This window comes from Helianthus annuus, chromosome 17 (genome assembly GCF_002127325.2).
Source record: "Helianthus annuus cultivar XRQ/B chromosome 17, HanXRQr2.0-SUNRISE, whole genome shotgun sequence".
In the NCBI taxonomy this organism is placed as follows: domain Eukaryota; kingdom Viridiplantae; phylum Streptophyta; class Magnoliopsida; order Asterales; family Asteraceae; genus Helianthus; species Helianthus annuus.
The window spans coordinates 132549056-132621144 of NC_035449.2; the positions used below are offsets into that span (position 1 = coordinate 132549056).

A 72089-nucleotide genomic window follows, 5' to 3' on the forward strand; every position below is an offset into this window, starting at 1 on the left:
TTTCACATTTCCTTAGTAAATAGCTAAAAACCAAACCGTCGTAAATACGGTTTGACTTTAAAATAAATCAGTGATGGTTCAGTCTTATGACGAATCAAAAGTAGTTTTGAGTTGGTATTTATGTGGGTAATAAACCCCTAAAAGGGTTCCCTCTGATCACCACTCTAACTATGCCAAATATCAAGTCAAACGCGCACTTAAAAAGTCAACAGAAAGTCATTTTGCCGTTTTCTACATAATCTGTAATGTATACGTTATGAAACCTGTTTTGATATTCATAAAACATGATATTAAGCATATAAACTTGTTTGCGCTCGTTTGAATCGACCATTTGCTATATTGACCCGGTTAGGAGCCGAATGTCGCGAAAGTTTGACTTTTGCTTTGACTTCAGTTCTGACCCGTTTTAGTGAGGTATAGATATGCCTTAGGACTCTCTTAGGACCAGGTTACATGATGGTATAAACCTCTGTGATCGGTTCGTGAGTTATCCGAGTCTTTTGCACATTTCCGTTAATCGCCTAAAAGTTGACCGTAACGCCATTTTGAAAATAAAACGAGTATTTCGGACACGTGAACGGACCAGAACCTTGCTTATTAAATTATAAGCATGTCCTTAAAGTTTCACGTCAATTCGAGGTCTATAATGAGAGTTATGCTAAATAGCGCAATTAAAATAAACTTTTGTAATAAACGGCGCAATGAGCATAACGCCCATCTAAACCAAGATTTCGTCACCAAAACTTTTACCCACTGTTATAAATTAATATTTTGGGAATTTTAAAGATTTTTAATAATTTTTACCTCGCTCATAACCTGCGGTTATGGCTACGGTTCGGTAAATACCGAATATGCCCTTTTCGGCCAAAACATGAGTTCTACAAGGTCTTTTGACCCGATTCCAGTTGCTACTGGTTCCAAATAATAAATAAAGTATTTTAAGCTTTATAAGCTGTTCGGGAAACTCAGATTTCCTGTAGAACTCGAAAAGCTCTTTAAAAGTCTTTAAAATGACCGAAAAGCCCCTACGGGGCATAATATTAACTTAAACTCGTTACGAGCATCACGGAAGGTATCCTACTGATACCACAACCTCTTTAAGGCATATTGACTTAGGAAATAAGCGTAAGACTCCCATGGTAAACCGTTTCGCCGATTGCGCGCACGGTTCGGCTTATGAAACTAGTTTTCATAAATTAGCCGATACGGGTCAAATAATATTATTTGAACCCCAAAATCCAGAGTGTGAACCATAAACCCATATAAAACAAGTCTCTGAACTTGTTGGGTCAGAATCACACTCCATTCTCGGTTTTCGCCTTTTCGCGCGATTAAACCATATTTATATTCCGGAACCAACCGGTCTAGGCTACGGCCAATATAAAGACCCGTTAGGATTCTAAGAGGTTAATTAAAACCTTCGTTCCAGATTAGGAGCCCCGGTAAAAGCTATCGGTGATTTAATCAAACTAAGGAATAATACTTGCAAAGGTAAATACTTTAACTTATTTCCCCTATATGGGCTTGGGTTACGGTATGTTAATACCGCTTGATTGAGCATTATATTTTTCCATCGCTTAGGTGGTTAATTAAATAATATGATCGGCTCATTTAAACAGTTTTGTTTCTTAAAAGCCTTTGGGGGGTTTAATGACCGTTGTCCCGGATATCCTTGGCATCATTTTACGAAATGGCCACGACCATCGACATCCCGGTGTAGGCGTACACCCGGTATATATTGTCGACATTAAATTAAAAGACGTAGCCGTTGGTTTTTATACTACGGTTTTACGCAATGTGGTGTGTCTATAAATCTTTAACCCGGCACGACCCGGGCTACTGAATGCATAAAAGAACATGTAAAACGTCCACAAGATTTTAATAATTTTCCCAAGTTATAAAAGAGTTTGTGCCTTGTGCATTCAAATCAATTTTTATGAACATTTTCAAATGTGTCAGTTGAATGTATTTACCAGTGTAAACTGACGTATTTTCCCCAAAAAGATTAAGTGCAGGTACTATACGAAATGGGCCGGTATAGGCGTCCTAAGCATCGTACATAGTCTCGCAAACTCGATGCTGCATCTGAATGAACAATAATTTATTATTATTTTGATCCGCTGTGGATATATTCGACTTCTGTAATACATTTGATATTACAACCAGAGGTTGAAGTATATATTTATCTTAAGCTTCCGCTGTGCATTTATATAATTGTGTGGTTTGACTATATTGTTGCCAACATCGTCACGGTAATCCCCACCGGGCCCACTGGTGAGACACGTGGAAATCGGGGTGTGACAGGTGGGCGTCCCACGCGGCCCGCATGGGAGTTCCATGCACGTTTAATGTGGGTCGCCTGAGTTTCAAATATCAGGCGCGTAAAAGAGGAGGCTCGCGGCCCGCCTCAACTTAGGCCAAAACATCACGCGGGTCGCGAGGGGCCTGTTTTTCAGATTTTTAAAATCTTTTGTGATGATTATCAGAATCCGGTAATTAATAACGAAATCTTTCGTAATGATTTACCTGACCTTTCGGGTTTGAAGGGGTAACTTTGCGGTTTGGCCCTCGGTTAATTACAACTAGGGACCTCGTGTTATATACCCGCGTTGTTAAGTCCCCGGTTTATTTATTAATTATTCAGAAAGCCTTAACTTTCATTATTGACGCTTTTAACCCTTCTCATACGAATTTGATCGTAACTTTCTTGTTTCATAACCAAACTTCGCGAAATTTATATATTATATTTTAGTGAGTGTATAATACCGTTACAAAGCCTTGGAAACGTCAAAGGGTCACTCAGAGGTATAATTAAACATGTTGACACGGTTAACCCCCGTAGCTTGTAATCTTTCACTTTCTTTCGCGTTTCGCTTCTGTACGATCTATGATTCATTCGTTTGAAGGTCCAAGCATTATTTAGGGTTACTATACAGTATATTTACCCTTGTTGACATTTATAACCCTCGAATTTATATACTTTCAAGATTTGTCAAAATTAGTCCTTTATTTAATATCAATGCCACGTGTAAACAAATGACACGTGTTCACACATTATTGGACACAAAAATTCGAGGTGTTACACCAGCTTCATTGCATCGGAAACAGGTTCTGGTTTCTCTCTTCACGTAAGCTCCATTCTTTCTTTTCTCGGCAAGAAATTCTTGGTTAGATTGTTTCCAGAATGGGCTTTTTGCTTCCTCTTCTGAGCTTGTACCTGAAACAAATTTTGTATTTTTAGAAAATTTTTCATTTTTATAGTTTTCTGATGGAGTAAAACCAAGTCCTTTCTTTTTGTAGCTACGATTTTGGTTTGGTTTCTTTTGAAAACCCGAACCAGAATTGTAACCTTTTTTCTTGTTTAGTCGTTGTTGAACTCTTGAGGTGTAAAATTTAGGTTTTACAATAAGATTTTCATCTTTTATTTCAGAAATATTAATTTCTGTTAGTTTGAAAACCTTTTTAATCATTTCTGGTTTAACACCTCTTATTGGAAACTCTTTATCAAAATATAATTTGTCAGAACCATTCAAAGTATATGCAACTTCAAACGTTTCGTCATTCAAATTAGATTTTGACAATAAAAACTCTTTACTGTAAACCCGTTTTCCCGATGATTTTGAACTTTTTTCGGACGAACTCGAACTCCTGACTTACTGACACGAACTTTCAGACTCGGACTTTGACTCTGACTCCTCATCCTTATCCAACACCTGATCGACCACTCGTTTTATCAGTTCAGACTCATGATCTGTGTCGGACGCTGTGACTGTGACGTCAATATTGTCTGGTAAAACATCGGTTATCTCGGATTCTAACTTAATATTGATCGCCTGTTTTAGTTCTTCCTCATTAGGTTTTCTAGGCGAGTACCCTTCCCAAATCGGAGGCGGACACTTATTATAACAGACACCCTGTTTCTTACTAGTATCCGTTCTCTTCTTTGGCTGTTCATCTTTAAATGCCTCAAAACCTTCAACTGTTGGATAAATTCTATCCATTACGTAGTCACAACCTTTGTAACTTTGCAGCAATCTTCTGATTCTTTCATTCTCAGCTGCTTGATTCTCCAACTCTTTCTTCAACTTTGCACATTCTTCTATGTACATGTTGATCTCTTTTTTGCTTTGTCATCATGGTAGCATTCAACATCTTCATAGCTTTCTCTCTTTCTGAGTTAGTCTTCTCTAGACCATTCACATGCCTGTTCAATACATCATATGACTTTTTCAAATTCTTTACATCAAATAACAACTGTTCTTTCAACTTTTCTAACTCACTAAACCTCTCATCTTTTTCTATACATTGTTTACAAGACTCTAAACATGTAAGACATGGTTTTGTGACTTCAACGATCTTCTCGATTTCTATGATTTTTTCAACTTCAACAACTTTCTCAGCTTCAGTCACCTTTTCTGCTTCAATAATCTTCTCATTAATACTACTATTATCAGTTGGTGATTGGTCAAACTCTACTGATTTGTCAGAAATATCATCCGAAGAACCAGAGTTAGATGATGTTTGATCAAAAACGAATGCTCTTTCGGAATTTTCATCTGAAGAACCAGAATCAGTTGATGTTTGATCAACAACAATTGATTCTTCTGAACTTTCATCGGATGAAACGGATTTTTCTTCTTGATTCTTCTTATTCACATCATTGTTCTCCATTTGTTCTTCAAGCTTCTTAATGAATTGACAAATTGACAATCTAGAGTATTCTCCATTTCTTTTTAACTCCAACAGATATGTACCCCATTCTTGTTGAGGTATGGAATTGGCTAATCTCTTAACCCATTCATTTGGTTTTTTCTGAATACCCTTCTCAGACATTAAGCGAACAAGATGAATATACCTCTCAATGATACTCTTTGTACTTTCTCCTGGATAACCTGAAAACAAATCAAATTCTTCCTTTAATACATTTATTCTATTAACTGTTTCACTAGTCATATTAAAGAATTTTAAGTCCATGATTCGGAAACACGTTTATCGAGACAGTCACTTAAAATGAAATATCAAATTCAAACTAGATCCCCTTTCAAATGAAATGATTCACCTCGTGAAACACCTGAAACAAACAAACAAAACACAATCAGTTTAAAACACTTATCAAAGCAACTGAATCAAACTGATACTCTGTGCGAACTGATATAACTCAAACTGATGAATATTCCGTGCGGACTGAAGATTGATACACTGTGCAAACTGAATTTTATGTGAATTGAGTTTGTTGTCAAAACATGCGAACTACTGAGACCCGGATTAAATATTCGAACAATCCTGACAAAAACCACACTATCCGACAAACATAAAAAAAAATCACATGCACATCAAATGGTTATGATCACCTTTAGCAAATAGAACAAGATACGATGCACTTTTTCAGAAGCACCCTAGTTACATTAAACAAATCACATGGGCTTCTAATGCTGATTGGACCTCTTTTTTTTAATAAAAAACACCACTAGCCGACACACTTTGATATACAAGATCACATGCAAAACTGACTAGTGACTGACAACAATAATCCACAAAAAAAACAGTGATTGGGCCGTATAAAATTCAAAATATGTGGTTGGGCCTTTTACCGTAGTGGGGCGGCAATAACACTTTCTGACAACAGATAATATTTCTATTGGGCTATTTGAATTAGTGGGGCGGTGCATGGGCTTGATTTTAATGGTCAAATGGGGCGGTGCTACTCATGGGCTGACACTTGAACGTGATAGGGCCGCTATTTTCAATCTGGCATGACATCACATGAACGATGATATATAATACACACAAACAACCGTCATATATTTCAGATGATTTATTAATATTCTGATTCAATTTTTTGATGGGCAGACAACAATAATAAGTATTATTGGACCACTATATGACTTTAAACCATTTTCATTTGACCGATGGATGAAACAATCTTATTGAACCTTCAAAATGAGTGGCCGACAACATTAATTCCACATGCAAGACTTTCTTGAAACTATTAATTCATGTTCACATGTATTGACGTTTTTGTTTCAAACGATTATTATATTTCAAACGGTGAACTATTCAATCTGTGCACTTCAAACGATGCTTTCAAACATATTAAATTTCAAACGATGAAATTTTCAAACGGTCAGGATCAATATTTCAAACGATGTTTCATTCAAACGGTGTCAACTCAAACGGTCATCATTTTCAAACGATAGGACCAGTTTTTCAAACGATATGATGCTTTTTCAAACGACGAAATGCATATTTCAAACGATAGGATGATATTTCAAACGGACGGTTTCTGATTCGTTCAAACGGACAACAATTTTCACGTCATTTTTGCCACTTTTACTCCGAGTTTTAAGCCGAAACTTTCAAGGATTTGACAAAACACAACTACGCACACAATATGAAAGTTTCAGCCGATTTTAACCGTGAAAACTTGAAAACTTCGAAAAAGAAAGGTGTAGAAGTAGAGATTTCAGCCGAATTGTATAGAACTCTTCTTCCTGAGCTCTGATACCAATTGTAGGATCGTGTAGCGACCTGAACGAGTCGTTCGGAAGAGCTCAAATCCATTTCAGAGGCGGAAACAAAGAAACGGACACGAATACAGCTTGATCTACACTTTAAACCTCTTGTATATTGATATTACAGCTTTTACAGTTACAAGGAACACCGGCAATACCTCGGTATCAAATCTGGAATCGTTACAAGTTGTGACAGTTTGAAAACTATAGATAGTACAAGCCTTCCTATCGTTTGAAACCATTCAAACGGCCAAGCCCACTCAAACGGACCACACTCAAACGGATTGGGCTTCAAGCGATGGGCTTCAAACGGCAGCGTCATTTCAAACTGTTGACTTTCAAACGGTTGTCTTCATTGGTCTTTCAAACGGTCATGCTTTTCAATGTTCAAACAGTTGACTTCTTATGTGATTGGGCCTCTCATTGGTAGCTTCTAATTGGACCAAACATGTTATCACCTCATTTGACCATCACTACTATTGTCTTTTGTGTGAATATACAACTTGATCGTGAATGAACCATTTTAAGAACATGTCTAGCTTGTGACATCATATATGTGATGTCACTCGTGATGTCATGTATATGATGTCACATTTATTCAGAACCGCACCAAAACCGAGACTCGACATTTAGACGAAGACGACAGATGACTGCACCAACAATTTCACTAGCCATACATATCATTTTGGTTACACATTACATGATTTACATTTGACACATAAACATTTTTTACATTGGTTATACATTACATGATTTACATCTTGACATAAACATTTTGACATATTGTTCAATACATTTGGCAATTGGTTTAAACATAGACATCTTACATTGGTGGTTTGTTTGGGTAAGTGATTTAAGTAACGAGGCGTGTGTAATATGATACAAGCATGGTGGATACGCCGCTGGTACTTCCTATATATAAGTGTTTGTATGATATTACATATCGCAACATTGTTTAAATCATTTCAGTTTAGACATATAACATATTTTTCACAAGACTTTGTTTTACAAAACAGTTTATTTTATACAACTTATTTTACTTGGTTATTCATTTAACCTTACATTACTCCTTTACATATCATCTACCTTATCATCGCTTTTCAAATGATTTATAAAACAAATACATTTTACAAGGATCATGACTAACTTTTGTTAAACAACTTTTTTTCTAAACTTATAAGTCATGACTCCTAAATCAATAAAACCTATGTACTCGCCGGCATTTTTATGCTGACGTATCTATTTTCACATGTGTTTCAGGAGATGATGCATAGGATTGGTCAAGATACACATAGGCGGACTTGGGCCTTAGTGACAATAACAGACGCAAGACTAGTTAATTATGTTATACTTCTTTGTTTGTTAAGACATTGTAACTCATTTAATAAATAAAACAAAATTTCAATTTTTCCATGTGTTATGAAACAATGATTCTGTTACAACACTCCCCGACGATTCCGCCACGTTTGTTTGTTTTACGTGGTCGGGGTGTGACAACCTGTGCCTCCACGGCCATCAAACAAATACCAAATCAATGAACTATTGTATTTTATACTTTGGATTTGTATAAATATGTGTATCATTTGCACATATCAATTCTCGTTCGATTCGAGCTCTAAATCGCTTTCTGGAAAGTTATACGCGAACTGATGCGTAAACGTAATCAGTTTAACGCGACAAAAACTACGGGATAGTTACATGGGCTTAACATACCTTAAATAACCTTTACATAAATTATAAATAAGTTTTGAAGGCTTTGGTATGGAAAAATCAAGTTTATTCGCTTACCGGGACTAATTTCGACAAACTGCAAAAGTATGCCGATTCGTACTGTAACGGACATTCCGGAACTTGATCATAAGTTAAACATACCCTAAATATCCTTTACATAGCTTAGAAATAGGCTTTGAGGGGTTCGGTATGCTAAAATAAACTTTTTGGTCATTCAGGGACTAAAAGCGTCAAAAAGTGTATAAGTTTGCATTTTCGCGCATATCTTACATTCTGAATGTATCCGAACATCCAAAAATTTATGTAATCATTAAAATAATTTATTTTAGTGATTGGCATGTTAAAATCCCATTCGTCGCGTAATTTGGATCGTTTTTCGCGTCCGTTCGTGGTTCATCGTAATCAACCGAACAACGCAATCGTACGGCCAAACGAACCGACATCTGAGATATTTTTGAGCATTTTTCAAGTTCCCTATACTTTAACTTCATTATAGAGCCTTGAAATGAGGTTAACGGGGCTTAAACGTGTAAAAAATGCATCAAAAACCAAGTTTTACACCTGTAGGGACTAAACTTGACATTTCTATCAAAGTTGGCTTAGGAGTGGGGCGTAAGACTTGGCCTAAGTCTACGCGGCCCGCGTAAACTCCCCATATCAGCATAAAAAGCTGATTTCAGTCAGCAGCTGGGTTTTTGGGTTTGCACATGGTTTTTAGACAATCTATGGGCTATTTTGGGGCACCCATGGTATTCTAAAACCATGGGCACACATGTACGGCTTAGATCGAAGCTCGGTTTTCGAGGAATGATCTTAACGGTTACCCGGAAACTATATAAACCCCACCCCACTTCATTTCAATTCACCCATGATCTGAATAATTCTCTAAGTTGAAGCTCAAATGCTTCATACCAGAGAATTTATAGATCATATCTTCCTAGCGTGGACCCTTTGTAAGCTTCTTTCGTTCTTTTATGCGTTTTTAAGCGTAAAAGTCAAACAGTGTTTGACTTTCTACTTTGAACAATCAATGGTCAACACGAAGTTCGTTTGAACTTCGCAACGTGAGCGTAATCACGATGGTCATAGTCCTTTGTGACTATACCTACTGATTACCACGTTATTTAGGCGTAGTGACGAGTCGTAGTTTCGGTTAAAATGCGTATTCTTGCGTATTTTGCAACCAAACTATCTTTGGGTATCAAAACACTTTGTTTTGATATCAAAACTGTTTTCTAACTTCGTTAAACCTGTTTTAACATGTTTAGCTCGTCACTTTAGGTTTAGTGCTTATATAGGGTCGTAAGATAAGCGGTCTAAACAACCGCTTAGACTTTCGAACCCGACTCGTTTGGTCGATCATTAGGATCTGACCAAACACATTTTGTGACCATAATTGCATAAGGAATAACTGTTGGTGCATGAAATGTCTGTTGACTACATTTGCATTGAGTCTTAGGTCAAGATAAGTTAGTTAGGAGCTTGGAAATAAAGATTAGGGTTTAATGTATAGATTTCGCTCATGTGTACAGATTAGTAAGAGGTTTCGGTTATTAGGTCTTTAGGGTTTCGCTTATATGGTTACTTGGGGGGTTTCGCTTATAGTGACACATGGGGTTTCGCTCATAAGGCCTGCCCTATGAGCGAAATCAGGCAACATATAAATACCTGATGTGTGTTTTCAGTTGTAACCTTTGGAGCGAAACCTGGTCATTAGCTTTGTATCGAAACTCTGTCAAAATCAATTCAGAAAGCATAAAAAGAGAAGGAATTGAAAGGAACAGCTGTGGTTACTTCATTTACATTGATTCCGCCTTTGTATTTGGACATGAACTACTTTATACTGACTGTTTAGGGTCGGAAACCGGTCCAACAAGTGGTATCAGAGCTTCGTTACACCAAGCATGACATTTAGTAGATTTATTCGGGATATAAACCTAAAATTTCAAACTTGTGAAATTCGTGGGGAACACTACTTGGATATATAGGTAACCCCTGAAATCTCGTTTGAAAGGTCCCATATTCTGAGATACTAGGTCTTTATACTCAGTGATATCTGGGGTATTATTCCGGGACTTCTGCTGAATGGAAGTTCTGACCTAGTCCCCGAATAATATTTTCTCGCATGCTTGAAATATAGCAACCACCCTCAGCATAAAAAACGATGAAACATTGCAAAATGCTAATCGTGTGCTGTTGTAACTAAAAGATCCTCTAAAGGGGACACACCGAAAAGTCGAAGCCGTCATCTCTCTGCGTATACGGAAGTATCGACCTGAACTCTCACGGCCCTCGCATTTAACCCCTGACAGATATCATTTGTGGTATACTCACCTGTAAGACTGAATATCTGGGATTCTGGATACGGGAGTATATTCAAGAGGTGGGACACATGAATGAGCTAAGTTCATAAGACATTTAAATCGTATCCTGAGTAAATTGAAATGTGTGTGGGAATTTAAGATGGATCAGTATATCGACAATCGAGGTGAATTGTTTAAGTCTGAGTATGAAATGAAGCTTAACGGTACTAGTAATTTGTCTGAAAAGCTGATATGATTCCCTGACACGCTCGCCAAAAATAAGTTTGTAAATAGTTTAATTTCTTTTAATTTCTGCAATTTAAGTTTCTATATTTCATTTCTTAGTTTAAAACACTTTTTAAAATCCAAAAAGATTTTATTTCTGCTTTATTTTTGACAAAACAAAGTGGAGAGTTAATCATTGGATTCTCGAAGATTAAAGCAGATGCAGGAAAATTCTGAGCTGAAGAATGAGGAGAGCTTACTTTGTTGGAGTTTGAGATGTTTTCAAAGTTAAAACAAGTTCATTAATTTGAGGCTAGTTACATGTTTCAGAAAATGTTTGAAAATGTTTTTACAAATTCAGTTTGATTCGTCAAAAGATCAACCAAGGTCATTAAGTTGGACTTGGTAGATTAATTGAGTAATCAGGGTCATTAACTTGGACCTGAATACTTGAGTGGATTTCTAAAGCTGATTGAGTTTGTGATTTATTGTTGAAAAGATAGTTTGTAATGTTTGATGTTTGAGACATAGGTTTTGGACTTCATCATTCCCACGGAAGCTAACTGTCAAAGCTTGAACCAGATTAAGACCTCAGATTCTAGCATATCGAGAGAGGGAGTCAGTGAAAGGGGGAGTCTCGATCAACGGTCAAAGGGAAGACTGAAGATGAAGCCAGGACAAGATCATGAACTTGTGAAGATAGAATGCTTATGATGTGAATACAGAGAGTTGGGGAAAAGACCAAGACTGAAGACTTCGTCAACATCCAAGGGGGAGTCTGTTGGTGCATGAAATGTCTGTTGACTACGTTTGCATTGAGTCTTAGGTCAAGATAAGTTAGTTAGGAGCTTGGAAATCAAGATTAGGGTTTAATGTATAGATTTTGCTCATGTGTACATATTAGTAAGAGGTTTCGCTTATTAGGTCTTTAGGGTTTCGCTTATATGGTTACTTGGGGGGGTTCGCTTATAGTGAGACATGGGGTTTCGCTCATAAGGCCTGCCCTATGAGCGAAATCAGGCAACATATAAATACCTGATGTGTGTTTTCAGTTGTAACCTTTGGAGCGAAACCTGGTCATTAGCTTTGTATCGAAACTCTGTCAAAATCAATTCAGAAAGCATAAAAAGAGAAGGAATTGAAAGGAACAGCTGTGTTACTTCATTTACATTGATTCTGCCTTTGTATTTGGAGATGAACTACTTTATACTGACTGTTTAGGGTCGGAAACCGGTCCAACAATAACCTTCCGAGGTTATACTTTATGGTCACTTAGTCTACTTAGTTGTATGATAGGAAATTATATGCCTTAGGAAAAATGACCAAAATACCCTTTTTACGCCAAAATTCATTTTAAGCATATGTAACATAAATTTTGACATCTAAACTGATTAGGCAACATTATTAGACACATTAAGGCATATGTTACTTATCATAGGACTAGTTAGGCGGTCCGAACGCGTTTTACGCGAACGACACGTTAAAGTAGTGTAAGCTACCTAAACAAGTCGTAATGGGTTGTAAGCACTTAGGATAGGTTCCGTTTTAGAATGTAGGCTTTGTTAAACCATATTACATGAGTTCTTACACTCATTTGGTTTACGAAACCTCATTTTATCCGATCCTCCGATTTAGGTCTGTTTATTAAAGTAGTTACCTATATTAGGTGTCGTTTGATTCCGTGATCTTTCTAGCATTGCTTGGTGGTTATCCAAAGACTATTGAGCAATCTCAAGTGAATACATAGTCCCCTCTTTTACTGTTTTTCAAACGTTTTTGTAGGATCGTTGTGAGACCCAAAACGAGTCGTTCAGAAGAGATCTTGTCCAATACGAGGCGGAAACAGACGTATCGGAGTTATTTCAGCTGATTTGCACTAAGAATCACTTAAACTACCTCTTGTATTGATTAGGATTTACAACCTAGAGATACTTCGGCAGAGCATCGCTACCGGAATCCAAAACGTTACAAATGAAATGAACAAGGCACCTATATATAGAAGACCCATTTCGCATGGAATGGACTTGTTAGGATCTGAGGCTGTCTGTGATTGTGTTTGTTTGCATAAAACGTATAAGTGCAGCGGAAAAGAGTAGAAAACTTTGTAAACACAAACAAAGGAAAGTATAGATTGATAAACAATTGCTTTTCATTGATTCAAAAGATTTACATAAAAGCAAAAGATTACAGTGCAGGCTTACAATCTAAACTCCCCCTCAGCCTGATACACCAGAGTTGGTTGCACAAGATGAAAGGATGAATTGAGGAGAAAAACTCACTCAAAATGATCATGTGTCACAGTACAGAGTACTGTCATACTTATAGGCAAACCAAACTACTGATGTGCTTCAGCTGACGTCACCATGATAGTGACATCTAACGACCTAACAAACTATAAATACTGTTCTATACAAACTACTGTTATGTAACATCTGATAATCACTAAAGTACAAAACATAAAGAAACTACTGCATCACGTTCCATTGTTGTAACCTTAGCACATATGTTGAGTCTTCAGTGCTTTCTTCAAAGGTGATCAGTCTTTGAGAGGGCAGTGCATGAGTCTTCAGCAGTACTTAGGACACAGCAGTAGATAGAGCAACAGAGTTTGTCTTCAGCAGTTGTTAGATAATCATCAGAGTTTGGTTTATCAGTTGTTGTAGTTGAGCAGCACTTAACATCCATCAACTGTTAGATAACCACTGTCAAGGGGAAAGTTTAGAGCAAACTGCTGCTTATTAAGTGTCCACTGATGGGATCCGGTTTTGGCTTTACATTATTGATACGCGGTTGAAAACCGGTGCTTGTTATTGTTTAACTTAACGTTTTTACGTAAGTTTTAGTTTCGAATAGCCTACTTTTAATCAAGAATGTGTCTTGCAGGTTTGATGGAGCTTAAGGAGCTTTTCGGGAGCTTTACGGGTCATCGGGTCGAAAACCGGAGCACCGGGATGCGTTACGGATCAACCGGAAGTGCAAGGAGCGAAAAATGGAAAGTTGGTTTTCAGGGGGCCGTCGGCGACGGGGTCCAGGCCGTCGGCGACGCCCCCTGGATAACCCCGTATGCTGAGTTACCCGTATCCAGTTGATTAGGCCGTCGGCCAAACATGCATTTTTGGGAGCCCGTCGGCGACGGGGTCAGACCCGTCGGCGACGGGTGTGGGATTTGAAAATCGCGAATGTTGGCCATTTGGGGGTTTATTTCGATTCCTATTGGTCCTAGCTCCTTCAATTCGGGAGTTACACTTCATTTGGAGTTTGAAAACAAGGTTTGGAGCCATTATTCATCCATCTTTCATCACCACTTCATCTCAATTCCATATTCCACTCTCTCAACAACCCGAATTCTTACCCGAATCAAAACCCTAGTTCATCACCATCACAACCATTCTTCCACCTTCAATCCATTCATCACCACCAACCATTCCAACCCTAATCATTCAACCATCCGTCTTCAAGCTCCAAGATGACCCAATTCAAGTCTCGTGCATCCGTTGATCGTGCCATTTACACCATGAGCGGCTAATTCCTCGGAGGTTTCACCCCGGTGTAGGTTAATTGTAAGTCTAGGGTTTGAACAATGATTTAGTTTGGTTTTGTGACAACTTGATTTGTATTTGAATTGATTGACAATTGTCTTGCATTTGAACTATATTTGTGAATTGTCGAGTGAGTTATGAAATTTGACTTTGCGAAACAAGTTTGTGCAATTATGCCTTGTCATTCAAAAGGTTTTACTTGTCCGAAGTAACGAAGTGCATTGTAGTCCGTGTATGCGTTGATAACAATTGGCACCTAAGCTTTGATGATAGAAATCCGTTAATAACATATTCAAGTGAATTAAATCTAAAACTTGTAAGAACCCTAGGATTGCAATAACCGAACCGGGTGTGAACCTTGTTTTCTCTATCTTGTCAAAACCTTATTTACATTATTGCAATTGCTTGTTTTTAGTAGTTATAATTTATATCTTCCAATCAAACAAAAACACAAAAACATATCTTAGCAAGCTTCATAAAAGTGACATTTTCTACATTTCATTCAAAGTCCATTCGCAAACCACATACTCTTCGTGGTTCGACCCCTTGCTACCACTAGCTATTTGTTAAGGGTAATTAGGGTATATAAATATTATCTTTGACCGGAGCGCGACTCTCCGATCAAATTTTGGCGCCGTTGCCGGGGAGTGCGTGCGCTTTGTGTTTGGATATTGTTTGAATTTGTGTGATTAACTGTTTAATTTGTTTTGCTTTCTTTTTGTATTGTCTTTTTCCTTGTTACGCGGGGTGTGTTACTTGTGCAGGTTACAGGTAGTGCATGCGTACACGAAATTCCGGGAGGACTTCACCGCTAGTCTACGAACCGGAAATTGAAAGACTCGCAAGAAGAAACTTAGCAAGCCGGTTAGAAGCAACTCTTGCTTCTAATCAAACCAACCAAACACCACCATTCACACCAACCATTGAAACCGATTCAATGGCAAACCACAATTCCAACCAAGACTTTAACCCGAACCAAAACCTCCACCCAAATCAATTTCAATCCCGAGGAGCCTTTTATCCCGCTCAAGAGCAACCGGGTGGTAACACCAATGCAAGACCACCCACTCCACCTTTCCGAAACCAAAACACCAACAACACCCAACGAACACCTCAACAACAACCTCTTAACCGACAAGCATCGTTACCTATTAACCTTGATGATCGGAATGTCAACTCCGATCGAAGAGGTAACCGTGATCACGGCAATCCTGTAAATGAAGACCCGTTCTTCAACATCGACGATTTAAGGAATGCAATTCCCGATGACGAACCGTATAGTGTTCCCGGTTATCAATCGCCGGAACACGTGAGCATTCATACGGAAAATTCGGACGATGGGGGTTATTATGATGATCGAGCCAATGATGATGAAGATTGGGGTTACTTGAATAGGGGAAACGTATACAATGCTCGAAGGTACGACGATGAGGAGTTTGGGTCTCAAAACGCCAACTATGTTGGGGAAGAGGAATATGACTACGGGGGTGGAAGAAACAATGGTTATGGGAACAACCGTCAACCACAAAACAACAACCAATGGAACCGGAATGAAGGGTTTTACAACAACAACAATAACAACAACAATGTAAACCCAAACCGGATTCCTCGTTTTGTGGGAGGTGGTAACCCGAGAGATAATCGAAGAGAGGAACGACGGGATGAAAGACGGGATAATCGAAGACCGGTCGATCAAGAAGTTAATGGGCCACAACGTCGTCAACAACCTCCACGGGGAGTAAATGACCGTTTCCGACCGATAGTGACCGAGAACAACTCTCCAATAGTATGTGAAAGGAGGATGTTTGATTGTAAGCCGCATTACATCAACATCCTTCCTCATTTCAACGGGAGGTCCAATGACGAGCCGTACACTCATTTGACGGAGTTCTCGTCTATTTGTGATACTATTGGAGGACATAATTTCGCACTAGAGGAAGTGAAGCTTCGGCTATTTCAATTTTCATTGAAAGATAAAGCAAAACAGTGGTTCTTTACACTTCCGGCCAATAGTATTCGAACTTGGGAGCAAATGCAACAAGCATTTTTGGATGAATACTACTCCATGGCCAAGACCGACGATGCTAGAGATGAAATTCGGTCATTCCGTCAACTTTCAAGTGAACCTCTACATGAAGCATTCACCCGATTCAAAGAACTCATGAGGAGATGCCCACATCACCAAATAGAAAAATGGGAATTGGTGAAATGTTTCGTACGGGGTTTGGATGATGCGACTTGGAATCGGCTCGAGACGACAAGCAATGGTACACTCTTGAGCAATCATGAGGTTGACGATTGGGAATTTTTGGAGAGGATGAGCAAACGGTCCAAACAAAAAGAATCGGCCGATAGAGCAAAAAGGCATCCGGTTTCCCGGTCACTTCCCGATCTCGATTCCAAGGATCGGATTTCCACCTTAGAGCGGGAAATAGCTCAATTGAAGAAAAAGAAGGAGGTGAATGCGGTTCAATTTGAAGTGTGTGAAGATTGTGGTGATATTGGGCACAGCACCAAGCAATGCCCAACGGGATCGAGTGACTACACCGAAGAGGTAAATCAAGTGTATGGAGATCGGAAGCAATACGACATGAATTCCAACACTTACCATCCGGGTTTGAGAAATCACCCTAATTTCCGGTATGGTAACGCCTCAAATCAAATGAATCCGAATTTCCAATCGGGTAATCAAGGTAGTCAAGGTGGGTCTTCATACAACAATCGTCAAGGTGGTAACCAAGGGGGTTACCAAAGGAATTACAATCAAGGGGGTAACCAAGGGTATCAAAACCGTGAAGGTAATTATCAACGAGGTTACAACCAAGGCAGAAATGGGAGTAGTGCTTCAAACTCTCAGGGTGATGACTCGATAAATTCAAAATTTGATGCTATTATGAATGCTATCAATCATTCAAATCAAGAGATGAAGAAAGAGTTTGAGGTACGAGATAAATCCCATAAGGCGTTGGAGAAGCAAGTGGGGCAACTTGCTCAAGCGATGGCTCAAATTCGTGGAAGTGGAGGAGGACTTCCAAGCGACACCACGGTGAACCCTAAGCATCAAGGGTCGAGCTCGAAAAACACACGTGAGGTACCAATAAACAAAATTTCTTTACGTAGTGGTCGAGTGATAGATAACGGTGTTGAGCCACCACCACCCAAGTTTGTTGAAGGGGTGGTGGAAGATGCGAGTGATGATGAAGAGAATAACGGTCGAACGGGTCAAAATAAAAATGAATTAAAAATTAACAAAGATACACCCGTTGCGACCGTTCCCATCCCAAAGGCTAAGGACAAGGGTGTGGAGGGTAATACCGCCCCTTTTCCCGAAGCTCTTTTGGGACCATCTAAGAAAGTGGTAAACAAAAGAGGCCCACATCAAGAGGAGATGTGGAAAATTTTTAAACAAGTTAAAATTAACTTACCACTCTTAGATGCTATCAAACAAATTCCTTCATATGCGAAATACTTGAAAGATTTATGTACCCAAAAGAGAACTCACAAATTTCCTAAAAAACTTGATTTAACCGAAAATGTGAGTTCAATTCTTTCGGGTGCACTTCCACCAAAACTCCAAGATCCGGGGGCGCCCATTATTTCAATACAAGTGGGTGAATTCAAAATGACACGGGCACTTTTGGATCTTGGGGCGAGTGTGAGTATCTTGCCGGGTAGTTTATATGACCAATATGATTTTGGTCCACTTCAAGTGTCGAACACCACCGTGGTGTTAGCCGACTTGACCCCTAAACTACCCCGTGGGATAGTCACGGATGTAATAGTCAAGGTCGAGGACTTTTACTATCCGGTGGACTTTCTTGTGTTAGATTATGTTTCTTTGGACCGAACCAAGCAACCAACGGTGATCCTAGGTCGACCATTTTTGGCAACATCGAATGCCCAAATTAATTGCAAATCGGGCACGGTCGACATGACTTTTGGTAACCGTCGGTTGCGGTTAAATGTCTTTTCAGGATTAACGGATCCTCTAGTTGGCGATGAATGTTATATGGCGGACATCGTTGACGAGTGTATACCTCTATGTGACACTAGTGTCGAAGAGGAAAACACAATAGAGGAGCGTTTCATGTTTGACAGGTTACAAGGAGAAACAAATCGGAGCATGGATGAAGAGATGAAAGAGTTGGAGGTTATGGCGGCAAAAGAAGGAAGGCCCACTTGGACACATCAAGTGGAAAGTCTTCCGGAAAGCATAGACACGAAGTTGAAGCCGTCATTGGAAGAACCTCCGGCATTAGAGTTGAAGGTGCTACCCAAGCATCTTAAGTATGCTTATGTGGGTGAAGGTAGCACGCTCCCGGTTATTATTGCATCCAATTTAACCGGGGAGCAAGAAGAAAGGTTGATGAAGGTATTGGTCACCCATAGAGCCGCTATCGGGTGGACCATTGCGGATTTGAAGGGAATTAGTCCCTCGGTGGTGATGCACAAGATCATCACGGAAGATGGAATGAACCCTTCTCGCGACACACAAAGAAGACTAAATCCGAATATGCGAGAAGTGGTAAAGAAGGAAGTTTTGAAGTGGCTAGATGCGGGTATTGTATACCCTATTTCGGATAGCCAATGGGTGAGCCCGACGCAAACAGTTCCAAAAAAGGCGGGTATTCAAGTCGTCACAAACGACGCAGGTGAAGAGGTCGCCACTCGGCCGGTAACCGGGTGGCGTATTTGTATTGACTATAGGAAGTTGAATGCCGCAACTTCCGAAGACCATTTCCCTTTGCCATTTATTGACCAAATAGTTGAGAAATTGGCCGGACAAAAATTTTATTGTTTTCTGGATGGTTATTCCGGATACAATCAAATTGCTATACATCCGGAAGACCAAGCAAAGACTACTTTTACTTGTCCATATGGTACCTTCGCATTTAGGCGAATGCCGTTTGGACTTTGTAATGCCCCCGCCACCTTTCAAAGGTGTATGATGAGTATCTTTTCAGATATGGTGGGGGAGTCTTTGGAAATCTTCATGGATGATTTCTCAATATTTGGGTCATCATTTGATACATGCCTTGACCAACTCGAAAAAGTTTTGAAAAGATGTGTTGAGAAAAATCTTGTTTTGAGTTGGGAAAAGAGCCATTTCATGGTTCAAGAAGGGATTGTGTTGGGGCATGTAGTGTCGAGTCGTGGGATAGAGGTTGATCGTGCAAAGGTGCAAGTTATTTCTACCTTACCTTATCCCACGAATGTTAAGGGTATTAGATCGTTTTTGGGTCACGCGGGGTTTTATAGAAGATTTATAAAAGGGTTTAGTGATATAACCAAACCCCTATGTAAATTATTACTAAAAGACCAACCGTTTGAATTTAACCAAGATTGTCAAAATGCCTTTAATGTGTTGAAACAAAAGTTGGTTGAGGCCCCAATCTTGCAATCACCGAATTGGTCGTTACCATTCGAAATTATGTGTGATGCAAGTGATTATGCGGTGGGGGCCGTGTTGGGTCAAAGGGTAGACAAGAAACCGGTGGCAATTTACTACGCAAGTAAGACTCTCTCGGATGCACAATTGAATTACACAACCACCGAGAAAGAGCTACTTGCGGTGGTATATGCGTTGGATAAGTTCCGTGCTTATGTATGGGGTACTAAGGTCATTGTTTATTCTGACCATTCTGCAGTTAGGTATCTCATGGACAAGAAGGATGCGAAGCCGAGGCTAATCCGATGGGTTCTCTTGCTACAAGAGTTTGACCTAGAGATTCGAGATAAGAAAGGGAGCGAGAATGTGGTCGCGGACCATTTGTCTCGATTGAGTGTAGAGGATTCTTCCCGTGAAGAAATTAATGAGACTTTTCCAGATGAGCAAATCTTAAAAGTTGGAATATTACCATGGTATGCTAATATTGTCAACTATTTGGTTACAGGTGACTTGCCGGCTCATTGGGATAGAAGGAAGAGGTTGCACTTCCTGTCTCAAATCAAGTATTACACGTTGGAAGAACCGGACCTATTCAAGATTTGTCCGGATCAAGTCGTTCGAAGATGCATACCCGACGAGGAGATTCCTAGCGTCTTGATGCACTTGCATTCATTTGCTTGTGGGGGCCATTTTAGTGGTCACAAAACTGGACACAAAGTGCTCAATAGCGGCCTTTATTGGCCGACTATTTTTAAGGATGCTTTTAATTTCGCTAAAAATTGTGTTGAGTGTCAAAAGTTAGGGAGTATATCAAAAAGGGATGAAATGCCCATGCAACCGATCCTTATTGTAGATATTTTTGATGTATGGGGGATCGATTTCATGGGCCCATTCCCTAATTCGCATGGCAACTTATACATTTTGGTGGCGGTCGATTATGTATCCAAATGGGTCGAAGCGATTGCCACTAAAACGAATGACCACACCGTTGTTTGCAATTTTGTTCAAACAAATATAATTTCTAGATTTGGGGTTCCCCGAGTGATCATTAGTGATGGGGGATCTCATTTCAAGAATTTTAATTTTGGCAAACTCTTGAAACGGTATGGTGTTGACCATCGAATTGCTACTCCCTACCACCCACAAACAAGCGGTCAAGTTGAGGTTTCCAATAGGCAAATAAAAGAAATTTTGCAAAAGCCCGTTCGACCCGACCGAAAGGATTGGTCAACGAAGTTGAATGATGCTTTATGGGCTTATAGAACGGCTCATAAAACACCTATTGGAACCACTCCTTATCGCTTAGTTTATGGGCGAAATTGTCACTTGCCGGTTGAGCTTGTGCATCGTGCTTGGTGGGCTATAAAAGAGGTTAACATGAAATATGACGATGCAGGAAAGGAGCGAAAGTTAAAGCTTTGCGAGTTGGAGGAGCTTAGGGAAGAAGCGTACGAGTGTGCCTCAAAGTACAAGGATGACATGAAGAGGGCACATGATGCGAAGTTGAAGCCAAAGGAGTTTGAAGTGGGTCAAAAGGTTTGGCTCTACAATTCGAGGCTTAAATACTTCCCGGGAAAGCTCAAGAGCAAGTGGATGGGCCCGTATGTGATTACACGGGTCGGACGGCTTGGAGATGTTACAATCAAGGACCCGAAGGACGGGTCGAAGCAAACGGTTAACGGGCACCGCCTTAAATCATTCCTTGATGGTAACGAAGAGAAAAAGGACGCAAATGTGGAGTTGGTATGTTTCTTGGTAAGCGTGCCAACATATGAGGTGAAGTAAAAGGACCGGTAACACGTTTTGTAAAGTTATGTATACATATTTAATTGTTTGTGTGTTCGGATGGGAATCGTTTTCGGTTCATACTAACCTTTCTTGATTGTGTGAAGTTCGGGCACTCCAAACGGGTCATGAAGATACAAGGTATGTTTTAGACTTGATTTGGTGCATTGAGGACAATACACGATTTTTTTTTGGGGGGTGGTAGGGCCGTTAACGATTATTTGTTTAAAATTTTAACTTATAAAAAATCACAAAAACATTTTAATAATTTTTAGGAATTTCTTATGTACATAGTCCCTTTGGTAAAACTTCATAATTTTCCTCCTATTAAAAAAAAAAAAAAGTTTCTTGTACCCGTCGGCGACGGGGTGGTGGCCGTCGGCGACGGGGTCTCTAATAACCCGTCGGATAAGTTTTCCCGTAAGCAGATGATTAACACGTCGGCACCAGAACCAAAATTCACCACCCGTCGGCGACGGGGTCCTAGCCGTCGGCGACGGGCTCCCCATTTCGTTCCGACGCTGGTTCGTCCTCATTCGTTTAAAACCGATTCAAATCACTCTTAAACCTATTTTAACATAACCCAAGTGCACTTGTACCCTATAACTCGACCCATATCATTCCCACATCAGTTTTTACCAAAAATTCCTTGCATCTTCTCTCTCCAAATTCACCTATTCCTTTCATCTTCTCCATCTTTCTTCATCTCACCTCAAGAACCCTAGACCTTCAAGCTTCCATAACTCTCTCAATTTTCCGCCGAATCCACTGATTCTTGGGTCCATCTTGAGTAATTTTTCAAGACGAACAAAACCCCCAACACGGTTTTCATCAATTCTTGCTATTGTGCAAGATTTCTGGGCGTGTTCTTTAGGGTTTTTGAAAGGGTGTTCATCAAATTGCTTGTTTGCCATCTTTTCTTAGTTCTTCTTGTCTAACAACATCAAAGGTATGGATTCTTCTCAAATTTATGCTTGATTATCATATATTAGTGTTTTTCTTCCGAAATTTTAAGCTATTTGGTTTAAGAGTAGGTTGTTTAGACAATGTATGTTGTGCTAGCATGATTTTGAACAAGATTAGTTGTTTTGAATGGAATTTGAGTATGTCATAACCATAGTGAAGTGATTACACTGTTATGAACATGATTGAACATGAAGATGATGTTGACCTTTGTTAAAATTATAAGATATTGTAAGATTGACAAAAGATTAATAAGTTATGATAAAGTGAGCGACTTTGGAAGTTTAAAGAGGCGACTTTGCGTATGCGTGTTAATTAAATTGTCAACATCATACTTCATGTTCAAAGTTTGGGAGTTAATGAACGTTGAATCTATATTGATGTTTTGCTTGTTTTTGATTGTAGTCATGGCAGGAAGCAAGAGACAAAAGACTACGGGTCAAGCTTCATCATCCGGGATTGGGTCTTCTTCCGGTTTAATACCGAAGAAGTGGGAGCAACCGAGCACTGTTGCAGAAAATGATGCAAGATTATACCGACAAGATTGGGAATGGGCAAAGTTCAGGGATAGTCAAAATGCCAGAATTTGGGATGACGAGAAGAACAAACAGTTGTCGAGCTACCAAGATAGAAAGTTGGAAGCTAAGTTGTGGAAATGGAAGATGACAAACGGGGTGAACACGCCGGTTCCAACAAGAGTGATATGTGAACGGACCGTGAATGTAGAAGAATTCTGGAAAATCGGAATTGTACAAATGTTTGAGAGGTTGGGATGGGAGAGCGTTTTGGATTGGTGCGAAGACAATACTCACCGGATTTACTTGTCGGAAGTATGTGAGTGGTTGTCCACGTTGAAGCTTGTAAACAAGAATGAATCCCCTTCGCAATGGAAGTTAGTGGGGAAGACATCTCGAGGAAACATGACGATGTCTTTCGAAACTATGAATCGTATTGCTGGGTTTGATTCTTTGGGGGTACAAGCCTATGATTACCCATCCATTGAGAATTTTTTGGATAATCATTTGAACATCAACGATATGGATCAATTGATAGATGTTATTTTGCCAACCCACCCAGGGGGTGACATGAAACGGAAGCATATGTCGCTCGAGGGAAAGATCCTTCAAGGGATCTCGGTTGAGAACATTTTAGCAAGATTTGGTGATCATGGGGGTGTGAGAGTAAGTGATTGCAGGGTGGTGCATGCCTTATTGTATGGGACCCCGACACTGTCGTGGAGGCACATAGTCATGATGAACACATGGGCTACCAGGGAGTCGTCTCAGAGGCGGTTTATTCCGTATGCACGCCTCATTAGTGCCATGCTTGTGCAGCAGAATTGCTTACCCTCGGAAGCATTATGGGCCTCTAAGCCAGTGGAGGAATTTACTTGGGGTTACATGAAGAAAAATTGGAGGATAGAGGTAAAGTTTTCGGGAAATAGGTATGTGGTGACCGATGATTTGGGGAACAAGTTTGAGGTTCGTACTTCCGGGGCACCACCCGTGCAGGAAGAAGATGTGGAGATGGAGGAAGAAGAGGAGGAAGCTGAACCCTCCGATGCACAAAGACCAAGGCAACGTTACATGCGGCCACATAGGGAGATCAACGCTGAGGTGGCAGGTTTTGTGACCCGACGACGGGTGCCCTCCTACAAAAACTTTGACAGGGGGCAACAGGAGATATATGATAATGTCTCCGCGTGTATAGGAGAAGGTCGGGAATACAATCAAAGGAGAGAAGCTTGGCAAGGGTCTTACGGAGCTTCAATGCAAGAATACTGGGACGCTCAAGGAGCCCAACGTGAAAGAATGAATAAGTTCATGGAAGAGCAAGAACTGTTCCAAGCCATGCAAAGATCACATATGGAACAGTTAGCAAAGCAACAGGAGGATGAAGCAGCCCGAAGGCGGGCATGGGAAGAAGCGGAAACGGCGCGTCGACAACAAGAAGAAGAATTGAACCGCCGCTGTTGGAGTGCCATGTACGTCTCTCAAGAGATGGCGCTTAATAACGCCAAAGTGTTGCATGATCAGGAGCGACACCATAGAGACTACCAAGCCGGCCTCCCCTACGCCGAGCACTCGGGGTGGACAAATTACTCCGATCTTCCCTATCCTCAAGGCCCATCCGACCCGACTCCGCATTGGCCTGAAGCGGTAGGGTCTAGCTTCGTTCCAATCCCGTACCAACCACCGCCCCAAGGGGAGCAAAGCCCCTTAGATAACTATAGGGAGATGTTCGAGGCCCTCACTGGTTATCTATACCAACCCAACCCGCCCATGGATCCAAACGAGCGATATCAGCGGTAGAGGTATGGTATGTTTTATGTTGTTGTTGTTGTATATTATTTTCCGTTATTTCTTTTTGTTTTTATTTATTTTTTTTAGTTAAATGAACTTTGTGGGTGTGTTCCCTATATAACCCTCACGAGACCGACTCGTCCTCCCGAGCTATCGGGAGGTTTAAAGGGCTTGCGTGCATATGCTAAATGCCGTCGTGATTCCTACGAAAGTGAGTTAGGTTTATTGTTGTTGTAAAATATTTTCCACATAAAGTTAAAGGTACAATAATGTATGGCTTGGTAATAATTTCATAAAAGTGGTAGAACTAGGTAATTAACAGATTTTGATGGTTGTGAGAAGCATGCTTCTACACAAGGGTTAAGATTTGTAGGTACACTATGTTCGTGAGACGACCGCTTGGTTGAAAAGATGAAGAGCACACGAGGAACTAGCGAAAAACCAGGTGCATACGTTTCTTTTTACCTTTGATTTTTAGTTAGCAAATAAGTGGATTGTACTTTGTATTTTATTTTCCGGGGTGTAATTTTGGGGAGGTTAGCCGTGTCACATCTCTTGTGCTCTAAAAAACTCTAGTTCTTACACATTGAGGACAATATGTACCTCAAGTGTGGGGATGGGGGAGTAGTAAAAATTTTTGATTTTGACCCGTTCATTTAAATACTACACATTGAGGACAATGTTTACCTCAAGTGTGGGGATGGGGGAAAATCTCAAAAATTTTTCAAATATGTCTTGTTTTCAAAGCAATCTCAAAAGCACAAGTAATCAAGTCAACGAGGGATGTCACAAACCATTTGGTCTTTTGTCATGGTCAAGTTCAAATTAATAAGCATATCGGGTATTTAGCGGGTGGTTATTTGAGAATAATTCGCCTAAGGAACTAGCAATGTATGCATATCACATATCATACCCTTATACGTGAGGTTTGAGCCCTTTATAAATCATAGATTCACATTCACATGTTTCTTTGTTTGAGTGGGCCATTAGTCGCGTATTGCAGAACTTGCAACTTTTGATACATTTGAGACTATAGACCAAATACAAGCACGAGAATGATTAAGGCATTAGGTAAAACTTTTTCTCTTTAAACCATTTTTATATCCTTACCCGAACAAACTCCTTAGTTGCCCATTTTGAGCCTAGACCTTTCGTTTGATCACCCACTTAGCCCATAACCATAAGCCTTTTCTTTTTAAACCCGTGTGATGAAAATTCGATTATAGGAACTTAAGTTTGTATAGTTGTGATTCATTTTGTATTAAAAAAAAATCAGAAAATGTTGCGAAAAAGAATGAAAAAGTATTGAGAAAAACACAAAAAGATGTGCTAGTAGTTTGTTGAATAAAAGGCGAAAGTTTTTGCCCATTGTGGATGTTTATAGTTTGCTTTTGTTTAGGATATTCTTTTGTAATAAAATTCGAATTTTTCATCACCATAGCCACTTAAAAATATCCTATTCCTACCCTTCGCCTAGCCCCGTTACAAACCCTCAAAGACCTTTTGACTTGTGCTTAGTATTTGTGTTCGATAGTGGAGAATGATTGAGTTGCAAGCCTATGCGGGTACGTGTTCTATTTGGTTTTGAGCGATTAATTGTTGAAAAGCTAATACATTACACATGTTAGCAAACTTTAAGCCGAGTGGAGAGCACATTGTGAGGGATATGCATGATTTGTTAGTTTTACGGGCGGGTTAATCTTGGGTAACCATTTGTGTATCTAAAGCACGTCACCGCTAAATACATTGAATATTGTAAAGAGTTTGAACTTTTGTATGACATTAGACCTTAACCTTTGTCTCGGGAATGGGATGTATATTCATTGTTTGACCCACGTGAAAGTGAAAAACAGATTTGCTTGAGGGCAAGCAAACGACAAGTGTGGGGATGTGATACGCGGTTGAAAACCGGTGCTTGTTATTGTTTAACTTAACGTTTTTACGTAAGTTTTAGTTTCGAATAGCCTACTTTTAATCAAGAATGTGTCTTGCAGGTTTGATGGAGTTTAAGGAGCTTTTCGGGAGCTTTACGGGTCATCGGGTCGAAAACCGGAGCACCGGGATGCGTTACGGATCAACCGGAAGTGCAAGGAGCGAAAAATGGAAAGTTGGTTTTTAGGGGGCCGTCGGCGACGGGGTCCAGGCCGTCAGCGACGCCCCCTGGATAACCCCGTATGCTGAGTTACCCGTATCCAGTTGATTAGGCCGTCGGCCAAACATGCATTTTTGGGAGCCCGTCGGCGACGGGGTCAGACCCGTCGGCGACGGGTGTGGGATTTGAAAATCGCGAATGTTGGCCATTTGGGGGTTTATTTCGATTCCTATTGGTCCTAGCTCCTTCAATTCGGGAGTTACACTTCATTTGGAGTTTGAAAACAAGGTTTGGAGCCATTATTCATCCATCTTTCATCACCACTTCATCTCAATTCCATATTCCACTCTCTCAACAACCCGAATTCTTACCCGAATCAAAACCCTAGTTCATCACCATCACAACCATTCTTCCACCTTCAATCCATTCATCACCACCAACCATTCCAAACCCTAATCATTCAACCATCCGTCTTCAAGCTCCAAGATGACCCAATTCAAGTCTCGTGCATCCGTTGATCGTGCCATTTACACCATGAGCGGCTAATTCCTCGGAGGTTTCACCCCGGTGTAGGTTAATTGTAAGTCTAGGGTTTGAACAATGATTTAGTTTGGTTTTGTGACAACTTGATTTGTATTTGAATTGATTGACAATTGTCATGCATTTGAACTATATTTGTGAATTGTCGAGTGAGTTATGAAATTTGACTTTGCGAAACAAGTTTGTGCAATTATGCCTTGTCATTCAAAAGGTTTTACTTGTTCGAAGTAACGAAGTGCATTGTAGTCCGTGTATGCGTTGATAACAATTGGCACCTAAGCTTTGATGATAGAAATCCGTTAATAACATATTCAAGTGAATTAAATCTAAAACTTGTAAGAACCCTAGGATTGCAATAACCGAACCGGGTGTGAACCTTGTTTTCTCTATCTTGTCAAAACCTTATTTACATTATTGCAATTGCTTGTTTTTAGTAGTTATAATTTATATCTTCCAATCAAACAAAAACACAAAAACATATCTTAGCAAGCTTCATAAAAGTGACATTTTCTACATTTCATTCAAAGTCCATTCGCAAACCACATACTCTTCGTGGTTCGACCCCTTGCTACCACTAGCTATTTGTTAAGGGTAATTAGGGTATATAAATATTATCTTTGACCGGAGCGCGACTCTCCGATCAATTATCTGTTCCTCTGTTAGGGTTCAATCCCAACAGGACTCATGTGACCTGGCATTGTCAATTCGTACGAACTGGACATGTACCAGTTCATGCAAAATGGCTTCATCCTACATATTTCTCGATTTTCTCGTATAACGTGCCCTGATCTATCTAACCTATCACAAGACTTGATACAAGATGAAGTCAACAGACATATGCACCAACAGACTCCCCCTTGGATGTTGACGAAGTCTTTGGTCTTCAGTACATCTTCTGTCTTGATCAGTCTTCTTGCTCTCTGCAAAGTATCTGACAATATAAGCATCCTCAATCTTCTCTTTCTCTCTATCTCTTTCACTTTCTCTTCCAGAATCGCAACCTGACTCTTCAAATTCTCTTGATCAAATCTCTTGATTCTTTTTCCCAAAATCTCAATTCTGGCTCTATCCTCTTTCAGCATCAGCAGCCTTTTCTTGAGCTTCGTTCCATGACCTAAATCTGGCTCTTACATCTTCAGACTCCCCTTTTCGATAAGCTGGGATCGCAGTCTGGAATTCACAATCTACAGGCTTTGGATCGGAAACCTGGCACTTATAGCTTTCACAGGTTCTAAGATCGTAACCTGGCTTTCTGTAACAATCAGAATCAGGAACCCAGCTCTAACCTGCACAAACTCTACCTCAAAATAAATTTCATAAATTTAAAATTTGACAAATTTATAGAACACTTGTAAAAATATCATTCTTCAAATTATTTCAAACTTTTGCTTCACTTTTCATCTCAAACCAACTTTCCCAACCCTATTTGTTCATCATGTTTAGCACTCAGAATTTTGAAAATCAGCTTTTCAACATCAGTTGTCGAAACTAAGATGAAATAAAATCTTTTTGATTTTTCAAAATTTTATGCTAAAACACACTTAAAATCTTTTTGGTTTTTTTTTATAAAGAAAAGCCGTAAACAAATATTTATAGACAATATTTTTGTGAGTTTGTGTAAGAGGATCATATCAGTTTATGAGACAAATCACTAACACCGTTAAGCTTTAAACATTTTAAGTTCTAAACGATTCACTTAGATTGTCAGTATACTGATCCACTTAAATTTTCACACAAAGTTCAATTGTTTCGAGATAAGAATTAGTGTTTTAAGCACTTAAACTTATTCGCGTGTCCCACCTCAGAATATACTCCCATATCCAGACTCCTATATTCAGTCTTACAGGTGAATGTACACTAATGATATCTGTAAACGGGTAACGCGAGACCATGAGAGCTTAGGTTAGAACTTCCGTTCAGACAAAGAGATGATGGCTCGACTTTAGGTGTGTCCCATTTGGGGATCTTTTCTTCAACAACACATGATTAGCATTTTTCAATGTTTCATCATTTTTTATGCTGAGGGTGAGCTTTAAGATTAAAGCAGTGCCGAGCATTATACGAGGACCAGGCTATTGCTCCCGCAAAATCAGAAGTCCAGGTATAATACCCCAGATATCATCACGCACAAAGACCTAGTATGTCAGAAATAGATAGCCTTTCAAACAAGATTTCGGGGGTTACCCATATATCCGAGAGATGTTCCCCACGAGATAAGTAAGTATTGATTTTTAGGTTTATATCTCGAAAACAATCTAAGAACCGTGTAAAAACCTACTGGCATATTATCAGTGAGATCGTTTATCATGTTTGACTTTCCAATTCTTTAGCATGCTGTGATTATCTACTGATGTACTATCATTTCCTCTTTTTCACAACAAAACACTTTTTCATTTTTCGATGTTTTTTGGATTTTGTAGATTTTATCATGTTTTTGGCTTTTTCAAATTTTCTAATGTTTTTGAATTTTCTGAAATTTCTTACTCCCCCTAAAATTCAAAACCATTTAAAGAAAATTTGACAAACCGATGTGAATTGCTTCAATTCTCCATTCACTTAGCATAAACAATTAGAACTCCCCCTGACAACAAACTATTTTCCCATTATGATTTCAAAACACTTAAGTTTGTTTTAATCAAAATTGTTTTTCTGGAAAATAAGTTTTGTTGAAATTCACAAACCACTTGTAGGTTAGGGGTTTCATCACATTGTTTTTCAACCACTAGTATGAAAGTTAAATCAAGTTCAACTTAACAACCTTGATTAACCACTTGCAGGAATAACCACTTGTAGGTTCACTTATCAACATTATCATTTGCAATTTGAAATATGACAGTTTTCAATTTTTAGAAAGATGTCGTTTCATGCTCCACGATTACCCACTTGGGAGCTCCGGCAAGTCAGGTTTTTTATTCATGATAGATTCTATCCCATGACGATACGTACATGGGTGAAGCATCTTCATCTGGTTTACTCTTTTTCAATTCATAGAATTCCTTTACCCCTTTTACCTTCCCGTCAACCATTTTTCCAAAAATCTTTTGAACTTTGGGGTTAAATGCTTTTTCAACATCAAATTCTTTCTTTTCAGAAATGAATTGATTTGAAATCTCAACTTTTCCAACTTTTTGTTTAAAATTTTCAGTCCGCAATGGTGGAAAGTTTGCGTCATCCATTGGCGGAACAAAATTTTCACTTTTTCGCTCAACTTGTGGCTCCTCTGACTTTGATGAGTCAGATTCATCGCCAGAAAATAGCTCCTCTGATTTTTACCAATCAGAATCATTGCTAGAACTATCATCTGATTTCTTAACAACCCACTTTTGGTTTGGTGGAATAAAACCTAAACCTTTCTTTTTGAAATTACCATTATGGTTTGGTTTCTTTCCAAAATCCGAACCAGAACTGTAACAACTGTCACTAAAATCCATAGTTAGGATGGTAATTAGCTATTAAGAAAACCCTAATTGAGACACCCAAATGATTCTACGCAAACCCTAAAATTTCCAGAACAATCAGAATCAGGATCAGGGCCCCTAAAACTCAGGGGGGCAAAACCATAGTTACGATTATCTAAATAACTTGCTGGCCGTTTTGAATTTCACAATTTTATCAACTCAGCTAAGCTACTTAGACACGAAGCTACCTATAGAAAATAGGTTACCACTCGCGTAGCGCGACGCTCATGGGGGTACCCCTCGCGCTACGCGACAGGGACAAATTTCGCGTAACATAGGTTACCACTCGCGTAGCGCGACGCCTATAGTGATACCCCTCGCGCTACGCGACAGGGTCAAATTTTGGGTATAAATAGAGGGGTCTGGCACTTGCATTTTGGTGTTAATTCGACGAAGAAATTCACTTCGTAGACGAAGTTATACACTATTTACTACAAAAACACACACGATTCACGAAGTGCTGCCACAATCAGGGTATAACTCGATCGCTATTACGATTCAACGTCCGATCGATTATAACTATCCAACGATAGTCCAGGTGCTGCTCAATTGAGCTTGTACTTTGATTATTCGTCGTGATTTCGACTTGAATATTAGAGTGCTGTTCGAATTCGGACTATGCTCTGTTATTCGTTGTGAATCCGATTGAATTATTAAGTATTGCACTTGTTAATCGTTGTGAAGGTTTGATCTCGTGAATTGACGTAACTGCTGAATTAGTTACTAACCTGTTGTGTATGCATTATTATTAAATTAGGTTAATCAAGGCTAATCAGTAGGCTTATACCTTGCCCGTTAAATCTGCAATGTGAGTCATTCCTCTTTTATAAACTCTTTTCTCACAGTTTGTGAGTCATTCTTCTTTTTAAACTGTTTTCTCACCGTTTGTGAGTAAGTATTACAATACCTCAAATTATTTTCAAAGTGTTATAATTACAGGGATTAAGTCGTGGTTATCTTAACCGCTGGTTAGTGGGGTATTGTGCACATTACTAATTTCTCACGGTTAGGCAATAAGCCCTAACATGGGTTAGGCTAATAAGACCTAACAGTGACAAAACGTCACTAATTGGGTGACTGGACCCAATAGTGGTATGACCATCGTCACACGGGTGGCAAGACCAGATATTAATTAAGATACTGCCATAGTAATCGCTCTTATGCTGTAATTTATAACTATGTGTCATTTTTATCAAAATGAATGATTCACTCAGTATTTCCCCGCTGACAAAACCTTTTTACAACATGTTTCAGGTGACCTACTGAATTAAGTACACGTGCTACGGAGCACTATCAAGCTTGAAGTGGTGGCTCAAATAAAATAAATAAACATGTTTGTAAAATAATGAAATTATGATATTTATGGGGTTTATCCTAAATGTAAATAAATAATACTCGGGCAAAATTTTCAAGTTTAAAACGATCCTGTTAAGACTTCCGCTATAAAAATAAATACCACGGGATTTTCTGTCCCGCGGCTCCCGGAACGGGTCAAACCGGGTCGGGGGCCGTGACAGAAAAAGGTGGTATCAGAGCCACTGATCAAGCCACTGATTTAAGCCTATTAAGTATTTAGAAAATACTTAATTTTATTAAATTGCTATTTTGTGATTATGTGCTTTATTATCTGATTAATTGCATATAGTATGGAACAAATTTTATATGTTTAGCAATTAATAAATAAATTAGACTAAAATTTTAGTGCCTTTACAAGTCTAGAAGTCTTATTCAGTATATATAAACTTATAAATAAAACTTAGGGTACTTTAAAATTCTAATTGTTCTGGTAGTTAAACACATATTTCTATCAAAATTTGTTATAAATTCTGACATAATAATTGTGTGTATTATGCAAAAACAGCATGAGTGATTTGTCTGATACCCTTCAGAATTTAAATCTCTATCCAGTAAGAGTAGAAGTTTCCAGAGATTTTAATAGATATATACCAGATATGGAGGAACCTACAGAATTTAATGTTTTACCTCTCGAGCCTAAGAAACCGGAAATTGAAGAAAGTTCTAGGCAAACTAAGGGGTTACCATCTCAAGAAGAAATAGATCTTACAATAACAGACTATAGTATTATCAAGACTATTAATGAAACACAACTATCAATGAACTTAGAACCAGCTATTCCAAACCTTTCAGTACACTCGCAACCTTTCAAAATAGACGAATGGTTGACTCAGGAAATACAGCTACAGAACAATCCCTATAAGCTTTTTCCTCAGTTCAATCCAGAACCAAAATCCACCAATAAATAACAAGAATATAGCTAGACTCCGCCACTTTGACTAAGAATTAATGTATACTGGGAATAAGATCTAAGAAATTGAGGAATAGATCTCCTAAGAGGAAACACTGTTATTAGAATATCATTTACCAAAGAATAGGAGACTTAGGAAACAAGGATTGTGTAATAATAATAGTCAAAATCAGTCTGTAAAATTTTTACAAATAAAATTTTGTAAGGCATATTATTATTTCGAGAAATCAATAGTTTGGCTATATAAAACTATATAATAATTTTGTATACACTTGTTATTTATTTGATACTAATACAATTATATATATATATATACAATTAGTTATCCGATGGAAAACGCTAATAATGAACCAGTTAATGAGGATAATCAATCCGAGCAACAATCAGGGGGTCAATATATGACTAGGCAAGATATAGAAAATATCGTTGCTCAAGGGATAGCCAATACTATTCCAACAATGATTGCTCAGGGGATAGCCAACGCTATTCCAGCAATTGTCACTGCTGTTAAAAATCCCGTAGAACCACAGCAAATCATTCCTAGCAAACGTATTTCTGAAGATAATTTCAGTAATAGCGTAAACGGAGGAAATGATCATGTTAATCATGATAATGAACCGCGACGAGCTCCGCTCCCTAAGAAAAGGAAAGCTGCAACGCCTGGTTGCACTTATAAGGAGTTTCTTGCCTGTAAACCCGTAGAGTTCGCAGGCAATGAAGGGGCAACTGCGGCACTGCGTTGGTTAGAGAAAACCGAGGCAGTGATCAGAATAAGTAAATGTGTTGAGGAAGATAAGGTTATGTACGCTTCGCACCTTTTCAAGGAAGAAGCATTAGAATGGTGGAATACAGTGTTACAAGCCAAAGGAAGTGACGTAGCCTATGCCATGGGGTGGGAAGAATTTAAGCGATTAATAGAAAGGAAATTCTGTCCCGAATATGAAAAAGAGCAGATGGTGAATAAGTTTTTAAGTCACCGAATGGTAGACGTAGATTGCCGAGGGTATACTTCAAAATTCTTTGAGTATGCCAGAATTGTACCTACTCTGGCTTCGCCAGAACCGGTACTTATCTCTCGCTATATCTGGGGTTTGATTAGTGAGATTCGTGACATTGTCAAAGCTGCGAGACCTCGCACAATTGACGATGCGGTAGAATTAGCTAACACTCTAACTGACGGAGTGGTACGCACACGGGAAGAAAATAGGAGGAAGGATTTAGCCCAGAAAATTTCCCAAGAATTTCATATAGGTAATAGTAACAATTTTAAGAAAAGAGAAAACGGGCGATTTTCCACTATTCCATTTTGCGATGTCTGCAAAGGAAAGCATTTTGGAAAATGCAAAGGATGCTGCAATTTTTGCAAAATTCCAGGACATCGAGAAGAGGATTGTAGGAAAAAGAAGGCAATCACTTGCTACAGTTGCGGAGAACCCGGACACTTCAGAACAAGCTGCCCGAAATTAGGCAATTCAGCAAACGAAAAGACGAAACCTGCAGAAGGGACTACCAAGAAAAACGCAAGAGCTTTTCAATTAACCACTCAGGAAGCTGAACTCATTCCTGACATCATAGTGGGTACGAGTATTATTTGACTCTGGTACAAACCAAGGTTTTATAAATACTTCATTCTGTCAAACTCTTAACCTATCAAACGTAGGCAAATCTTTACAGTCAAAATAGGCAAAAAGGAAATAAATTACGTAAAGTCACATGATGAATCATGAAGGTATTCACTTAGATCCTACTAAGATAGCAGCAAATCACTAAAATGGAAGATTTCGCAATCCTTAAATGGAAATTAGGAATCTTGTAAATTTAGCCAGATACTATAGGCAGTTTATTAAGGAATTCTCTTAGATAGATATATCCTTAACTAAGCTAAAACAGTTAATTCTAAATAAGAACTTAAACAAAAAGAAGCCTCTAGCATAAATTAACAAAAATTCCAATCCTAGCCTTACCAGAAGGAACAGAAGATTTTAAAAAGTATACGGTGATGCTTCAAAATTAGAAATTGGGTGTATGGTAATGCAACACAGAAAGGTAATTGTGTATGCATCAAGGCAATTGCAAAAGCACGAAGAAAGCCTTACCCCTTGTAAGCTAAAAAAAAAAAAAATTTTAGAAACCACAAGTTACCCTTAAGATTAGGAAACATTATTTAAGTAAGTTTACTATCCATATGGGTCATAAGAATTTAAGATATATATTGGAACAAAAATTAAACATGAGGAAAAGGAAATCCTCAGTAACTACGACTGTGATATTCAGTATCACGAAGAAAAGACTGAAGACGGTTAGAAGAATTATACAAATAACAAACAAGAGCCGTCGAAGTTCAAGTTGGAGACAAAATGCTATTGAAAGTATTATTCTTGGAAAGGAATTTATAAATTCGGTAAGAAAGGAAGCTAAGTCCAAAATACATAGGACCATTTCCAGTAGTCCAACGGATAGGACCAGTTGCTCATCACCCATAACTACCAGAAGACTTAGTTGGAGTACATAATGTGTTCCATGTATTCAATCTCAAGAAAAGTTTAGCAAAACAAATCCCTGGTCGTACCTCTTCAAGATGTAGAGGTAAACAAGAAGTTTAAGTACATAGAGAAACCCCTACAAATAGAAGATCGGAAGATTAAGTTTCTCAAACACAAACGACTAAGTGCTAGTAAAAGTCAAATAGGAACCCAGGAGAGGACCAGAATACACTTGGGAACTGGAATTAAAGATGAAGAGAAAGCACCCTCATCTATTTTAGTAAATCTCGAGGACGAGATTTTTCTTAAGGTGGGGAGGATGTAACAACTGTCACTAAAATCCATAGTTAGGATGGTAATTAGCTATTAAGAAAACCCTAATTGAGACACCCAAATGATTCTACGCAAACCCTAAAATTTCCAGAACAATCAGAATCAGGATCAGGGCCCCTAAAACTCAGGGGGGGCAAAACCCTAGTTACGATTATCTAAATAACTTGCTGGCCGTTTTGAATTTCACAATTTTATCAACTCAGCTAAGCTACTTAGACACGAAGCTACCTATAGAAAATAGGTTACCACTCGCGTAGCGCGACGCTCATGGGGGTACCCCTCGCGCTACGCGACAGGGACAAATTTCGCGTAACATAGGTTACCACTCGCGTAGCGCGACGCCTATAGTGATACCCCTCGCGCTACGCGACAGGGTCAAATTTTGGGTATAAATAGAGGGGTCTGGCACTTGCATTTTGGTGTTAATTCGACGAAGAAATTCACTTCGTAGACGAAGTTATACACTATTTACTACAAAAACACACACGATTCACGAAGTGCTGCCACAATCAGGGTATAACTCGATCGCTATTACGATTCAACGTCCGATCGATTATAACTATCCAACGATAGTCCAGGTGCTGCTCAATTGAGCTTGTACTTTGATTATTCGTCGTGATTTCGACTTGAATATTAGAGTGCTGTTCGAATTCGGACTATGCTCTGTTATTCGTTGTGAATCCGATTGAATTATTAAGTATTGCACTTGTTAATCGTTGTGAAGGTTTGATCTCGTGAATTGACGTAACTGCTGAATTAGTTACTAACCTGTTGTGTATGCATTATTATTAAATTAGGTTAATCAAGGCTAATCAGTAGGCTTATACCTTGCCCGTTAAATCTGCAATGTGAGTCATTCCTCTTTTATAAACTCTTTTCTCACAGTTTGTGAGTCATTCTTCTTTTTAAACTGTTTTCTCACCGTTTGTGAGTAAGTATTACAATACCTCAAATTATTTTCAAAGTGTTATAATTACAGGGATTAAGTCGTGGTTATCTTAACCGCTGGTTAGTGGGGTATTGTGCACATTACTAATTTCTCACGGTTAGGCAATAAGCCCTAACATGGGTTAGGCTAATAAGACCTAACAGTGACAAAACGTCACTAATTGGGTGACTGGACCCAATAGTGGTATGACCATCGTCACACGGGTGGCAAGACCAGATATTAATTAAGATACTGCCATAGTAATCGCTCTTATGCTGTAATTTATAACTATGTGTCATTTTTATCAAAATGAATGATTCACTCAGTATTTCCCCGCTGACAAAACCTTTTTACAACATGTTTCAGGTGACCTACTGAATTAAGTACACGTGCTACGGAGCACTATCAAGCTTGAAGTGGTGGCTCAAATAAAATAAATAAACATGTTTGTAAAATAATGAAATTATGATATTTATGGGGTTTATCCTAAATGTAAATAAATAATACTCGGGCAAAATTTTCAAGTTTAAAACGATCCTGTTAAGACTTCCGCTATAAAAATAAATACCACGGGATTTTCTGTCCCGCGGCTCCCGGAACGGGTCAAACCGGGTCGGGGGCCGTGACAAGAACTCTAACCCTTTTTCTTGTTTAACCTTTGTTGAACTCTTGAGGTGTACTTTTTAGGTTTTTCAGAAAGATTTACATCTTTTATTTCAGAAATATTAATTTCTTTTAGTTTGAAAACCTTGTTGATCATTTCAGTTTTAACACCTCTTATTGGAAATTCTTCATCAGGATATAATTTGTCAGAATCATTCAACGTATATGCTACTTTGAATGTTTCGTCATTCAAATTATTTTGTGATAACAGAAAATCTTTATTGTAAACTCTTTTAACCGGTGATTTTGAACTGTTGACTGATGAACTCGAAGTCTCAGACTTAGACTTTGACTTTGACTTAGAGTTTGACTCCTTCGTTTCATCTTTATCCAACACCTGATCGACCACTTTCTTAATTAACTCAGACTCATGATCAGGGTCGGACGATGTGAAAGTGACATCAATGTTGTCTGGTAAGTTATCTGAAGATTCAGATTCCCACTGTAAATTGGTTGCCTTTTTTACACTTTCTGAATTAGGATTTCTTGGAGAATATCCATTTTCAAGCGGGGGTGGACACTTTGTATAATTGAGACTTTGTTTCTAACCAGAATTCTCCACTTCAGGTTTCTCTTCTTCGAATGCTTTCATGCCGACCACTGTAGGATAAATCCTATCAATCACATAAGAAGAACATGAGTAACTTTTCAATAACCTGTTTACTCTCTCAGTTTCTATCCTCTGATATTCCAATTTCTGTTCAAGCTCAGCACACATCTCAATGTAATAATTGATGACTTTCTGCTTTGTCATGTATGCTCCATTGAGTGTCTTCATAGCTGTTGCTTGTTCACTGCTTGACTCATTATATTGATTCATTGCCTTGTTTAGAACATCATAAGATTCTTTCAGTCTGTTCATGTTATGAATCAACGTGTTGCTTTGCTTTTTCACAGTCTCACAATTTTTACATTTCTCAGGCATCTTTGTTGCATCAGCTTCCTCATCAACCTCGAAAGCTGGAATTTCTTTGACCTGCTTCTTTATCACACGAACATCTTCATCATTACTGTCATCTTGTTTTGTTAACTTTCTCCTGCGTCACTCGAACATTTGCATCATCATAATTATCTCTCTCGGCTAGAAATCTTAGGTGCTCTTTCATTCTGCTTGCATAATAATCATCATCACTATCTTGTTTTTTAACTTGCTTCTTTATCACTCGAGCATTTTTAACATCACTGTCACTATCATCTTGTCTTGTAACCTTCTTCTTTTTCGCAGCTTGTTTTTCTTTGATTTTCTTCGTTTTACCTACAAAAAATGAATCATCATCATCAAAAATTTGAGCAACAAATGCTTTAAACTTTAAGAAATTTTCATCTGGACAGTATTTGTGTCACACCCGGGCTTTGCGGAAGCATGGGTTTATTTGGTGTGACTTCTTAATACCATAGCTTAATCACAACAAAGCTATATGAAAGTAAAACCATGATGATCATCCATTAAATCAAGTTTAAAAAGTAAAGTACGACAACATTGTTTTCAAAAGTCGACACATGCAACGGATTACAACAAAACATAATAAAAATATTGTTCATACGACACAACCATAAGACATGAAATAAACACAGTTTAAGACTTGTGACTCGTCCAGGCAAAAGTCACAATCCCTAAACTCGGATGACATCATTCTTCTTACGCAGCTTGACGACATAGCATACCTTGCCAGATCCCTAATTTCCTGAAATACATGTAATTTGAAAAATCAACAAAAAGTTGAGCGAGTTCATGTAAAAGTGAGTATGTTTATAAAACATTAGTGTACGTCCCAAAGTATAAAATGTTCCTGGTATGTAGCAATTAAGGAAAAAGAGATCACCACTGGTTTGCAAGGCAACTGGTATGTGTGAAGTGATGCAGGAAAACTCAAACCTAGCAAATTTGTACCGGGCCTCGGCTGTAAGACACAGTCACCACTATGGGCCTCCCCGGCCTCACCGGTGTGGGCTTGCTACACCCAAATAGATCTATCACTCTTGTGTCCCTCGGTCCTAACTACGAGGATTAATGGCTTTAAGCGTTGTACCCACCACTCACATGATCTGTACGTCCTAACCCTCCTTAAGCTAACCATACCATGTTTACAAATGTTCTAAATAATTATAACATGTATTTCACCCCCGAAGTTATCAAACTGAAAACAGTTAAGAGAAAAGGGGGACATGAACTCACAGAAGTGCGTCTCGAAATAGTCGGTCCCAAATCAACCTGCTGCGTGACGACCTACACGTACTAAATCCTATTAGACGGACGGCCGTACCTTGGCTTAAGGTTTAACGTTTTTGGGAAATAGTTAGACAACTATTTCGTATTTACACTTCTTAATTATTTAGTAAATATATTCCTTCCCACGGATGGGGGTATTAATACATGTGTGTTCTATTATTCCGAAAATATATTTTTAAGTCTCCCTTGAAAAATACATTTTAATTACTTTGTCTAAAATGTTTTAATTTCCAAAATATATATATTTTTCCCAAAAATATTATATTTTATTTCATGAGTTTTTCCAAAATAATATTTCACCAAAAATATTCTAATAAGAGTATTTTTCCGAAAAATACATAAGTTACATTTTTAAAGTTCGCGTTGTATTACGATACTTATATAACTTAAATAGTTATTTTGTGAGAGCGTTGGTATTATTTTGGAGTAGTATTTTCATGATATTTCCAAGTTATATTATTTTTACCCTAAAAATATTATATATCTAGTTCACATAATAATCACATAATCACCAAGCATTTTACTATAAAATATAGATTCTAAATATATATTTAACAAGTTTTATTTACGAAAATCCACCTTTGGTACTTTGTAATTTTTGTAATAAAAAAATCATGGCGAAGTTTATATTTTGAAAACAAGTTAAAATACGTTTGTAAATATTTGTTAGAAAAATATTTCTAAGTGTTATATTTCTGGAAAAATTTCACCAGAGTTTCCTCAGTAATTGGAGGTGTCAATGCTTTTAGCATATCATTTTCTTTTTGTAAAATCAATCAACCAATTTACCAATCAACAATATACCACATTTATTCATCAATCAAGACAAAAATAAGACTAAACCATAATTCATGAACTTGAGAGTTTTTGTAAAAATATGTAGTAAGTAACCATCATTTTTAGTAGGTCTTGTTAACTTTAAAAACATGATTAGTTTCTTGTAAACTTCATTTTTAAAGGACTTGAAGTTTCACAACTTCTAGTCAAGATTTACAAAAATATTTCTTTGTTAAATTTCTTGTTACACAAGTGTTTACACACTTGTTTAGTTACTATAAAGGTGCTTCTTTAATAAAATATCAGGGTTTTAACCAAAAATAGTATATTCTGCTTGGTTCTTTCGAAAAACCACTTGTAGATCTTTAGATCCACAAGTTTACAACTTCATTTTACAAGAAAAATTATGTTTATTCAAGTTTCAAGTTCGTGGTGGATGGTTTCATCATCTTTCACATTTCAAACACTAACATACTACTAGTTCATGTTCTTGAACATGATCTAGTATATTTAGATGATGATCCATCCCACTTTTAGTAACAAACAACATCAAATATTCACAACTATTCAAGATTTACATGATTTACACACATATCTTCTTTTTATCCACCTTGTTCATCTTATGTTCAAGACTTTAAGTTGTGTTCTTTAGTGTTCTTAGTTTTTAACCATTAAATCACCTATTAACCACCATAAACAAGATCAAGATGATGATTAGAAATACTTACTACTAGCACGAGGCTAGGGAAGAAACAAGATGTAAATATGGTGGATAAAAGAAATCTAGAGCGGTTCTTGCACTATCGAGAGCACCCGGCTTGTTTGTAGAGCTCCTTGCACCTTTGAGTATGTAAGAAATGAGTGAACAAGGTTTGGAAGTGGATGGATGATGGTGGTAGGGTGGCGGCCGTGAGGTGGTGGTTATGGAGGAAAGGAAGTGAGCTAGTTGATGTGTGTTAAATGAAAGAGAATGATGGTCTTAAGGATTTATTTATAATCCATATTCTAGCTTTATCCAACAAATAACATGTTCACTAGCTACTTAACAAAAGCAATAAAATAATCAAGAAAATGTTGGTGTGGGTCACCATAGGGTGACCGTCGGCTAGAGGGTGGGGGGGGGTAAGGGTTGGGAGGTGTAATGATATAGTTAAGTTTAAGTTGAAATCCAATGGTTCTAGTTAGGATATTAAGTGTGTTAATTAATATAAAGGGTGTTAGGGTGTTCGGGGACTCTACCTAGCTCAGAAAAGTGAAAACAATGTCTTTGGCAAAATTTTTATGTTCCAGGTAAAGTCCGATTGTTCGGTTGGATATTGATCCGTTAAAGTGCTAAGTGAAGCTATAAAGCATCATTTATATTGTTTTTAGTGACACATTAAATTTCCGACACTTTGGAAAGTGTCTAGTATTATTTTGCCAAGTTTTTACACTTTACTAATGTGGTTAAATGCTGAATTTTTGTGTGTAGTGCAGAATTCTGTAATTAAAGTATGTTTTAGGCACTTCCGGTCACTATAACTATCACCTAGTGACACAGTTCTATGGTCCTCGCCTCCCTACACTTCTTACTAGTGTAGTAATCTACTCCCGGCTCATACTGGCCTCAGAAACAATGTCTGTCTAGTGCTGGCAATGTCAGTATGTTTACTGGGTTATCCGCTCACTGTGCTAACTGTGCTTTTGTGCATCAAGTTTGTTGTTAGTGCATACATCTGTCGACTTCGTCTTGCATCGAGTCTTAGATTGCATTGTATAGATCAGGGCACGTTTTAAGAGAAAATAGGAAAGTGTATATGTATTAAATGCTGATTTCGCTCCTATGTGCATGGTAGGTGATTTCGCCCGAAATCACTTATGTGTGATTTCGCTCCTAGTGACTCGTGTTATCTCGAGCAAAATCACAACACTATAAATAGTGTTCTCATGAGTTAAATCAGCAACATTGCCTTGTATTCCATACCGAACTGCTGCCGGTGTGAAGACTGAGTGTATTCACGTTCTAATCAATACAATCAGTAGTTAAAGTGAAGAATCAGCTGTTTCTAAGTCAATTACTTGTTTTCCGCACCTGTAATTGATCAAAACTCCTCTGAATGACTCATTTGGGTCAGCGTAGCGATCCTACAAGTGGTATCAGAGCTCAGGAGGAGGAGTTCTGCAGAGATTAGCTGGATTTCATCATCATTTCTTACTTCTACACTTTCTTTTATCAGTACAGAGAGATTTACCAGTCAAAACTTGCTCAAAATTTCACAAACTATAGATAACTGGACATAGACAAATCCCTGAAAGTTTGAGACCTAAATTCATACTAAAAATGGACCAAAATGAATCCCGAGTTGATTTCGCTCGTATGGACACTCTTTGATTTCGCTCATACAAGTCTGATTTTGCTCCAGAAGGACAAACAAGTGATCTCGCTCCTGTGCAAGTTCTAATTTCGCTCCAGGGTAACAACTTTGAGATTTCGCTCCAATTAACAAACTGTTGATTTCGCTCTTGACAGTTGTGGTAATTTCGCTTGTGACTGAAAGTTGAGATTTCGCTCGAAGCTGGTTTCTTGTTAATTTCGCTCAAAAGTTATTGTGTTTGAACAACGTGCTGACAAATCATGGATACCGAGTTTTACAACGCGTTTTCAACTCCGTCTACTCCAGCTGTCATTGCTCAAGCCATGAATTTGGAAAATGAGACAGGAACTACACAAAAGCCCCCGAAACTGATGAGTATCGAAGAGTACGACGGGTGGAAAGACAGATTCGAAAACTGGGTTCAGGGAAATCATCTTAGGTCTAGGGAATGTATTCTAAAGAAATATGTTTTGCCACGAACAGATTTGCAGGTTCTCAAAGAGCTATCAGAGTTTACCGATCAAGAACGAAATATGTACAAAGCTGAAAAGATGATGATCAGTCTACTTCAACAAGAGATCAAAGAAGACATCTTCATATTACTTCAGCATGATAAAACATCAAAATCAATTTGGGATGCTCTTCGTGTGAAATTTGAGGGTAGTGAGAACATGATTAAGAGCAAGAAGGCGTTGCTCAAGAAAGAGTTTGATCTGTTCAGTAGTTTACCGGGAGAGGATATGAAGAAGCTGATTGAACGATATTGCCACCTAGTGCGATCCATGTCAATGCTGAGTATTACAAAAGATCGTGAAGAGTGGGTAGACAAGCTAGCTGATGCGTTACCGTAGAAAGAGTGGGGAACGTATTTGATGATTCTGAAGAATACGGGTGTTTATGATGGGTTAACGATTTCTCAGTTTATTGAGAAGATTGAAAGTCAGGATTTGGAACAGCAAAAGATCGCGAGGATGAACAGTCCAAGTGGTCAACAAGATGTAAAAATGTACTACAAAGGTAGTGTTCCGGTTCCTGAAGCTGAGAGAAGTCCGAAAATCCAGACTGCATTTAGTGTTGGAGATTCAACAAAAAAGGTTGATCAGGGTTCAAACAACAACAGTGGATTCTCATCATTTCCGAGTGTTAATCCGAAAGAATCAACTACAAGTTTTCATTCTCAAAGCACAAAGACAGGAAATGGTTATGTGATTCAGTGCAACATAGCTTTGAATCTTCCAGAGGGTCAAATTTTTTCGGAAGAAACTGCTAAAGACCACATGGCATTACTTGGTTATGTGCTTCTCTCATATGAAGGTCTTGTTGCAGGTCGGATCGGGAATTCTATGCTCACCAAGGAGGATTACGATCAGATAGACGCCGAAGAGATGGAATTAATGGATATCAAATGGTGTCTAGCGAGTGTTCTCAGACGAGCTGAAAAGTTTAAGCTTATTACTGGGAGAAATGACTTTCTCGATGCACATGTTTCTACTTTAGGTTTTGATAAATCTAAAGTTACTTGTTTTCGATGCAGGGAGAAAGGCCACTTCAAACGGGAATGCAAGAACAGCGAAGCTAGTGGAGCTCAAAATCCGTTTGGAAAAGACGATTACTACTGGAAAGCCATTTATCAGCAGGTTGGTCAGCAACAACTACAAGAACCGCAGGTGGCTCATGGTAGAAAGATCGAGGATTCTAAGAGAGCATGTTTGGTGGATTTTAACTGGAACGACTACATATCACCAGAAAGCAAAGTCTGTTTAGTCAATCAGGATGATGAAAGATTACCTGAAGGCTTCAGTTGGGATATGTTTGTTGATGATAAAGGAGAATTCAAAGCATTCATTGCTATTGTTAGAGAACCAGATATGTTTGCCACATGGATGAAGTCTATTGGTGAGACTGTGAAGAGTGTGGAGGAAGAGTCTGTTGTTTCTGATGGAAGTTCAGAAAGTGCTGATGAAAGCTCACAGAGTTCAGATGAAAATGTACAAAGTGATGACAGTTCTAAAAAAGAAATTGTTTTTGATAAAACTCCATCTGATACTGGTTCATCGGATGAATGTTCTGAAAAATCTGTAGAGTTTGATCAGTCACCAATTGATGATAGTAGTGATGATGAGGAAGAAAAACATATTAATATTACAAAATCTCATCTGTCTCCTGAAACTTTTCATTTCTATTTTGCAGATCGCCTGGAAAAACTAAAGGAGAAAAGAGCTGCAAAAGAACAATAGGAAATGAAGACTGAAAATGTTGCTGAAGAGATTGTTGAGAGTGAGCAAGTGAAAGAAGAAGAAAAGGTGACTGAAGCTGAAAAAGTGATTGAAGTTGAAAAGATCATAGAAGTTGAAAAGATTGTTGAAGTCATCAAGCCATGTTCAAAGTGTCTTGAACCATGCAAAGAATGTGCAGCCAAAGATGAGATGATAGCTAAATATGAGAAGAAGAAAGAGCAGTTGTTGTTCAATCTCAACTATGTAAAAGATTCTTATGATGTCTTGAACAAAACTGTAACTAGTCTTCAAAAGACAAACTCTGAAAGAGAACAAGCATTAACAATGATGAATGCGGTTATGATGACAAAGCAGAAAGCTATCAACTTCTACATCGAAGAAAGAGTTGGAAACCGAGAAGATTGAGAATGAGAGAATTAGACGATTATTGCAAAGCTATTCTAGTTCTGATTATCTCATTGATCGAATTTATACAACTGTTGCAGGTATGGAAGCTTTTCAAGATGACAAGCCAAAGAAAAAAGATTGTGGTAAAAAACTGACTGTTAGCTATAACAAGTGTCCGCCTCCGATCTGGGAAGGGTATTCTCCTAGAAAACCAAACGAGGAGCAACTTGAAAAAGCTGTCAATATAAAGCTAAAAACCGACACAACTGATGAATTACTAGAAAACATTGATGTCACATTTACCTCGTCTGACACTGATCATGAGTCTGAGTTACTCAAAAAGGTGGTCGATCAGGTGTTAGATACTGATGAGGAGTTTGAGTCAAAGTCTGAATCTGGAGGGTCAAGTTCATCAGTCAACAGTCAAAAGTCGTCGGTCAAACGGTCTTACAGTAAAGAATTTTTGTTATCAAAATCAAACTTGAATGATGAAACATTCGAAGTAGCATACACTTTGAATGATTCTGACAAGTTATACTCTGACAAAGAGTTTCCAATAAGAAGTGTTTGTTTTGACATGATCAAAAAGGTTTTCAAAATGACAGAAATTAATATTTCTGAAATAAAAGATTTAAATCTTACTGGAAAACCTAAAAAATACACTTCAAGAATTCAACAACGGCTAAACAAGAAAAAGGGTTACAATTCTGGTTCTGGTTTTCAAAAGAAACCAAACCAAAATCGTAGCTACAAAAAGAAAGGTTTAGGTTTTGTTCCATCAGAAAATCATAAAAATGAAAAAAAATCTAAAACAAAAATAGAATTTGTTTCAGGTGGAAGTGCTGAAGATGAACAGAAGAAACCGTTCTGGAGACAATCAAACTAGGAGTTTCTTACTGAGAAGAAAAGGAATGGAACTGGAGTGTTTCATCCTAGAGAGACTCGAACCTGTTTCAAATGCAATGAAGCTGGTCACATTGCATGGAATTGTCCGAAAAATGCCAAAACAAAACAGGGAGTTTCTAAGAAGCTAAAAGAGATAGTTGTTGATGTTGAACCACCAACTGAAAACTTTAAAATTTTTGAAAACTCAACTTATGAGATTGGTGAGTGTTCTAAAAAGAATCTTTACAAAAAGAAAGAAAAAGACAATCAAGTGTGGGATGTTAAAAAGGTTGATGAGAAAGTCGGCGATGAATCTGGTTCCACAAAGCCAGAAGAGCCACAGGTTGAAGGAAAAAGGTCAGTGAATGATGATGACTTTCCATCACTGAAATTTGAAAAAGTTAAACAAAAAGTTGGTAAAGTTGAGATCTCGGGTCAGTTTTACACCGAGAAAAATGAGTTTGATGTCGAGAAAACATTCAATGGGAATGTTAAGAAAATTTTTGGGAAAATGCTTAATGGGAAAGCAAAGGGGGTTAAAGATTTTTATGCAACTAAAAAGGCAACTTATAACCCTACTGCGCAAGAATTGAAAACCATCAAGTCCGAAAAGACTTGGATGGAAGTTTGTTTCCCTTGAAGTCTTAGGACTATGCCGGAGATCCGAAGCTTGTAATCGTGGATCAGGAATCAGTATCTTTCTAGTTTTTGATAAGTTGTTTGAAAAACTTTAAATGAGTTTATTTTTACAGGTTGAAGGACTACGCTGGAGCTTCCAGGTTGATAAGTGCGAAGCAGGAATTGGCATCTTCAAGTTGGTATAATGGTTATTGTAGAGGGTTATTCCTACATGTGACTAATTGCTTTGGATATAATTACAAGTGGTACAGAAGTTGCTTTATTGCAAACAGTAAATCAGGGACATTAAGTTGTACTTGATTTACTACACGTGATAAAATGATGAACGGGATGATGAACCATATCCCCGATTTTTACAAGTGATGAACCTACAAGAAGTAAAACAAACTTATTTTCTGGAAAAATCATTTTGATTAAAACAAACTTAAGTGTTTTGAAATCATAATGAGAAGATAGTTTGTTGAAAGGGGGAGTTCTGATTGTTTATGCCTAAGTGGATGGCGAATTGATGTGATTCGATATCGGTTGTCAACTTACTGTATAGTTTTGTTTTATAATTAGGTCAAGAGTATTGTAGTGTTTTCAATTTTTCTTTAATGTGTTTGCTTTTTAGGGGGAGTAGAAAATTTCAGAAAATCTAAAAACATTAGAAAATTTGAAAAAGCCAAAAACATGATAAAACAAAATTGAGTTTTGTTGTGAAAAGAGGAAATGATAGTACATCAGTAGACTGTCACAACATGCTAAAGATATGGCAAGTTAAAATGTGATAAACAATCTTACTGTGGATGTGTCAGTAGATTTTTGCACATTTAGTAGATTGTGACGAGATATAAACCTAAAAAAATTCAAACTTGCTTATTTTGTGGGTAAGAACTTGTTGGATATATAGGTAACCCCTGAAATCTTGTTTGAAAGGTCCCTTATTCTGAAATACTAGGTCTTTATGCTCAGTGACATCTGGGGTATTATCCCGGGACTTCTGCTGTATGGAAATACTGACCTAGTCCCCGGATAATGCTTTCTGCAAAAGCTTTGAAATATAAGCTCGCCCTCAGCAAGTTGATTAAACAATAAAATTGATAGTCACTGCTGTTGTAACAATAGATCCTCTAAAGGGGACACACCAAAAGTCGAAGCCATCATCTCTTTGCGTATACGGAAGTATCGACCTGAGCTCTCACGGCCCTCGCAATTAATCCCCTGAACAGATATCATCTGTGGTATACTCACATGTAAGACTGAATATTGGGATCTGGATACGGGAGTATATTCAAGTGGTGGGACACACGAATAAGTTCAAGTGTTTAAAACATTAACATCGTATCTCGGATCAGTTGAAATTTGTGTGAAAATTTAAGTGGACCAATATACTGACAATCTAGGTGAATTGTTTAGAACTTAAAATGAAATCAAGCTTAACGGTGTTGGTGACATGTCTCATTAACTAGTATGATCCTCTTACGCAAACTCACAAAAATATTGTTTGTAAATATTTCTTTTCTGCATTTACTTTCTTTCAGAAAATCCAAAAAGATTTTATGTGTGTTTTAGCATAAACTTTTGAAAAAATCAAAAAGATTTTCGACAACTAATGTTGAAAAACTGATTTTCAAAGTCTCAAGTGCTAAACATGATGACATTGTTGTGAGGGGAAGTGTATTTTGAACATCACAATGTGTTTTTAAATCAACAAGTGGTTCATCAAATAGGATAGTTTGATCTGAGGGAGAGTATGTGTTGGTGTTTGTCTCGATATTTGAAATGTTTAAACATGTGAAATTTATTGTGAGGCAGAGATTGTGCAGGCTGAGTTGAGTCAGGTTAATCGATCCTGAGTCCTGAGCAGAACGAGAGCCAAGTGACGATCTTGGAACACGATCTGAACAGCCAGGCTGATCGATCCTGAGAAGCGTATTTTGTTAGAAAGTCAGATTATGACACCTGAAGACTCTGTGGATAGAGCTTGAGCCAGATTTCGATTCTGTGATCAAAGTTAAAGCCAGGCAACAGTCTTGGGCCTGTGAAAGCCAGACAACGATCTTGTAGCAGTTGTTGCTGAAGAACAAGAAATACCAGCACATTGTTAGGGGGAGTCTGTTGATGCTGTTAGAGAGAGAAAAGCCCAGAGACTGATCAAGATTGAAGTTTGTGAAGACTCGAGTGCGACTCGTCAACATCTGAGGGGGAGTCTGTTAGTGCATACATCTGTTGACTTCGTCTTGTATCGAGTCTTAGATTGCATTGTATAGATCAGGGCACTTTTTAAGAGAAAAGAGGAAAGTGTATATGTATTAAATGCTGATTTCGCTCCTATGTGCATGGTAGGTGATTTCGCCCGAAATCACTTATGTGTGATTTCACTCCTAGTGACTCGTGTTATCTCGAGCGAAATCACAACACTATAAATAGTGTTCTCATGAGCGAAATCAGTAACATTGCCTTGTATTCCATACCGAACTGCTGCCGGTGTGAAGACTGAGTGTATTCACATTCTAATCAATACAATCAGTAGTTAAAGTGAAGAATCAGCTGTTTCTAAGTCAATTACTTGTTTTCCGCACCTGTAATTGATCAAAACTCCTTTGAACGACTCATTTGCGTCAGCGTAGCGATCCTACATTTGTCACTAAAGTTTTGTGTGTAATAATGAAGTGACAGTAATAAAGTATGATGCATGAATATGTATGTATCAGAAAACAGAAAGCAGTTTACTTATAATTGTAATCAAGCACAGTAATTAAGCACTGATTAAATATTAATTAATTGTACGGATACCTGGATTAGTGAGGGTTGTAACATTCTCCCCCCGTTAAGAAAATTTCGTCCCGAAATTTTAGGCTCCGCTTCTAGTTGCAGGGGTCTTAGGAAATAAATGGGGGTACTTTTCTTTCATTCGATCCTCACGTTCCCAGGTGTATTCTGGACCATGTCTTGCATTCCAACGAACTTTGACGAGCTTGACACTACTCCTGCGCGTCTTGTTTATCTTCCAATCCGTAGCCTCAACGGGTTCTTCAACGAAGTGGAGCGTGTCGTCAATATGAATCTCGTCTGCGGGAATGACAACAGTTTCTTATGTTGGACTCTTCTTCAAGTTTGATACATGGAATGTATCGTGAACACCATTATGTTCGGCCGGTAAGTCCACCTTGTATGCTACTAAACCAATTCTCTCCAGAATCTTGAATGGACCAATCTAGCGCGGATTCAACTTTCCACGCTTACCGAAGCATGCCACACCCTTCCAGGGTGATACCTTCAACAATACCATGTCTCCTACCTCAAACTCCAGAGGTTTCCTTCTTTGGTCCGCATAACACTTTTATCGATCGCGAGCCGCCTTGATGCGTTCTCGGATCTGTGCAATCTTGTCTGTGGTTTCCTAAACCACTTCTTGACCAACTAATTATCTATCACCTACGTCAGACCAACAAATCGGTGATCGACATTTGCGTCCGTAAAGACCTTCGAACGGTGCGGCTTAAATACTTGCGTGATAGCTGTTGTTGTATGAAAATTCGACCAATGGTAGGTGGGTATCCCAACTTCCACCTAAATCCATAACGCAAGCTCGCAGCATATCTTCTAAAGTCTGGATCGTTCGTTCGCTCTGTCCATCAGTTTGCGGGTGAAAAGTTGTACTCAGATTTAACTGAGAACCGAATGCTTCTTGGAAGGATTACCAAATCCTTGACACAAACCTTCCGTCTCAATCAGAGATGATCGAGAGAGGCACTCCATGACGTGCAATGATCTCTCTCATGTATATCTCAGCCAACTTGCTCGTGTTGTCCTTCTCTTTGATTGGCAAGAAATGTGCAGATTTCGTTAACCGGTCTACTATTACCCAAATAGTATCGTGACCTTTGGCGTTCTTGGCAACTTTGTTATGAAATCCATTGAAATTTGTTCCCATTTCCATTTGGGAATCTCAGGTTGCTGCAGAAGTCCTGAAGGCTTCTGGTATTCTGCTTTTACCTTGGCGCACATTAAACACTTACTAACATATACCGCAACATCGCCTTTAATTCTAGGCCACCAATAGAAGTCCTTAAGATCTTGGTACATCTTATCCGCTCCTGGGTGGATAGAGTACCGTGACTTGTGAGCTTCATCGAAAATAACCTTTCTCAAACCACCAAACAGAGGAACCCAAATCCGTTTCATGAAACATAACGTTCCTTCCTCGTTTGGTGCCAATTGCTTCTCCATTCCACGGAGATATTCCTCTTCAATGTTCCTTTCTTTAAGAGCTTCTTTCTACGCGGCACGAATGCGCAGGGAAAAATTTGTCTGGATAATCATCTCCAAAGCCCTAACCCTTATGGGCTTGATCCTTTCCTTACGACTTAGGGCATCGGCGACCACATTCGCCTTCCCTGGATGATACTTGATCTCGCAGTCGGAGTCGTTCAACAATTCGACCCAGCGTCTTTGTCTCATGTTTAGCTCCTTCTGGTCGAATATGTGTTGCAGACTCTTATGATCCGTAAAGATTGTACACTTCGTACCATATAGATAATGTCTCCAGATTTTCAATGTGAATACCACTGCGCCTAGCTCCAAATCGTGCGTGGTATAATTCTTTTCATGGACCTTCAACTGGCGTGATGCGTAGACTATAACCTTCTGGCGCTGCATTAACACACAACCCAAACCTTGACGCGAGGTGTCACAATATAGCACAAAATCATTTGTTCCTTCTGGTAGCGATAAGATCGGCGCGTTGCAAAGCTTGTCCTTCAGCAACTGAAATGCTTCTTCTTGTTTGATTCCTCAATGAAACTTCTTATCCTTCTACGTGAGGAAAGTCAAGGATTGAGCGATCTTTAAAAAATCTTCAATGAATCTTCGATAGTAGCCAGCTAAACCTAAGAATTGTCGAATCTCGGTTGGCGTCTTTGGAGTCTCCCAATTCTTTATCGCTTCGATCTTTGTGGGATCCACATGGATTCCATCTCCATTAACCACATGTCAAAGGAATTGGACTTCACGTAGCCAAAACTCGCACTTCGAGAATTTGGCATACAACTTTTCCTTTTTTCAGTAGCTCCAGAATGGCTCTTAAATGCTGTCCGTGCTCGTCCTTCGTCTTTGAGTAGATCAAGATATCATCTATGAATACGATTACGAACTTATCGAGGTATGGCTTACAAACTCGGTTCATCAAATCCATAAAAACAGTTGGCGCGTTTGTCAACCCAAACGGCATCACCAGAAACTCGTAAAGTTCATATCAAGTTCTAAAAGCAGTCTTGGGAATACTTTCCTCTTGTATTCTCAGCTGATGATAACCTGATCGCAAATCGATCTTGGAGTAGTAACTTGAACCTTGAAGTTGATCGAATAGGTCATCAATTCTCGGCAGAGGATACCTATTCTTGATCGTCAACTTGTTCAACTCTCGGTAGTCAATACACATCCGAAAACTACCGTCTTTCTTCTTGACAAACAGAATTGGAGCTCCCCAAGGAGAGAAGCTTGGTCTGATGAATCCCTTGTCTAGCAACTCTTGAAGTTGTGTCGACAATTCCTGCATCTCTGACGGGGCAAGTCGATAAGGTGCTTTAGCCATAGGCGCGACGCCTGGAACTAGGTCAATGTGGAACTCCACTTGCCTTTGAGGTGGCAATCCTGGCAAGTCTTCTGGAAAGACTTCAGGATACTCCTTCACGACAGGGATGTCTTCGATCTTCGCCTCAGTGGCTTCTTTATCCATGATGTGTGCCAAGAAGGCAACACATCCCCTTTGTAAACACTTTCGAGCTTTCAGGCAGCTGATGATTCTCAGAGGCGTATCGCGCTTCTCTCCGTGAACCACGATCGTCTCTCCATCTTCTGTTGGGATGCGAATGATCTTTTCGTGACAAATAATCTCAGCCTTGTTGCTTGACAACCAATCCATCCCTACTACCACGTCGAAGCTTCCCAACTTGACTGGTAGTAGATCCAAAGTGAACTCACGTTCTCCCAGCTCAATTACACAACCTCTGACGACTTCATTTGCTTCAACTAGCTTTCCATTAGCCAGTTCTATTGAGTACGGGACATCTAACTTACTAGCAGTTAATCCAAGCATACTCTTAAATTCTAATGACACAAAGCTATAGTCGGCACCAGTATCAAACAGAACAGATGCAAAGCGTTGATTTATAGGGAACGTACCAGTGACAACGTTGGGATCCTGGCGCGCTTCCCTTGCTCCAATGTTAAACACTCTTCCCCGGGCTTGATTCAGCTTCGGGCATTCCTTCTTAAAGTGCCCAACTTCTCCACAATTAAAACATCTGGGTCCTTGACCATTACCACCTCCGTTTCCAGCTTGAGTGTTGTTTTGGTTGCGATTCCCATTTCCAGCTTGATTTGCATTGTTCCCACGGTTTCTATTTCCTCCATTATTCCCTTGTGGCCGGTTTCCATTACCACCGTGGTTGTTGTTTCCAAAACCCCTTCGGCCACCCTGGCCTGAACCAACCCAGCAGGTATCCTTCAAATGGCCAATTCTTCCACATGTTTCACATTTTCTATTTCTACATGGACCAGCATGATGATACTGGCATATTCCACACTTGGGCAGAGTGCCCATATAACCCTTTCCTTTGTTTTCAACACCGGTTGCAGCCTTCGCCGATGTGCTTGATTCACCTTTCTTGTTCATGTTGCTTGTACCCTGCTTGAAGTTCGAGAATTTCCTTTTATTATCCCCAGAAGACTCCACGTGAGTCTCTTTCTTCTTCTGCTCAGAATTCAAAAACTTGTTCAGGCGAATGGCCTCCTCGGTAAGAGCCACACTAAGATCTAAGGCTTCTGTGATGGTCGCGGGCTTGGAAGTAGTAACCATACTCATAATCTGAGGTGCTAATCCCCAGAAAAAGCGCTCGATTCGTTTGAACTCTGGTGTAACCATGTATGGCACTACATGGGATAAATTGTGGAATCTCTGAACATACTCCGTAATCTTGGGACCTTCCATTTTTAGATGCCAGAATTTAGTCTCTAGCTTCTGAATTTCAGCACGTGAGCAGTACTTCCTTCTCATGAGCTCCTTCAGCTCATTCCATGACATCGCATAAGCAGCAGCTTCACCAAGAGTTTGCACTTGCAAATTACACCAAGATAGGGCTCCATCCAGAAATAGCCCTAAGATGTAGGTCACTTGTTGCTCGGGAGCACACTTGCTCATTCTAAGAACAGATTCAGTCTTCTCAGCCCATCTTACAAATGCAACAGCACCTCCTGTGCCGTCGAAATTCACGGGCTTGCAATCAAGAAATTGCTTGTAAGTACACCCTGCACATGCGATTGAATTTACAAATGGTATTAGCGAACGTGCTAAAAATATCCAAATGTATCATAATATATCTCAAACAACTTAACATTACCATCGGGTAGATTGTTATTGCCGTGGTTTTCAGAGATATTTCCACTAGTTTCTGCATGCGAAGCAGCGTATTGCGCAATAGCAGCGGCAATCATTCCTTGAAGTTTTGCCTCATTAGTGGGCATGCGCGGATCACGTCTTGGTGGCGTCTTCTAAAAGATGTTTCACATTGGTCAGGCCATAATAAGTAAATAAATCATACGTATACCATTTATCAAACACATAACATCTCATGTTACAAATAAATCAAGTACATAACATCACATGTTATAGAATATAAACAATCAATCCAACATCACATATAATGAGAATACTGCGATTGCGCTATCATAAATCAAGACCACAGTACAATGTTTACAAGTTTTGTGACTGTATCATACATCAAAAGTGACTAAGGGCCACATCGCCCTTGTCTGATCTGTCTAATCAACTACAACAACAATCAAAAGCTAACATCGAAAGTAATGTCATCAAAATGCGGTCTTCAAAAGCTGTGTAATCTGCACAATCGTGGTCCTCACACCAAAAGTCTACATGCGTCAAATCAAAATGCCTATGCTGATGGCGGAGGGGGGGGAGGAAAATGAGAGTAATAAAGACGACACATATGTAACCAATCCTGCTCTAAAGCGCGACAGCCGCGCAGCAAATATGCTATCTGCTGCTCGGAAGTCAAGAAACGGATGTCTGAGTCGGGTGAAAGTGGACGCGGAGGGTGTGATGCTGCAAACGGGATTTGACCATGACAAGGTGGTCGCTGAGCTCTCTCCAGCTCCTGAATACGACGTGTCAACGCCTCCTACTGTATCATCAACGATGTGAGTATGTCCTCCGTAGAATACCCAACATGGTATGGGTGATACGGATCAAACAGTGGCATGATAGGGGGCGTAGTCCATAGAAATGGATCGCTAGACGGAGTGAAGGACGGTGCAGTAGGTGGTGTAACAGTGGGAAACTGTGACGTGAATGGAAAATGTGATGAACTCATGGATGGAACAGGGATAGGCGGACGCCTAGATGACCCCTCTCCAGGACGCGGTGGCGGTATGTCCTGAAGAAACGTAATAGGAAGATCAGTGCGGTGAGCATCTGTGATGTGTGGGGGTAACAGGGGGATGTCAATGGGTGCTAAAATGGGTGCTGAAACAGGGGCTACTGGTGGTGTAACAGGTAACACGAATGGCGGGTAATCGTCATCGTCATCAATCCACCCGTTACGGGTGTCGGCGTAACGTGGATTTATATGGGTAGCAAAAGGTGCACGGTCGAACAGCACCGGCACAGGATCAAGAAACGGTGCAACAACAGGATCCTCCATCAAGAGTGGAGCGTCAACAGGAGCGTCAACAACATGATCATCCACCAACGGTGGAGCAACAGCAGGATGAACAACAACAAAGGGTGCAATGGCTGGTGCATCGTCATGAACAGGGTCATGCTCTAATGCAGGGTCAGGAGCAATGACTGGCTCTAGGACCACAGCAGGCTCCGGGTCAACAAAATCCATATCAAAATCAGCTGGATCATCAAACAAAGGATCGATAGGGGCTACAGGCTCCTCTAGGGGCTGATCTAAGTGAATGAACTCAATATCCTGGTCAGGATCAAAACCAGGGGGAAAGACAGGATCCAGATCATCATCAACATCGTGATCGAACTCAAAGTCATGTGCGGGGGCAGGTGCAGCTGATGACGCCATGTCAGGGTCGGCGTCGTGAGAGTGATGCCGCACTCCCTAAGTGTGCTAAGATGCAGACGCCACAGACACAAATGAGTCTGGGACAGGTGAATGAACAGGAGCCTCCTCTGCAGGAGCATCAGCAATGGGTAGGATAACATCAGTAGCAATAGGGGCCCCGCCCTCAAAGTCAGCCTCAGGTGGGTCCTCCTCAAACAGATCGACATCGTCGTCAGAAACGACATCGAGGGGCATATCAACAACTGGATAAGCGGCAAGGGGTATAGGAGCAGGGATCAATGCGAGTGGTAAATCCCCAGCGGGATGGTCATCACCAGGCTCGGCTACGACGTCAGGCAGTGCAAAGGGCTGGAAATCGTCATCATCGGTACTGGTGGTGTCGGAAGTGTAGACCTCTCACTCCGATGAAACTCTGTTATCTAATACTATCTCCATGGGATCTAAAGTATCTGAAACTCTAGTGTCTGACAAAGAAGGCATGATGTCTGTAACACAACCACACATATGCACAAATAATCAATCATATAATTAAATAAACATGTTAGTCACCAATAAGCAAACAAGTAATTTTCCTAGTCTCACTAGACTAACCTCCCAGCCTCTCAGACTGAACATCCTAGTCCCTCAAACTAACTCCCTGGCCTCACAGACCAAAACCTCCCCAATCTCAAAGATTGGCCCCTCAGTCTACATGACTGAACCTCCCCAGCCTTTAGGGCTGAACTCCCTCAGTCGAGGAGACTGAACCATAAATTGTGAAAAAGTGCTCAGACTTTTGTTTGTGAAAATGTTTTGTATTCTAGATCTGGAGGTAATGTATGCAATGTAAAAATATTTCGTGAGATCCCTAGTGATCATAGTCTACACTCGAGAAGGAATCCTAGTTCGCTTTGATCAAAGCTCTGATACCAAGCTGTCACACCCTGGCTTTGCGGAAGCGTGGGTTTAGTTGGTGTGACTTCTTAATACCATAGCTTAATCACAACAAAGCTATATGAAAGTAAAACCATGATGATCATCCATTAAATCAAGTTTAAAAAGTAAAGTACGACAACATTGTTTTCAAAAGTCGACACATGCAACGGATTACAACAAGACATAATAAAAAAAATTGTTCATACGACAAAACCATAAGACATGAAATAAACACAGTTTAAGACTTGTGACTCGTCCAGGCAAAAGTCACAATCCATAAACTCGGATGACATCATTCTTCTTACGCAGCTTGACGACATAGCATACCTTGGCAGATCCCTAATTTCCTGAAATACATGTAATTTGAAAAATCAACAAAAAGTTGAGCGAGTTCATGTAAAAATGAGTATGTTTATAAAACATTAGTGTACGTCCCAAAGTATAAAATGTTCCTGGTATGTAGCAATTAAGGAAAAAGAGATCACCACTGGTTTGCAAGGCCACTGGTATGTGTGAAGTGATGCAGGAAAACTCAAACCTAGCAAATTTGTACCGGGCCTCGGCTGTAAGACAAAGTCACCACTATGGGCCTCCCCGGCCTCACCGGTGTGGGCTTGCTACACCCAAATAGATCTATCACTCTTGTGTCCCTCGGTCCTAACTACGAGGATTAATGGCTTTAAGTGTTGTACCCACCACTCACATGATCTGTACGTCCTAACCGTCCTTAAGCTAACCATACCATGTTTAAAAATGTTCTAAATAATTGTAACATGTATTTCACCCCCGAAGTTATCAAACTGAAAACAGTTAAGAGAAAAGGGGGACATGAACTCACAGAAGTGCGTCTCGAAATAGTCGGTCCCAAATCAACCTGCTGCGTGACGACCTACACGTACTAAATCCTATTAGACGGACGTCCGTGCCTTGGCTTAAGGTTTAACGTTTTTGGGAAATAGTTAGACAACTATTTCGTATTTACACTTCTTAATTATTTAGTAAATATATTCCTTCCCAAGGATGGGGGTATTAATACATGTGTGTTCTATAATTCCGAAAATATATTTTTAAGTCTCACTTGAAAAATATATTTTAATTACTTTGTCTAAAATGTTTTAATCTCCAAAATATATATATTTTTCCCAAAAATATTATATTTTATTTCATGAGTTTTTCCAAAATAATATTTCACCAAAAATATTCTAATAAGAGTATTTTTCCGAAAAATACATAAGTTACATCTTTAAAGTTCGTGTTGTATTACGATACTTATATAACTTAAATATTTATTTTGTGAGAGTGTTGATATTATTTTGGAGTAGTATTTTCATGATATTTCCAAGTTATATTATTTTTACCCTAAAAATAATATATCTAGTTCACATAATAATCACATAATCACACAAGCGTTTTACTATAAAATATATATTCTAAATATATATTTAACAAGTTTTATTTACGAAAATCCACCTCCGGTACTTTGTAATTTTTGTAATAAAAAAATCATGGCGAAGTTTATATTTTGAAAACAAGTTAAAAATACGTTTGTAAATATTTGTTAGAAAAATATTTCTAAGTGTTATATTTCTGGAAAAATTTCGCCAGAGTTTCCTCTGTAACTGGAGGTGTCCATGCTTTTAGCATATCATTTGCTTTTTGTAAAATCAATCAACCAATATACTAATCAATAATATACCACATTTATTCATCAATCAAGACAAAAATAAGACTAAACCATAACTCATGAACTTGAGAGTTTTTGTAAAAATATGTAGTAAGTTACCATCATTTTTAGTAGGTCTTGTTAACTTTAAAAACATGATTAGTTTCTTGTAAACTTCATTTTTAAAGGACTTGAAGTTTCACAACTTCTAGTCAAGATTTACAAAAATATTTCTTTGTTAAATTTCTTGTTACACAAGTGTTTACACACTTGTTTAGTTACTATAAATGTGCTTCTTTCATAAAATATCCGGGTTTTAACCAAAACTAGTATATTCCGCTTGGTTCTTCCGAAAAACCACTTGTAGATCTTTAGATCCACAAGTTTAGAACTTCATTTTACAAGAAAAATTATGTTTATTCAAGTTTCAAGTTCGTGGTGGATGGTTTCATCATCTTTCACATTTCTAACACTAACATACTACTAGTTCATGTTCTTGAACATGATCTAGTATATTTAGATGATGATCTATCCCACTTTTAGTAACAAACAACATCAAATATTCACAACTATGCAAGATTTACATGATTTACACACATATCTTCTCTTTATCCACCTTGTTCATCTTATGTTCAAGACTTTAAGTTGTGTTCTTTAGTGTTCTTAATTTTTAACCATTAAATCACCTATTAACCACCATAAACAAGATGAAGATGATGATTAGAAACACTTACTACTAGCACGAGGCTAGGGAAGAAACAAGATGTAAATGTGGTGGATAAAAGAAATCTAGAGCGGTTCTTGCACTTTCGAGAGCACCCGGCTTGTTTGTAGAGCTCCTTGCACCTTTGAGTATGTAAGAAACGAGTGAACAAGGTTTGGAAGTGGGTGGATGATGGTGGTAGGGTGGCGGCCGTGAGGTGGTGGTTATGGAGGAAAGGAAGTGAGCTAGTTGATGTGTGTTGAATGAAAGAGAATGATGGTCTTAAGGGTTTATTTATAATCCATATTCTAGCTTTATCCAACAAATTACATGTTCACTAGATACTTAACAAAAGCAATAAAATAATCAAGAAAATGTTGGTGTGGGTCACCATAGGGTGACCGTCGGCTAGAGGGGGGGTAAGAGTTGGGTGGTGTAATGGTATAGTTAAGTTTAAGTTGAAATCCAATGGTTCTAGTTAGAATATTAAGTGTGTTAATTAATATAAAGGGTGTTAGGGTGTTCGGGGACCCTGGCTAACTCAGAAAAGTGAAAACAATGTCTTTGGCAAAATTTTTATGTTCCGGGTAAAGTCCGGTTGTTCGGTTGGATATTGATCCGTTAAAGTGCTAAGTAAAGCTATAAAGCATCATTTATTTTGTTTTTAGTGACACATTAAATTCCCGACACTTTGGAAAGTGTCTAGTATTATTTTGCCAAGTTTTTACACTTTACTAATGTGGTTAAATGCTGAATTTTTGTGTGTAGTGCAGAATTCTGTAATTAAAGTATGTTTTAGGCACTTCCGGTCACTATAACTATCACCCAGTGACACAGTTCTATGGTCCTCACCTCCCTACACTCCTTACTAGTGTAGTAATCTACTCCTGGCTCATGCTGGCCTCAAAAACAATGTCTGTCTAGTGCTGGCAATGTCAGCATGTTTACTGGGTTATCCGCTCACTGTGCTAACTGTGCTTTTGTGCATCAAGTTTGTCACTAATGTTTTGTGTGTAATAATGAAGTGACAGTAATAAAGTATGATGCATGAATATGAATGTATCAGAAAACAGAAAGCAGTTTATTCATAATTGTAATCAAGCACAGTAATTAAGCACTGATTAAATATTAATTAATTGTACGGATACCTAGATTAGTGAGGGTTGTTACAATTTGTCCCAGCTAAACCCCTCTGGCAATCTCTCATCATCTTGATCTATCAAACCAAAACAAGCTCTTTTTTATGATGACTCTTCGATCATTTCCTTTTTAGCATGTGAAATTTGTGGAGATTGTTGTTGATACGGTTGTTGAGCAACTTGATGATAAATCGCTTTCCGATAATAATCATTGTTGCCGAATGGATTTTGAGCTCCACTCGCTTCGCGGTTTGTGCATTCTCGCTTGAAATGCCCTTTTCCCCGGCAACGAAAACAAGTAACTTTAGATTTATCAAATCCTAAAGTAGAAACATTAGCATCACAGAAATCATCTCTTCCCGTCATCTGTTTAAATTTCTCAGCTCTCATCAACACACTAGCCAAACACCACTTAATATCCATTAATTCCATCTCCTCAACATCAATCTGATCGTAATCCTCTTTTGTCAACATTGGATTTCCGATCCTTCCTGCAACTAAACTCTCATAAGTTTCTAAAACGATCACCAACAAAGACTTATGACCTTTTGCAACCTCTTCCGAGAAATTCTGACCATTCTCAAGATTTAACGCAATGTTGCATTGTAGTACTTTGCCATTCTTGGTTGCTGAAAAATTTGGATCGAATGATGGATATGAAGAGAATTCATTTTTGTTGTTTGATTCCCGAGATGACCTTCCAGAAGAACTTTTTGTATTGAAAGCAGTTTCGATTTTTGGTGAAGAGTTGGTTTTATCACTAATACCTCCTTTATAATACAGACCAATGTCTTGTTCACCATGAAAGTCCTTCATTCTCGCTATTTTTCATTGTTCCATCTCTTGAGCTTCGAGTTGTTCAATAAACGTGCTCAGCGTTAGATTATCAAATTCAAGTTTATTTTTCAACATCATAAGATAAGTGCCCCAAACATCTTGTGGCAACGCATCAGCTAACTTTTCAATCCATTCATCACATCTTTCTTGATGTTCAATCTATTCATGTTCATCACCAAATTGCAATATCTTTCTATAATCTACTTGGTGTTTTCAGTTTTTAATCCACGAAATAAATCAAATTCTTTCTTCAAAAGTGATGTTTTGTTCTTGATCATGTCTTTACTTCCAACAAACTTTGATCTTAGTTCTTTCCATATTGAAAGTGCACTTCCATTGTGTTGTAATAAGATCAAAATTTCTTCCTTAATAGCTTGCTGCAATAAACTAACCATCATCTTTTCATTTTTGTATTTCTTTTTTTCATCAACACTTAGATCTTTAATAGCAACCTTCTCTCCTGCGTCATTAACCTGTCTAATATATCGATATTCAATACATTCCCATGCATCTAAGTAATTTGCTTGAACCCAATTTTCAAAACGTTCCTCCCATCTGCTATACTCCTCAATACTCATGAGCTTAGGTGGTTTTTGCATGGTGCCCATTTCATTTTCTAGCATCGTATTCTGAGTCACAGTAATCGGAGTAGCAAACGTGTTGTAGAATTCGTTCTCCATGATTCGATATCAAAAGTTCACAAACTAAACACATTCAAACGAACTGGATTGGTACGAACTGGTTCAAAAATCAATCCGTGCGAACTGGTGATAATCCCAAACGATCTGGAAACTTTCAAGCAAAGTGGTTCAAATCTTCCACCCCACACGAACTGGTTCACACGATTTGGACATATTTCAAGCGAACTGAAATATCTGGTGCGAAATGGACCTTCTGGTGCGACCTGGGACAACTTGATGCCCACTTCGTATGAAATGGAAGTAAATTTCACACGATTTGGTCCTTTAGATGCGAAGTGGGGCCAATTCGTGCGAATTGGAAGTTCAATTCAAGCGAATTGAGCTAAATATCTTCAATTCGTGCGAAATGGAACCAAGTTTCAAGCGAACTGATGCTGATGTCACCCAATCGGCCGGATTTTTGTTAAATTGATCAACTTTTAGTTCGATTTTAGGTCTGATTCTTTCAATGATTTGTTAAAACAGTATTTCGCACGTTATATGTGAAAATCAAGCCATTTTATCTGTAAAATCTCAGTTAATTTTGAAAAACGTGAAGAAGAATGAGTAGAAATCAGAATTTTTGGTGAAATCAAGCTGAAAATGGTAAGAACTCTTCCTCCTGTGCTCTGATACCACTTGTAGGATCGTTGTGAGACCCAAAACGAGTCGTTCAGAAGAGATCTTGACCAATACGAGAGGCGGAAACAGACGTATCAGAGTTATTTCAGCTTATTTGCACTAAGAATCACTTAAACTATCCCTTGTATTGATTTGATGACGATTTACAACCTGGAGATACTTCAGCAGAGCTTCGCTACCGGAATCCAAAATGTTACAAATGAAATGAACAAGGCACCTATATATAGAAGACCCATTTCGCATGGAATGGACTCATGCGACATGGCATTGTCAATTCGTACAAACTGGACATGTACCAGTTCGTGCGAAATGGCTTCATCCTACATATTTCTCGATTTTCTCATATAACGTGCCCATATCTATCTAACCTATCACAAGACTCGATATAAGACGAAGTCAACAGACATATGCACTAACAGTTTTGGGGTGAAACACATGCGCCTACTTGTTACTTTCGTGTTTTCCATGTTTTCATATCATATGCTTGTTATGTTCATTAGTACACTTATAGTACATGATTTCTTTATGTTTTTGCTATGTATGTCCGTTTAGTGCATACTTAGTACATCATTTTACATTACATTGTATGTTATGTATGTCCATTTAGTGCATACTTAGTACATCGTTTTAAATTACATTTTATGCTATGTATGTCGTTTTAGTGCATACTTAGTACATTCTTTTACATTACATCTTATGCTATGTATGTCCATTTGTTGCATACTTAGTACATTTGTTTTACATCACATGCTTACATTTTGGTATGACATTTGGTTTGTTTAAATGGGACAAAAATACTTTCATTAACATTGGCCATGTCGTTCGTTAGTAGGTAATGGTACCACAGGAATTGACAACTCCCGTTCCTGAAATCCTAGGTTTGTTTGGATGGAAGGAATGACCGAATTCGATACACATAATTCAGATAAACCTTTAATTTGTTTAGGGTTTGTCGCCACAGTCTCAAGGCTTGAATGTATGCATTTTTACAATACCGCATAGATGTTTGTATCAGTAGAGCATGCATTTATTTTACAAAACATAACTTTGATTTAAACTCTGTTTTACTTCTGTTGGTGCATCTAGTGTCTGTTAACTTCGTCTTAATCGAGTCTTATGTCTAGATAGGATAAACTAGCACACAACAGGATCAGAAATTAGGGTTTTATATGTATATGTATGTAATTCCGCTTGAAAGTGTCAATGTCCAGTTCAAGCGAAATCACTAACATTGTAATTCCGCTTGAAATGGGCAGTGACAGTTTCAAGCGAAATCAATAATTCCGCTTGAAACACATGTCATATTCAAGCGAAATCAGAACCCTATATATAGGTGTGTGCTGAGTTCATTTGGAGCGGAATTAGGTCATGTGTTCTGAGTCGAGGTGCTGTCCGTTTGTCATTTGAACGTGTAAAAGCTCAGGAAATCATTAATAGAAAAGAATTGAAAAGGAACAAGTTGTTTGACATTGTTTGCATTGATTCCGCCTTTTGTAAATGATGATGAACTACTCATACTGACTGTTTAGGGTCACACGACGGTCCAACAACTTCCATATCTTGTTTTGTGCATTTTACCTATGGTTTAGTTGATATATTTCACTTGCCATACATGACATTTGGTTACACATTACATGATTTACATTTGACATTGGTTTACACATTACATGATTTACATTTGACATAAACATTTTGACATTGGTTTACACATTACATGATTTACATTTGACATAAACATCTTGACATTGGTTTACACATTACACATTTTGACAACATGTCTTACATTTTGACATGATTTACATGATTTACATTTTGACACATTACATTATCCGATAACATTTCACTTGTTTCTTCCTATGTCTTTCATTTCTTCTAGAATGTCTCTTCATCGCAATGACGCTCAGATATCCGAGTAGACTACCAAATTTGCCCAGCGAATAGGCGAAGTAGTCCTGAAGACTGTTGAATTAGCTATTGCCATGGCTCATCTCACGGATGAAGCTACTCAAGAGACACCGAAGGAAACAGAAGCCAAGCCTATACCAAAATCGAAGAAGCGTAAGGCTTCAAAGGATCCGGTAGCGGTTACACCAAGTCAAGCAGAACCTAGCCAGGCAGCAGCACCACCAGCCAAGAAGCTGTACAAGGGAACTGCTCCATGGTGTAAGCGATGCAACCGTCATTATCCAAATCACATACTCTGTTTCAAATGTACCTACTGTGGACGATGGGGACATTTGTTTAACATATGCCGCTTTGCTATCCAAAACAAAGCTGTTGCAAATCTGACTCACGGATGAGCAGTTGGCTGATTAGAAGATGTTGCTACTTTGAATAGTTTGTATCTGTTGCTTTTTGTTTCTGTTGTTTTTTTTTTGAACTCTGGAACAATGTGTTTAGTTTATAAATAAATCCTTGTTCGCAATTCTGGTGTACAAGTGTAGTTACATGTGTGTATGGCATTTCCCTATAATACCTACATCAAGGAACTATGTTCGTTACAAACTACTCTCGTGGTTCTCCCTTTCTTATGTTTGCTCATGATTTTCTCGAAAATTCTAAGTACTCATTTCATTCTGAGAAATGAAGTACAAAAAATAAAGAGGCATTATGAGTGATTCGTGCTTTTTGCACCTCTATGCCTTTAAATCCTTGGTTTGATAACTAAGGATATTTTTCATACCCATTACATTCTGGTTTTCATAACAACATACATAGTATAAGTTTTCAAAACAACCTTCATGATTTCAAAATATTCCACATAGTTTGAGAACATTTTTTAACATAGTGTATTTACTTAATATATCAAGTGCATGATTTCAAAAGCATCATCCATATTTTCAAAATTTATCCTGCATGATTTTAAAACATTTTATAAACATATATACCTAATACACCTACCTTACGATTTCAAAAGTATTATGTAAGGTTTCAAAAACATTAAACACATTTCTAAAAGAACCCCATGCATGGTTTTCAAAAACATTTTTCTCATACGTTGACTTAACCTTCAAATTCTGCTTCATATGTCGCCTTGGCATATCTAGCGCCTCAACTTCATGAGCATAATACCTCATGTATCGACTTAAGCACGTCTAGTGCAAGGTTTTGAAACGCCTCCCGCTTTCAAATCCCAAAATCCATATGGGATCTTCTTATCTTCACAATTAGATCCTTGTGGATATTTATTGTTCAAATCGAAATCCTTAATTGAATTCCTTGTATACCTTAATTCGAACATTACGATTCCTTATAATCGAAATCAAATTTTCTTTTCAAGATCTTCCTATCTTTACAGTTAGATTCTTGGAAATATTTAAAGTGCCAATCGAAATCCACGGATTGGATACCTGGTGTGCTTTAAATACATGTGCACAATTAACAAAACAAATTATCAAAATGATAACAAAATGAAGATCAAGTTAAACAATTTTGTGGTTATGTGATTATGTGTTATGCGTTTTCTTTTGTGTTTTAATTTCATTATTCAAATCCTCGTAGAATCTTCCATATCTTCATATGAGTGATTCACAGTAGGATATCCAAAGGTACTACCTTAAATCCTTAATGGGCTTCTATGTAATAGTTAAGACCCTTGGATTATATAGTACCATTCCATAATTCAAAAAGACCCCTTGAGTGGTCTAGTCAAAAAGATTGATTCAGAATCTGGTTAAGAATGGCATATGATTATATAGCTTAACAAACTCCTTGGTAGTCTATTTAAAGAGATCAATTATTGATTTAATTAAAAGGACCCTATGGTGGTCTAGTCACAATCATCACAGGACCATTCATTGTTTTCTTCCCCTACACATTATGAAATGCACTGTGTGGACTATGCAAGGAATTACGTAATTATGGATGCATACATAATTATGAAATTCAGTGCACGGAAACCACAGTAAGACTTATCATGTGTAAGAACCTATAGTGGCAAAAATAACAAAATGTAAACAATGTAATGGAGGTATGGTGGACGCACCAATGGCGCTTTGTATACTTGTATATAAGTGTCCCTCTTACATTACAAGCATGATGTTATTTAAAGTTACTAGAAGTTCAGAACTCTAACCAGTGTTGCTTTATCTTTTCGACTTCATATTTCAAGCTCTCACAAGTTTCCTCTAAATAAATTTTGGGACGAAATTTCCTGAAGTAGGGGAGACTGTGACACCTGTGCCTCCACGGCCATCAAACAAATACCAAATCAGTGAAATATTGTATTTTATACTTGGGATTTGTATAAATATGTGTATCATTTGCACATATCAATTCTCGTTCGATTTCGAGCTCTAAATCGCTTTCTAGAAAGTTATACGCGAACTAATGCGTAAACGTAATCAATTTAACGCGACAAACACTCTGGTATAGTGACATAGGCTTAAAATACCTTAAATAACCTTTACATAACTTAGAAATAAGGTTTGAAGGCTTTGGTATGGAAAAATCAGGTTTATTCACTTAAAGGGACTAATTTTGACAAACTGCGAAAGTATGCCAATTCGTACTATAACGGACATTCCGGAACTTGATCATAAGTTAAAAATACCCTAAATATCTTTTACATAGCTTAGAAATAGGCTTTGAGGGGTTCGGTATGCTAAAATAAACTTTTTGGTCATTCAGGGACTAAAAGCGTCAAAAAGTGCATAAGTTTGCATTTTCGCGCATATCTTACGTTCTGAATATATCCAGACATCCAAAAATTTATGTAATCATTAAAATATTTTATTTTAGTGATTGGATCGTTTTTCGCGTCCGTTCGTGTTTCGTCGTAATTAACCGAACAACATAATCGTACGGCCAAACGAACCGACATTCGAGATATTTTTGAGCATGTTTCATGTTCCTTATACTTTAGCTTCATTATAGAGCCTTGAAATGAGGTTAACGGGGCTTAAACGTGTCAAAAATGCATCAAAAACCAAGTTTTACACCTGCAGGGACTAAACTTGACATTTCTGTCAAAGTTGGCTTAGGAGTGGGGAGTAAGACTTGGCCTAAGTCTACGCGGCCCGCGTAAACTCCCCAGATCAGCCAAACAAGCTGATTTCAATCAGCAGCTGGGTTTTTGGGTTTGCACATGGTTTTTAAACAATCTATGGGCTATTTTGGGGCACCCATGGTATTCTAAAACCATGGGCACACATGTACGGCTTAGATCGAAGCTCGGTTTTCGAGGAATAATCTTAACGATTACCCGAAAACTATATAAACCCCACCCCACTTCACTTCATTTCAATTCACCCATGATCTGTTTTGATTATCCGATAACATTTCACTTGTTTCTTCCTATGTCTTTCATTTCTTCTAGAATGTCTCTTCATCGCAACGACGCTCAGATATCCGAGTAGACTACCAAATTTGCCCAGCGAATAGGCGAAGTAGTCCTGAAGACTGTTGAATTAGCTATTGCCATGGCTCATCTCACGGATGAAGCTACTCAAGAGACACCGAAGGAAACAGAAGCCAAGCCTATACCAAAATCGAAGAAGCGTAAGGCTTCAAAGGATCCCGTAGCGGTTACAGCAAGTCAAGCAGAACCTAGCCAGGCAGCAGCACCACCAGCCAAGAAGCTGTACAAGGGAACTGCTCCATGGTGTAAGCGATGCAACCGTCATCATCCAAATCACATACTCTGTTTCAAATGTACCTACTGTGGACGATGGGGACATTTGTTTAACATATGCCGCTTTGCTATCCAAAACAAAGCTGTTGCAAATCTGATTCACGGATGAGCAGTTGGCTGATTAGAAGATGTTGCTACTTTGAATAGTTTGTATCTGTTGCTTTTTGTTTCTGTTGTTTTTTTTTTTTTTGAACTCTGGAACAATGTGTTTAGTTTATAAATAAATCCTTGTTCGCAATTCTGGTGTACAAGTGTAGTTACATGTGTGTATGGCATTTCCCTATAATACCTACATCAAGGAACTATGTTCGTTACAAACTACTCTCGTGGTTCTCCCTTTCTTATGTTTGCTCATGATTTTCTCGAAAATTCTAAGTACTCATTTCATTCTGAGAAATGAAGTACAAAAAATAAAGAGGCATTATGAGTGATTCGTGCTTTTTGCACCTCTATGCCTTTAAATCCTTGGTTTGATAACTAAGGATATTTTTCATACCCATTACATTCTGGTTTTCATAACAACATACATAGTATAAGTTTTCAAAACAACCTTCATGATTTCAAAATATTCCACATAGTTTGAGAACATTTTTTAACATAGTGTATTTACTTAATATATCAAGTGCATGATTTCAAAAGCATCATCCATATTTTCAAAATTTATCCTGCATGATTTTAAAACATTTTATAAACATATATACCTAATACACCTACCTTACGATTTCAAAAGTATTATGTAAGGTTTCAAAAATATTAAACACATTTCTAAAAGAACCCCATGCATGGTTTTCAAAAACATTTTTCTCAGACGTTGACTTAACCTTCAAATTCTGCTTCATATGTCGCCTTGGCATATCTAGCGCCTCAACTTCATGAGCATAATACCTCATGTATCGACTTAAGCACGTCTAGTGCAAGGTTTTGAAACGCCTCCCGCTTTCAAATCCCAAAATCCATATGGGATCTTCTTATCTTCACAATTAGATCCTTGTGGATGTTTATTGTTCAAATCGAAATCCTTAATTGAATTCCTTGTATACCTTAATTTGAACATTACAATTCCTTATAATCGAAATCAAATTTTCTTTTCAAGATCTTCCTATCTTTACAGTTAGATTCTTGGAAATATTTAAAGTGCCAATCGAAATCCACGGATTGGATACCTGGTGTGCTTTAAATACATGTGCACAATTAACAAAACAAATTATCAAAATGATAACAAAATGAAGATCAAGTTAAACAATTTTGTGGTTATGTGATTATGTGTTATGCGTTTTCTTTTGTGTTTTAATTTCATTATTCAAATCCTCGTAGAATCTTCCATATCTTCATATGAGTGATTCACAGTAGGATATCCAAAGGTACTACCTTAAATCCTTAATGGGCTTCTATGTAATAGTTAAGACCCTTGGATTATATAGTACCATTCCATAATTCAAAAAGACCCCTTGAGTGGTCTAGTCAAAAAGATTGATTCAGAATCTGGTTAAGAATGGCATATGATGATATAGCTTAACAAACTCCTTGGTAGTCTATTTAAAGAGATCAATTATTGATTTAATTAAAAGGACCCTATGGTGGTCTAGTCACAATCAACACAAGACCGTTCATTGTTTTCTTCCCCTACACATTATGACATGCACTGTGTGGACTATGCAAGGAATACGTAATTATGGATGCATACATAATTATGAAATTCGGTGCACGGAAACCACAGTAAGACTTATCATGTGTAAGAACCTGCAGTGGCAAAAATAACAAAATGTAAACAATGTAATGGAGGTGTGGTGGACGCACCAATGGTGCTTTATATACTTGTATATAAGTGTCCCTCTTACATTGCAAGCATGATGTTATTTAAAGTTACTAGAAGTTCAGAACTCTAACCATTGTTGTTTTATCTTTTCGACTTCATATTTCAAGCTCTCACAAGTTTCCTCTAAATAAATTTTGGGACGAAATTTCCTAAAGTACGGGAGACTGTGACACCTGTGCCTCCACGGCCATCAAACAAATACCAAATCATTGAAATATTTTATTTTATACTTGGGATTTGTATAAATATGTGTATCATTTGCACATATCAATTCTCGTTCGATTTCGAGCTCTAAATCGCTTTCTAGAAAGTTATACGCGAACTAATGTGTAAACGTAATCAATTTAACGCGAGAAACACTCCGGTATAGTGACATAGGCTTAACATACCTTAAATAACCTTTACATAACTTAGAAATAAGGTTTGAAGGCTTTGGTATGGAAAAATCAAGTTTATTCGCTTAAAGGGACTAATTTTGACAAACTGCGAAAGTATGCCAATTCGTACTGTAACGGACATTCCGGAACTTGATCATAAGTTAAACATACCCTAAATATCCTTTACATAGCTTAGAAATAGGTTTTGAGGGGTTCGGTATGCTAAAATAAACTTTTTGGTCATTCAGGGACTAAAAGCGTCAAAAAGTGCATAAGTTTGCATTTTCGCGCATATCTTACGTTCTGAATATATCCGGACATCCAAAAATTTATGTAATCGTTAAAATATTTTATTTTAGTGATTGGATCGTTTTTCGCGTCCGTTCGTGTTTCGTCGTAATTAACCGAACAACACAATCGTACGACCATTATAGAGCCTTGAAATGAGGTTAACGAGGCTTAAACGTGTCAAAAATGCATCAAAAACCAAGTTTTACACCTGTAGGGACTAAACTTGACATTTCTGTCAAAGTTGGCTTAGGAGTGGGGCGTAAGACTTGGCCTAAGTCTGCGTGGCCCGCGTAAACTCCCCAGATCAGCCAAACAAGCTGATTTCAATCAGCAGCTGGGTTTTTGGGTTTGCACATGGTTTTTAAACAATCTATGGGCTATTTTGGGGCACCCATGGTATTCTAAAACCATGGGCACACATGTACGGCTTAGATCGAAGCTCGGTTTTCGAGGAATGATCTTAACGGTTACCCGAAAACTATATAAACCCCACCCCACTTCACTTCATTTCAATTCACCCATGATCTGAATAATTCTCTAAGTTGAAGCTCAAATGCTTCATACCTGAGAATTTATAGATTATATCTTCCTAGCGTGGACCCTTTGTAAGCCTCTTTCGTTCTTTTATGTGTTTTAAGCGTAAAAGTCAAACAGTGTTTGACTTTCTCCTTTGACCAGTCAATGGTCAACACAAAATTCGTTTGAACTTCGCAACGTGAGCGTAATCACGATGGTCATAGTCCTTTGTAACTATACCTACTGATTACCACGTTATTTAGGCGTAGTGACGAGTCGTAGTTTCGGTCAAAATGCGTATTCTTGCGTATTTTACAACCAAACTATCTTTGGGTATCAAAACACTTTGTTTTGATATCAAACATGTTTTCTAACTTCGTTAAACATGTTTTAACATGTTTAGCTCGTCACTTTAGGTTTAGTGCTTATATAGGGTCGTAAGATAAGCGGTCTAAACAACCGCTTAGACTTTCGAACCTGACCCATTTGGTCGATCATTAGGATCCGACCAAACACATTTCGTGACCATAATTGCATAAGGAATAACCTTCCGAGGTTATACTTTATGGTCAGTTAGTCTACTTAGTTGTATGATAGGAAATTATATGCCTTAGGAAATTATACCCTTTTTATGCCAAAATTCATTTTAAGCATATGTAACATAAATTTTGACATCTAAATTGATTAGGCAACATTATTAGACACATTAAGGCATATGTTACTTGTCATAGGACTAGTTAGGCGGTCCGAACGTGTTTTACGCGAACGAC

General features: G+C 38.4%; 1 protein-coding gene across 1 annotated transcript; it reads left to right on the forward strand.

Moving 5' to 3' along the window:
- The first annotated feature begins 17203 nt into the window (after positions 1-17203).
- On the forward strand, positions 17204-38488 carry LOC118488896. The gene is made up of 6 exons (XM_035986315.1): positions 17204-17356; positions 17597-17849; positions 18777-20339; positions 20844-21304; positions 22939-24360; positions 38435-38488. The coding sequence occupies exons 1-6, from the start codon at positions 17204-17206 to the stop codon at positions 38486-38488; spliced, it is 3906 nt and encodes a 1301-aa protein (XP_035842208.1).
- The last annotated feature ends 33601 nt before the right edge of the window (positions 38489-72089 follow it).

Coding starts and splice junctions, on each gene's coding strand:
- LOC118488896 (XM_035986315.1), top strand. CDS start 17,204: ATGAATGCTATCAATCATTCAAATCAAGAGATGAAGAAAGAGTTTGAG. Junction 17,357..17,596: donor GACTTCCAAGCGACACCACG/GTGAACCCTAAG, acceptor CCCATCCCAAAG/GCTAAGGACAAGGGTGTGGA. Junction 20,340..20,843: donor AAGATGCATACCCGACGAGG/AGATTCCTAGCG, acceptor CCTACCACCCAC/AAACAAGCGGTCAAGTTGAG.